At 53.0% G+C, this 70,574-nt stretch overlaps 5 protein-coding genes across 5 annotated transcripts; 3 read left to right on the top strand and 2 right to left on the bottom strand.

The window, feature by feature from the left end:
* The first annotated feature begins 16,683 nt into the window (after positions 1–16,683).
* LOC139707010 (uncharacterized) lies at positions 16,684–17,796 on the top strand. The gene has a single exon (XM_071617003.1). It carries the CDS (start codon positions 16,684–16,686, stop codon positions 17,794–17,796), a length of 1,113 nt encoding a protein of 370 aa, XP_071473104.1.
* A 597-nt stretch (positions 17,797–18,393) lies between these two features.
* Positions 18,394–20,528, top strand: LOC139707009 (uncharacterized). Its single transcript, XM_071617002.1, has 2 exons — positions 18,394–19,123; positions 19,336–20,528. The coding sequence occupies exons 1-2, from the start codon at positions 18,394–18,396 to the stop codon at positions 20,526–20,528; spliced, it is 1,923 nt and encodes a 640-aa protein (XP_071473103.1).
* A 127-nt stretch (positions 20,529–20,655) lies between these two features.
* Positions 20,656–21,528, top strand: LOC139707008 (uncharacterized). Its single transcript, XM_071617001.1, has one exon. The coding sequence runs from the start codon at positions 20,656–20,658 to the stop codon at positions 21,526–21,528; it is 873 nt and encodes a 290-aa protein (XP_071473102.1).
* Positions 21,529–27,379: 5,851 nt separating this feature from the next.
* Positions 27,380–58,204, bottom strand: LOC139707007 (nuclear pore membrane glycoprotein 210-like). The gene is given in 31 exon segments (XM_071617000.1): positions 27,380–28,591; positions 29,619–29,702; positions 29,796–29,891; positions 30,677–31,472; positions 32,907–33,043; positions 33,447–33,664; positions 34,246–34,421; positions 35,518–35,692; positions 37,001–37,092; positions 38,292–38,450; positions 38,815–38,883; positions 38,885–38,944; positions 39,874–39,954; positions 41,911–41,951; positions 41,954–42,064; positions 42,067–42,088; positions 42,254–42,317; positions 43,740–43,801; positions 43,803–43,844; positions 43,846–43,876; positions 43,986–44,113; positions 45,504–45,632; positions 52,250–52,351; positions 52,437–52,541; positions 52,760–52,866; positions 53,273–53,465; positions 54,078–54,100; positions 54,103–54,250; positions 55,720–55,941; positions 56,222–56,367; positions 58,102–58,204. Coding segments are annotated over 31 exon segments (4,023 nt in total). The 3' UTR covers positions 27,380–28,490.
* LOC139706915 (autism susceptibility gene 2 protein homolog) lies at positions 57,959–65,172 on the bottom strand. Its single transcript, XM_071616884.1, has 2 exons — positions 64,873–65,172; positions 57,959–58,342 (listed from the first exon to the last, which is right to left on the bottom strand). The coding sequence occupies exons 1-2, from the start codon at positions 65,163–65,165 to the stop codon at positions 58,315–58,317; spliced, it is 321 nt and encodes a 106-aa protein (XP_071472985.1). The 5' UTR covers positions 65,166–65,172; the 3' UTR covers positions 57,959–58,314.
* Positions 65,173–70,574: the final 5,402 nt, after the last annotated feature.

Genomic DNA, 70,574 nt, shown 5'->3' with positions numbered 1-70,574 from the left:
AAAGGAAATATCATGGCAGCTGCTTTGCTTTTCTGAGTGTTTATTTACTCCAGCCTTAGGGTTACCTCTAGGAACTGCTTAACATATATTGGAGACATCTTTTTTCTTTACTGGAGTGGAACAAACAATTCAAATTATAAAATTTGTTTTTGGTAACACCAATTTAGGCATAAAGAGCTCAATGGTAAACTTCTTGGCCTTTTTAGCATGAATATTTTAAAATATGTACTGCTTACAATTTATGGACAACAGGGTCATCAAGTTACAAGGTTACTAGAAACCAAGCGGGAGGCCATAAGAAGTATTCTGGGCCAGTAAATATACAGAGGAAAGAGGTTCCAACAACACTAGCGACTGAGTCTAAAACTGAATTGGCTTATAAAAATCTTGGAGTATTTATTATTGTTATTGCAACAAACCTCTTCATCTGAATCTGAATGGCTACATCCTCCCCACCGCCCACCTCCAATCCAGGACTGGGAAGCAATTCTGTCCGCTTCCTGTGCACAGAAGAGGCTGCAGTTCCCAGGTGGCTGGTGCAGATCCTTGGCCTCTTTCAAAAGCAAAAGATTATTGGCCCACCTGCTACCCTACCTCAAATATGAAGGGAGGTTTCTATGCACAGAAATGACAGGACTGAAGCAGAGTCGGGGCCGAGACCTCGGAACACATTGCGTGCCTGGACTCGGTGCTCTTCCCAAGCCTAAACTCTAGTCCCTGTTAAAAGGCAAAACCAGCCCAATCCCCAGTGCAGCAAAAGGACGAAGGGGCCAGTGAGCCTTTCCCAAGGAGCCCCACCATCAACCTGCCGCTGGGATTAGGGCCACCGAGCCCTGGAGAGCATCTGCCCTGATACCTCACCGGCCCAGGTCCCTGTGGCGGGGGCAGAAAAGCGCTCTGATACAGCGTGGGGAGCCCCCCCGGCACGCGGCACGCAACCCCATCACCCACTGAGATCCTAGGCGAATCCTGGAAGGGAATAAACTGAGAGCTGTCCCTGGGGAATCCTGTTTCCCAACCCCCGCCTCACTCAGTAGAGAAAAATAAAACGCTGGCAACAAGTGGGAGTCGAGTGGCCTGGGCGCCGGCAGAGCCGGAGGGGACACACGCAGGGTCCAGAGGCTCTGTCACTCCTGCGCCCCACCCGTCTTCCAGCGACCCCCTAGCCCAGCCCGCGGGGCTGGGGACCACAGGATTGGAGCCCCATGCAGCCCCGAAGAGCCACCGCGGAGACCCCGGGCCGCCCGCCCGCCTGTGCACTCACTGCTGCATTGGTCGTCTGCACAGAGTTTGTGCTTCGAGAATCGCCGGCCGGTGCTCGGGTCCGGTTGGCCCGGCACTCGCCAGGTCGGACAGAGCACGAACAGCCAGAAGAGCAGCCCCGGCGCCTCAGCCATGTTGTGGTCACCTCGGGGAGCTGGTGACGCTCCCCGAGGTGAGGGTGGGCCTCAGGGGGCTGGTGGGTAGCGAGGCGCGGAGGGGTGGCGCCTGGGAAGGCTTAAGCCTTTCCCAGGTGACTCGTCAGCAGGGATATCCGGGGGTCGATGCACAGACTCTACTGGAGAACGCAGGGAGCCGGAGCTCCGTCCTTCTCTAGTGGAGACCTTCTCCTCAACTGAAGACCTTCTCCTCCAGTCGTTGCCGGGGCAACTAGGACTCTCTTTCTCCTCCAATCACCTGCCTTTGCTTCTGTGACCTCACAAGCGACCCTCTGCATGATTCCAGTCATCACCCACCCATCCCCCCCCACTCCGCCAACCAGTCCTTTCTGGCTTTCCTCAACGTCTCATTTCTGGTCCATCCTGAACTAGCCTACTCCACTTCACCATCACTCCCATCCCCCATTCCTGGTTGGGTACCTCCTTTTCTGAACTACCAAATCCCACTCATGACTTGTCACAGCTAGTCTATGGTTCCAGGCTCCCTCCCCTTCAAACTCCTAGAGGTTCCTTGAAGCCCCACCCCAAGATCCCTCTGATTAGGAAAGGGGAAGGTGAATGGAACTGTGAGTGAGGGTGTAAACTGGAGACAATGAATGGCCTGCTTTTTTTTAAGGCGGGGACAGGTGAGGGCAGAGAGATGGACAGTAGTCTTGGGGCTAAGATCTTGAGATTCTTATCTTTATCCAGAAGGGAAGAAATCATTTAATTCAACAGCATATTTTTAACTTTCATTTTGTGCTACCATTCATGCCAGACGCTGGACAAAGCCCTAGCATGGTGTGGGAGTGGATGAAAATCAAAAGACAAGATATCTGGTCCTGGTCCGAAAAAGTCCACAACTTAGTGGGAACCAACTGACAAAACCGATTGTCAGAGAAGAAAGCTAGTAGCTAACATTTCTTGAACGCTTTATGTCCAGTTGTTATTCTGAAGGTTTTATACATATCAATTCATTTGATCTTCATAACAATAGTACCTTACAGTAGTAGTAGGTCCTATTCCAATCCTTATTTTAGAGTAAATTGAGGCAGTCACACATCCAGTGAGTAACGGAGCTAAGTTTCAAACCCAAGGAGTAGACTCCTTTTCATCACAACCTATCAACTAACAAGCAAATGTTGTACTTTCTGACAAGAGGAGCAAAATCTGATTTAAATCATAATATAGCTGAATTACTGATATGTACAGTTAAGGGGGGGAAGGCACAAGCTAGCCAGCCCAAGGAAGAGTGTCTGCAATGCTCCCATCCTTGGTGGAGCCATTCTCATTTGTCTGTGACCAAGGGCTTGTTACTATAGTCTCTGCTAAAGTTATTCATCAACCTCCAACAATGAACCCATCAGTTGTTTCCCCAAATTAACTCAATCTTTAAAACTTAGAGAAAAGAATGTAGTCCACCATGTTCATAATGTTAAATAAAGAAAACGTTGGAAAAAAGGTGTGCACAAACATTTGTCTACAGGGGCCATGAGAGGTCCCCTTTGGTCCAGTGTACTTCTGCGCTTTCTGGAGAACCAGTGGATCATAGAGAGAAACTGTCTGAGTCATTCTTCATTTCTTTTCTACCATGTATTTATTATGTTATAAAATGTATCTAGTAGGCATCTCTAATAACATGTTGAAAACTGAATTCATTTTTCTCTCAAAATCTGCTCCTTTCAGTCTTCCCTATCTCAGAAATAAGAACAACAATTTAATTCCCATTACCCAGGTGCTCAAAGCCCAAAACTTACAAACCATCTTTGATCTCTTTTCTCTCACATTCCAACTCCAGTCCATTAGACAATATTATGTCTTTATTTTTATAATTTTATTGAGATATAGTTGACCTACAATAAATTGCACATGTTTAAGGTGTACAATTTGATAAGTTTTGACATGAATATACCCATGAGACTATCACCAAAATCAAGAGTCTTTCATCCTTCTTTGTAATCCCTCCCCTCTCCTTTTCTGTCTCCAAACATCTCCTGTCATTATAGATTGTTTTGCATTTTCTAGAATTTGATATAAATTATACAGCATTTTATTTATTTATTTTTCTGACTTCCTTCTTTCCAAATAAGCATTTGAAACATGCCCAGAATCTGACCACTCCTCTGCATCTGCTAAGCCAATATACAGGCCAAACCCACATCATAAGTCACCTGAATGATTCCCATAGCCTTCTTCTGTCCTTGCTTCTGCCCTCATTTTCCCCAGTATCTATTGTCCTGATGGCAACTAGAGTGATATTTTTAAATATAAATTTGATTGTGTCTCTCTGCTGAAAATCTTCCTATAGCTTCCCATTTCCAAATAAAAGGCAATGACTTTAGCCAGGCCTGGTCGTACTCATCTGTAATCCCAGCAGCTCAGGAGGCTCTCAGGAGGATCCTGAGTTCAAAGCCAGCCTCAGAAATGTAGCGAGTCCCTAAGCAACTCAGTGAGACCCTATCTCTAAATAAAATATTTTAAAAAGGACTGTGGGTGTTGCTCAGTGTTTAAGTGCCCCTGGGGGTTCAATCTCTGGTATCAGAAAAAAAAAAAAAAGGAAAAAAAGCCATGACTTTATTATGGACTGCCCTGCCTTATTATGGACTGCTCTTATTCAATGTGACTCCCCTCATCCTTTTCTCCCCATTTCCTAACATTCTTCAATTGCTCTGTTAGTTCCATTTAAATACACCAAGCCCACCCCTGCGCTTCAGAGCATTTACACTTGCAACTTTGCCTCAACCTTAACTCCCCAAATCATCTGACTAGCTAACTACCCCCTCACTTTATCATGTCTCTGTAACAGTGGCATTTCATGTGATAAAGGCCTTCCCTGGCCACCCTACACAAAATAGAGCCTCTTGCCATGACTATCAAGCCCATCACCTTGCCTTTCTTTCTCTTCAGACTTGCCTTACCACTTTAGACTTCTCTTACTACTTGCCTTACATTTTTTATCTACTCGACTGCTCCAACCCAACCTCAAACACAATTTCCAACACGAGCAGGAAATTAGTTGTTTTGTTCACTACTGTTACATCAGTGACTAGGGAAATGCCTAGAATGTATGAGAGAGTTAACAAATGATTTGTTGGATAAACTCATGGTTCCAATGATATTATAAATATACTACACTATTAACCTAAACACATATATTAACTATTAAGCCCCCGTATATAAATAGTACTGAGAGGAAATAAGCTATGAGAACAAGGCATTTAAGGTCCACCTCTCAGCAGCATGCATCCTCAACTCCAGGAATGTACCCCTGAATGTGTTTGTTGTTGAATAAAAACATAGTTGTTGTGGAGAGTAGTTGTTTGGTTACATGATACTGGAATATTTAAGCAGATCTTTAAAAACTAGTTTTAATTTTTTTCTTATTTTTCTTATTATAGAATATGGTATGTTGTAGAATTTTTCTTATTATAGAATAGAAATTAATGACAATTCATTGGTGGAAAAATCAGAATAGCAAAATGATCTAATTGTATATTATCTTCTTGATATTTACTTTGACTCATAATCAGATATAATTTTATATGCATAGTCAGTGCTTCCAGTTACTGAAGAACTAGCTGCTTAGTTTGTAGAGTTTTCAATATTTTGATTTATCAGCATTATTTTTTAAACTTATTGCCTTAAAGACATATTAACTAGTCTGGTGGATAATGAGAAGAAAATTTCTCAACTGGCCAGAATAAGGTAGTGGTAGTTCTTTCTACCAGGATACATACAATTAGTGGATGAATCAGCATTCACTTTTACTTATAGCATTTAAATATGTGGCACTGATGTTTAATATAAGGTTATGTTAAAAACCTTCAGAAAAGTAACAGGATAGAATGTGGTGGTGATTGTTGGCATGGAGATAAATAATCTCAAGTGCATTATTCTTTAATACCTCAAAGGGAATTCTTATGGGGTAAGAGTTGAGTAATTGTTAAAGGTAAATGTATCCAGTTTGGGTGGAGGGGACATAAAATTCTAAGATATGAAGGGTTCCTAATGTCAGAGTACAATCTAAATGAGACAAGAAAAACATATCTGAAACAAATAATTGGCAGCATAATAACATACACCATTGGAAACTTGTGAAGGCACTTGCCTAGGAGCATTCAGAAGGCCTAACGCTGCTGTTACCAGGAAGAACCTCATCTATTGTAAATGATGTGCCAGAGAATAGTGTTAAACATTTATGGAGGACTAAACCTCTCCGAGAGGGGCAACATATTTACCCTTGCATATGAAACATTGGAAAAAAAGTGGACAAAATACAAACAACAACATTTCTCAGATATTAGATAATAAGCAGCATAAGCGTGACCTCTAAGATAAAGTTAAGCATGAGAGATGAGTGCTAGGATTATCCCAATTTACTCCCTGGAAAGAATTTTTCAGGTCACATCCAGAGAAGGGAAATTCAAATAGAAAATCTCCTGAGTTGAAGAGATGGATTTCAAAGTCTGAAGAGACCAATGCAGCTAGAAGTCACAGAGCAGAATAAAGGAGAAAGTAGAGAACTGCAGAGGGAGGGAGAGTGTGTACATGCACTAGCTCTCTAGACATCCATGGAGGGTTCCCCTGAAGTCTGTGGTTAAGTAACAATGGGTGCACATGTAAGGCCAGAGAAAGAACCTTCAGAAAGGAACAGGATAGAAGGTGGTGGTGATTGTTGGCATGGAGATCAATTTTTGTAATCACCAGCTGGAATGGAAAATCTGTAATAAAAGGGCATCAAGTAACACATTCAGTAAAAGGCAAAAATTAGCCCAAGATTGAAGGTAACTCCTGTCTAGCAGAATCTTAAAAAGACAAAAATGTTTCCAAGATAGTGCAGAAAAAAGCTGTACACAGCTCAAGAATATTTAAAAGAATACAAAATATGTTTCCAAGATAGTTCAGCAAAAAGCTGTACACAGCTCAAGAATATTTAAAAGAATACAAAATATCCAATACTCAACAAGGTAAATTCACAATATTTGGAATCCAATAAAAATGTATGAGGCATGCAGAGAGGTAGGAAAATATAACCCATGTGGAAAAGAAAATTAATAGAAATGATCATTAATTACACTATGATAGAGTTATTATACAAGGACATTAATACAGTTGTATACCATATGTTCAAGATGCTATGGAAAAGCATAAGCATTTAAAGGAGAAAAAAGAAGATATAAAAATGTCTAATTCAAGCTCAGATAAAACAATGGCTAAGGTGAAAATTACACTGAATGAGATTAACAGCAGATTCGACATTGAAGAAGTCAATATCGGCAAACTGAATATGCAGTGATAAAGACTCTCCAAAATCAAACACGGAGAAAGAGACTGAACTGAACAGAGCATCAGTATGCACAGCTTCAACCAGTCCAATATATGTGTTATGCTAGTTCCAAAAAGAGGTGAGAAAAACACATTTGAAGAAATAATAAATAAAAATGTTCTATATCTGATGAACACTCAGATTCAAAAAGCTCAATAAATAAGAAAAATGATAAAGATAACACAAATATACACTAAATGCTTAAAACCAGTGCTAAGAAAAAAATTGAAAAGCATCTACAGAAATCAGATAGCATTATGTACAAAGGAGTGAAAGTAAAATGTCAAAATTCATTCAAGAACCATGCAAACCAGAAAACAGTACATCAGCATTTTCAAGTTCTGAAAGAAAAAAAAACACTGACATCCTAGAATTGCATTCCAAATGAAAATATATTTCAAAATGATGTAGTCTTTAATGCAAAAGAATTAAGTTAAACGCTACCCCACATAAAAATTACCTCAAAATGGACCACAGACATAAATGTAAGAACTCAAAATGGACAACACATATATATGTAAGAACCAAAACTAAATGTAAGAAAGCATAGGTAAATCTTGGAGTAGACAATGACTTTGTAGTTAAGACACCAAAGGCCCAAGCACCAAAAGAAAAAATAATAAAGTAATGAACTTCATCAAATTTAAAACTTTTAAAGGCTACCATCGAAGAAAGTGAAAACACAATCATAGAAGAAAATATTTACAATTCATGTAGTTAGAATATAACTACCTAGAATATATAAGCAATTCTTATTGTTCAATATGAAAAGACAAATGGCAAGAAATTAGAATAGACATTTCTCCAAAGAAAATAGGCAAAAGCCAATAAGCAAATGAAAGGATACCCAGCACCATTAGGGAAATGTACAACCTCAGTGAGATACTACTTCACATCTATTAAGATGGTTATAATAAAAAAGATAATAATAAGTTGGCAAGGATGTGACTCAATGGGATCCCTCACACACTACTGGTAGGAATAGACTACAGACCTAAATGTAGCAGCTAAACCTATACAACTTCTGGAAGAAAATATAAAAAGCTGTTTGGCAGAGACTTTTAAAACTAACTAGCTCTCTCAGTGGTGGTATGCCCCTGAATTCAATCCCCAGTACCAAAAACAACAACAACAACAAACTTTGTCTATTCTATATTCATTGTTATGGAAATGGAAAGATAAGCTGACAGACTAGGACAAAGTATTGGCAAAACATATATCTCTCAAGAGAATGATATCTAGGATATACAAATGATTTTTGCATCTTATTAATAAGAAAAATGACCCAATTTGAAAAGATGGGCAGAAGATTTTTTTCTTCACCAAAGTAGATACAAATATGGTGAATGTGCACATGAAAGGATATCCAACATAAGTTGAAATGTAAATCAAAACTGCAATGTTATTACACATACAGTAAGATGGACAAAATTTAAGACTGATCATAACAAATGTTGACAAAGATGAAGACTATGGTATCTCTCTTAGAACTGCAGAGTATAACATGTAGTACAAACAATGGCACAAACTGTTAGAAAACTGTTTGGCAGTTGCTTTAAAAATTAAATCACATCTGTCGAGATATTTACTCCAGAGAAATAAAAGCATACATCCACACTGAGACTTGTGCACAACTATTCATGGTGGTTTTATTTGTAATAGTCAAAAAATCCCCAATGTTGGACTGTGGGAACATGTCTGTCTTACATGCCTCAGAACCCTTATACTCATATTAAACATATAGTAGGCATTTGATTACTAACTATTCCATGAATGTAGAGATTGATTTTTTTTTACTGTTAATAGAGCTTCTCTTTTATTAAATATAACAGACAAAAGAAAATCACGTATAGCACAATGAATTATCACAAAGTAAACATATCCACTAAACCCTAACCCAGGTCAAGAAATTGGACATCAAATGCACCTTCATGAGCCCTCTCTCATTGCTCCCCTAATTATTCCCTCCGCTCCCCCAGAGTTAGGCAGTATTTTAACTTCTAATAACAAGGATTAGTTTTGCCTGTTTTGTTACTTTATACAGTGCAATCATACACATGTGTTCTTCGGTGTGTGGCTTTTTTAGCTCCATATGTATTTTTATAAGACTTATCGAAGTTGTTGAATGTGAATGTACTTCTTATTTTCATTGCTTAATAATTTTCCACTGTATAAATATAACCTGGTTTACTTAAAAAAAATCCCCAATGTATATCAATAGGAAAATAGATAATAAATTTTGGAAACATACTTAGCAAGAATAAAGAACTATTGATAATAGCAAAAACAGGGAGATTCTGAATGAAATAAACTAGACAAAAAGTAATATGCATTGAAAATTCTTTTTTTTTGTACTCCCTAGTACAAATATCCAGGGGTGCTCTACTGCTGAGCTACATCCCCAGCCCTTTTATTTTATTTATTCATTTATTATTAATTTTTTTTTGCTATCAGAGATGGAACTCTTGGGAACTCAACCACTGAGCCACAGCCCCAGCCCTCTTTTGTATTTTATTTAGAGATAGGTCCCACTGAGTTACTCAGGGCCTCGTTAAATTACTAAGGTTGGCTTTGAACTCCCAATTCTCCTGTTTCACCATTCTGAGCCGCTGGGATTACAGGTGTGTGCCACCATGCCCAGTTTAGTTTTTATTTTGAAACAGAGTCTGGCTCAGTTCCCCAAGTTTACCTCAAACTTGCGATCCTCCAGCCTCAGCCTCCTGAATATCTGGGATTACAGACTCTGCCACCACCTCCCAGCAGATCCAGTTATATTTAAAGGTAGAAAGTTATAAACCAGGTGAATCCTAGTAAAGGTCTTAATAAAAAAATAATAAAAATAAAAGCACTATGCTTGGTCACAATATGGTAAGTCAGAAAATGACAACAAATATCCATTTTCTGTCAGGTTGACCAGAACAGTATCATTTCTCAATGGATTTCAAAGGGTCTCCTTCCTTCTTTCCCTGCCCTCCCTCCCTCCCTCCCTCCCTTCCTCTCTGAGTTTTGGTGTGTGTGTGTGTGTGTGTGTGTGTGTGTACATCATCTTCTGTGCCAGTGTAAGAGGTTTAGGCAATGGATCAACCTTTACACCTGTGCCTAAGGACCCCAATCTTGGATCTATCTCCAAGGGTGGAGGTGATTCTAGCTCCTCATTATAATCTCGAGAGTGGGAACTCCTAAAAAAATAAATAGGTCTTTCTTGGTAACACCAGTTTCCTCCTTGGTAAGAGTTAGTGTAATGGGCGGGTGGCAAGGGCCCTACCCTGCCGCAAAATAAATGCTAAAATGTATTTTGGTACAAATTGTAAACATTAAAGAGTTAAAAGTAAGAGATGAGTCTTGGGATTTGAGCTAGACCTGGGTAAGTACATAGGATTCAGATTCTAAAAAGAGAATAAAAGGCAAGCGAATTAAACAGCAGAAGAAAGACTCAGCAGAAAGAAGTATGTTTAAAGGACAGTAAGGACACCTCATTTTGCTAAGAGGAAAGGATTCTATAAAGGAAGACATATTTGTGTGCTTAGGTCAGATTATGAAATTCCTTGAAAATCAAGCATAAGGATTTAGACTTAATTGAATAAAAATGCAGAAAGTATTAGACTTTAAGTAAACGGATCATATAACTTAAGTGGAATTTAAACAAGTATCTTGTCCTTAAATCCAGGGAAGATGGAGGTTTAGGCTGGGCATGACCAGTAGGGCTGAGGCATTCCCCACAATTAAAAAGTCATGTCGAAGTGTACTGCACTAATGGAAGTGAGTCATATACAAGGCAAGGTCTTCTGCCAGCATCTACTGTTTGTCTAGCCCTGACAAATATTATTCCACTTTCAACTGTACAAAGAAAGAAACTCAAACATCTGAAATTGCCACTAATATATGGCATGTATATGAGTTCCTGTTTCTGGTTCTGCCTAATTTACCTTGGCATTCTTTCTATGGAGGTCAAATATTTGGTGTGTTGAAATAAATGCAGAACAGATATTGGGGACATGTGGCCTGTACATCTCAGTTTCCACAGTGCACTGTTGGGCTTTATCCATTTAGTTTTCAGAAATATAAATTACTTCCTTACCGGAACAACAGCAGAAGTAAGGAATATAGCCAAAAGGATTGTAGTAAGAGTCAAAAGTCTAATTGTGTGACTATAGGCAAATCATTAAATTTTCTGAGTCTCAGATATTTCATCTATACAAATATGGGTCAAAGTTAAAAATTTTATAGTTCATTTTTTAAGAAGAAAATGAGATAATATATGAAAGATTGCCCATTTATGTGGTTTAAATAATTATACAGCAAAATCCTGGCTGTTACAGCCAATATAGACAATTGACAAAGCAACAAAAGTCTTGGCAATAAATGCTTTCATCACTAAGGAGACATTTTTAGATAGTGCCTACTCTGGAAACTGTCCTCTTCTCACTGAAACAAAGTAAGGCTGATAACATCCTCCCAAAGTGTGCTTGGAAGATCACAAGCACCTCTTGGAGGAGACAGGGAGAGTGGAGGAGAAAATATGTTCTTCGGGATAACATATAGTCTACCAGAGCATACATTGAAGCAAAGCAAGCCCTCCTGAATCTTCAGCATTTTAATTGATGCATGCAGTATAAAATTAGAAACAGGGACTGGGGATGTGGCTCAAGTGGTAGTGTGCTCGCCTGGCATGCGTGTGGCCCGGGTTCGATCCTCAACATCACATACAAACAAAGATGTTGTGTCGGCCTAAAAAACTAAACAATAAATATTAAAATTTCTCTCTCTCTTTCTCTCTCCTCTATCTCTCTCTCTCTCTTTAAAAAAATAAAATAAAATTAGAAACAGGACCATAATCACTATTATGAAGACTATACTCAGTGGGGGACACTGAACAAACACATACATGGGAAAGTAAGTTCTCTGCGATTAGTATGAAAGCTCAGCCTTACCCAAATGCACATGAAATTTGAAATGGTTTGGAATACATAAGAGGACCAGTGAATGACATCAAACCCAAATGATGAAATAGAGAATCTGAACATGATCTTTCTCTTATTTCTCACTGATCCCTTAGAACCACCAATAGAAATATAATATTAACTCTACATGTAAATTAAATTTTCTAGAAGTCATATTTTAAAAAGACAGACGAGCTTCATTTAATAATGCATTTTACATAATTCAATATATTCAAAATGTCATTCTTTTAACTTGTAATCAAAATAAAAATATAACTGTTATTTTACATTCTTCACAATAAGTCTTTGACATCTGACTTATGGCACATCTCAGTTCAAACTGGGCACATTTAAAGACAGTCACAGCATAAGAAAGTAGGGATTGTAAATTAACACTAGGCCATACCATATACTTGCACTTATTTTAAAAAAAGTCAAGTTTAAAAGTATGTGTTAGGTTTTAAAATATTTTGGGCCAACCTCTCTTGGTACTTACGCAGAAGTGAGAAAAGATGATTGAAGGTATCTCAACATCCCTCTTTTTTTTTTTTTTTTCACTGAGAGGTTAAGATTTCTGTTGCAATAGCTAGGGATTGCATTGTCATTTCAGATGAATCTCAAGTCTGTAATCAAAAAGTGTAAGTCATCATTAGGTTCCTATACTTGTCATTCTTTTATTATTTTTCATTGTTATCTTAAATATATTTACTTCTTGACAAACATAAAGAAATAAAGAATTATATTTAAATGGATAATAAAACAATTTGATCACATAAAATCCCTTTTCGTTTTAGGTAGACCTACTGGTACAAACAAGTCACCTGGGTGGTCTATTTTTCTTTGGTAACAGGAATTAAACTCAAGGGCTCTAGACCACTGAGCCACATCTCCAGCCCTACATTGTATTTTATTTAGAGATAGGGTCTCACTGAATTGTTTAGGGCCTTACTTTTGCTGAGGCTGGCTTTGAACTCATGATCCTCCTGCCTCAGTCTCCAGAGCCACTGGGATTACAGGCATGCAGCACTGCACCAGGCATCTGCTCTGTTCTCTTACTTAACTGCAACTGTGTTTTCCTTGCAGTTAAGTAAGAGACCTTGGTAGATTGCTTCTTTGCACCAGGGTTTCTTGATAGAACTCTATTGGTACTTTGGTTTGGACTGTTCCTACTAGCTGAAGGTTATATACTATCCATGGGCCTGGCCAAAAAATGTTAGTAGTTTCCTCAGTCACGGTGAAACAACAACAAAATGCCCCCAGGCATTTCTAAACTTCTCTTGATAAGACTAGAATCACTCTCCCAGTTTGAGAGTCACTGCTTGAAACTTTAGTTAAACTCTGATCATTTAACAAAGCATCTTTAGTTGTAAGTATCCTATATTTTGTAGTTTGCAAGTATTCTGTATTTTGTAATTTCTCTTATCAGCTAAAAAGAAAGGATTATAAAATCAACATTTAAGGCCCGGTTTCATGATGCACACTGTAATCCCAGTGGCTCTGGAGGCTGAGGCAGGAGGATCTTGAGTTCAAAGTCACCCTCAGCAATTTAGCAAGGCCTTAAGTAATTTATGGATTCCCTATCTCAAAATAAAAAAAAAATGTAAAAAAGGGCTGGTGATGTGGATCAGTGGTTAAGCACCTAGATTCAATCCCCTGTGCCCATCCTCCACAAATCAACATTTTAAAAACCAGAAGCACTAAAACATCAAAAAAACCCAAAGGCCCTTGTAAACACAACTGACTTTGCTTCAAAGGTTTTTTGCTTTTTGTTTTCCACTTCAAGTTAACACTACCTTTTAAAAAAATCACATTTTTGAATTTATTTTTTCTGACCTCTAAGAGGGATCTTACATTTTTCTACTTCCCTTTCCAAGACTATTTCCTCTTTTGCACTGTGTAATCTTAAATTTAAATCTGAATTAGTTGCATTAATTTTCCTTTGTGTTAATAGTCAAATTATGATACAATTTGAATTATTGAAATGCATATGGAGGGGTTTCTTTTCTTATTTTTAATGAAAACTCATGTTTTTAAAATTAGCACCTAGGGGACTATAGGTGGAGACTTAATATGTAGAGTCATCAGCATGATAATTGTAATTAAATAAACACAAATCAGTTCATGCTAGCTGATTTCATTTACCATTATAATCAGCTTTCTCCTCTATAAAACAGCACAATTAGTCCTAAATTGACATTCACTAAATGTATATTAGAGTTTCAAGGAAAACAATGAAGAGTTAGTGACTATCATAATGATTGAGATGTGTTTTGACATCAGTAATTATTATTATTTTTAAGATGGGGGTACAAGAGTTCTACTCAATACAACCACTATCACTAATGGAGTCCCATTGATGGATTTTTTTGCCATCATAGAAAATAAAAGTCAGCAGGAAACAAATAATCTTTCACTTACAACCAACAAAATGTTTTTTCCTGCTGTTGTTTTCACTACTATGTCAAGAACATCCACGAGTTTTAAAGATGTGCAAAGTTTTAACAGCAAAGTGACTCCTGAGATTGTTAATGGCTACTTTTCAGTTTTATTTGTTCTCACAAGAACAAGGAGGGATAACTATAACTACAAAAAAATTATACCTATTATGAAGGATTTAAAGACTTGTTTGTAAAACTAAGCAAATTTAAAATCTGCTTTCAAAAAAAGCCAAGGCCTGACATTCAACATTTTTTAGCAAATATAAACTTTTTTGATCATTTCCTTTCATGAAAAGTGACACATTTCCTTTTATGAAGCTGCCACCACAGATGCCTGGACTGACACCCACGTGGACATGTGCTAATTTCACTCAAGAGTATAACTCACAAAAGGAAACATCCCCAATGTACCATCTAATTCAGTTTCACAAATTTTCCTGGCCAACTCCTTAAACTGTCAGGAAGAGAATTCAGTCTCTAGGTACAGAATAGGTTTGCTTAGAAGCATAATTTTAGTGAGGACGTTTTCATGTCCCCCTAAAGGATGACAATTCATTCAAGTACAAATAAAATTGGTCATGAAGTATTTCTGGAGTATTGTTCTTGATGTAAAAATAAAAGCATCCAATTGCTTGGAAGACAACCTGACAATGTTACCTTTTAGCACTAGTGGATAACTTAGCAGTGGTTTTGCTAGAGAGTTTGGTGCTCTTCTTCTGCTGGGTGGCAGAAGGTTCTTTCTTCATGATCTTCAGGCTCTGGAGCAGCAGGGTCTTCCTGGTCCGAATTTGAACTGCCACTGCTGGTGCTGGGGCTGTCATCATCGGACATTTGCTTACCACTGGCCATTTGATGAAGTTATCACTTGGAAAACTTTTTTAAAGAGAAAAGAGAAGAGGGAAGAAATGTTAATCTAAGAAATCAATCAACAGCTTTTCCTTATCTTAATATCATTCCCAAATTGTATCTCTATAAAAAGTCTTCAAAAGTGTTCACATTTATTGTATGAATACATTACTGGGGATAGGATGAATCTTACAATGCCAGCTCTCAGGGATTGTCCGAAATCACCCACTCACAATTTTCTCCATTCCTTGGATAATCTATCAATTGTCTACTTTCTCAGAAGGCATGAAAAAGATTTGCCGGGGAACTGAAGGCAAGGAGTATTAACAACATAACTGTAAATAACAGTTTCATAAATAACATTTATGAAATGTTTCATAAATAACATTTATGAAAAAATGTTAAAAAGTCACTACACGTCTAAATATTCACAGACTGACATGGGTCAGAGCTACCAAATTCCCTTTCCCAAAGGAAAACATACCCTGTTAATCGCTCATATGCTTATTTAAGGTGAACATTCCTCTTCTATGCATGTAAAACCTTTAAAAACAACAATGAGAAATTTAAAACTCAACTAACAAGCTGCTCTAGCCTTTTCCACGGCCAGCAGTGAAGATTCATCCAGCCGCCATCATAGGAAAAGCAGAATCCAACCTGCACTTTCGGCAAAGCTCCCCACATCACGAAGGTTCCTTGCTCAATCTTTACATCACGGGGGACATATATATCCAAAATTAACGAAAAGAAGGAGGAATAACGAAGCGGCCGCGGCAGGGAACGAGGCCGAGGCCGCCACCCTGGCTGCCAATATGGCTGCCACCCTCACTCCGACACCGACGCCGACTCCCACCCACCCCGCCCCCCGCCGACACCCCCCCAACCGATGCCGACACCGACACCGACCACCACCCCCCCCAACACGAACCCCGCCCCGCCGACCCCCCTACCCTCGCCGCTGCCTTACCTCGGGGGAATAAAGAAGCGGCCTCGGACAGGAATGAGGCCGAGGCCGCCACCCTGGCCGCCACCCCCACTCTGACGCCGAAGCCGAAGCCCACCCACCCCGCCGACCCCGCCCCCCGCCAACCCCCCCCCACCGATGCCGACACCGACACCGACCACCACCCCCCCAACCCGAATCCCCCCCCCCGCCGAGCCCCCCCACCCCGCGGCTGCCTTACCGCGGGTGAATAACGAAGCAGCCGTGGCCGGGAACGAGGCCGAGGCCGCCACCCTGGCTGCCAATATGGCTGCCACCCTCACTCCGACACCGACACCGACCCCCCCCAACCGATGCCGACACCGACACCGACCACCACCCCCCCAAACCGAACCCCGCCCCGCCGACCCCCCTCCCCCCGCCGCTGCCTTACCTCGGGGGAATAACGAAGCGGCCTCAGCCGGGAACGAGGCCGAGGCCGCCACCCTGGCTGCCACGCCCACTCCGACGCCGACCCCGCCCCCGCCGACCTCCCCCCACCGATGCCGACACCAACACCAACCACCACCCCACAACCCGAACCCCACCCCCGCCGACCCCCCCCCCCCCGCCGCTGCCTTACCTCTGGTGAATAAGGAAGCGGCCGTGGCCGGGAACGAGGGAGGCCGAGGCCGCCACCCTGGCTGCCAATATGGCTGCCACCAACACTCCGACACCGATGCCGACGCCCACCCACCCCGCTGACCCCGCCTCCCGCCGACCCCCCCCACCGATGCCGACACCGAACACCACCCCTCCATCCCGACCCCCCGCCCCGCAGACCACCCCCCCCCCCCCCGCCGCTGCCTTACCCGGGGGAATAAGGAAGCGGCTGCGGCCGGGAACGAGGCTGAGGCCGCCACCCTGGCTGCCACCCTGGCTGCCACGCCCACTCCGACCCCGACGCCCACCCACCCCGCTGACCCCGCCCCCCGCCGACCCCCCCCACCGATGCCAACACCGACAACGACCACCACCCAACCAACCCGAACCCCCCCGGCCGACCCCCAACCCCTTCTCCGCTGCCTTACCACGGGGAATAACGAAGCAGCAGCGGCTGGAACGAGGCCGAGGCCGCAACCCTGGCTGCCACGCCCACTCCGACGCCGACGCCCACCCCCCCCCGCCGACCCCGCCCCTCGCCGACCCCCCCTCACCGATGCCGACACCGACACGGACCACCCCCCCAACCCGAACCCCCCCCGCCAACACCCCCCCCACAGCCGCTGCATTACCTGGGGGGGGGGGGGGGAATAACGAAGCGGCCGCAGCCGGGAACGAGGCCAAGGCCGCCACCCTGGCTGCCACCCCAACTCCGACGCGGACGCCCACCCACCCCGCACCCCGCCGACCCCCCCACCAATGCCGACACCGAACACCACCCCTCCATCCCGACCCCCCCCCCCCCGCCGCTGCCTTACCCGGGGGAATAAGGAAGCGGCTGCGGCCGGGAACGAGGCTGAGGCCGCCACCCTGGCTGCCACCCCCACTCCGACCCCGACGCCCACCCACCCCGCTGACCCCGCCCCCCGCCGACCCCCCCCACCGATGCCAACACCGACACCGACCACCACCCAACCAACCCGAACCCCCCCGGCCGACCCCCAACCCCTTCTCCGCTGCCTTACCACGGGGAATAACGAAGCAGCAGCGGCTGGAACGAGGCCGAGGCCGCCACCCTGGCTGCCACCTCCACTCCGATGCCGACGCCGACGCCCACCCACCACACCGACCCCGCCCCCCGCCGACCCCCCCCACGGATGCGGACACCGACACTGAACACCACCCCCCCAACCCGACCCCCCCCCCCGCGAACCCCCCGCCGCTGCCTTACCTGGGGGAATAAGGAAGCGGCTGCGGCCGGGAACGATGCCAAGGTCGCCACCCTGGCTGCCACGCCCACTCCGACGCCGACCCCGCCCCCCGCCGACCGCCCCCACCGATGCCGACACCGACACCGACCACCACCCCCCCAACCCGACCCCCCCCACGCCGACCCCCAACCCCTCCTCCGCTGCCTTATCACGGGGAATAAGGAAGCGGCACCGGCTGGAACGAGGCCGAGGCCGCCACCCTGCCTGCCACCCTGGCTGCCACCTCCACTCCGATGCCGACGCCGACGCCCACCCACCCCGCCGACCCCGCCCCCCGCCGACACCCCCCACCGATGCGGACACCGACACTGAACACCACCCCCCCAACCCGACCCCCCCCGCCGACCCCCCCCGCCGACCCCCCCCACCTATGCCCACACCGAACACCACCCCTCCATCCCGACCCCCCGCCCCGCAGACCCCCCCCCCGCCGCTGCCTTACCTGGGGGAATAAGGAAGCGGCTGCGGCCAGGAACGAGGCCGAGGCCGCCACCCTGGCTGCCACCCCCACTCCGACCCCGACGCCCACCCACCCCGCTGACCCCGCCTCCCGCCGACCCCCCCCACCGATGCCGACACCGAACACCACCCCTCCATCCCGACCCCCCGCCCCGCAGACCACCCCCCCCCCCCCCCCCCGCCGCTGCCTTACCCGGGGGAATAAGGAAGCGGCTGCGGCCGGGAACGAGGCTGAGGCCGCCACCCTGGCTGCCACGCCCACTCCGACCCCGACGCCCACCCACCCCGCTGACCCCGCCCCCCGCCGACCCCCCCCACCGATGCCAACACCGACACCGACCACCACCCAACCAACCCGAACCCCCCCGGCCGACCCCCAACCCCTTCTCCGCTGCCTTACCACGGGGAATAACGAAGCAGCAGCGGCTGGAACGAGGCCGAGGCCGCAACCCTGGCTGCCACGCCCACTCCGACGCCGACGCCCACCCCCCCCCGCCGACCCCGCCCCCCGCCGACCCCCCCTCACCGATGCCGACACCGACACGGACCACCCCCCCAACCCGAACCCCCCCCCCGCCAACACCCCCCCCACAGCCGCTGCCTTACCTGGGGGGGGGGGAATAACGAAGCGGCCGCAGCCGGGAACGAGGCCAAGGCCGCCACCCTGGCTGCCAATATGGCTGCCACCCCCACTCCGACACCGACGCGACGCCCACCCACCCGCCGACCCCGCCCCCCGCCAACCCCCCCCACCGATGCCGACACCGACACCGACCACCACCCCCCCAACCCGAATCCCCCCCCACCGAGCCCCCCCACCCCGCGGCTGCCTTACCGCGGGTGAATAACGAAGCAGCCGTGGCCGGGAACGAGGCCGCCACCCTGGCTGCCAATATGGCTGCCACCCTCACTCCGACACCGACACCGACGCCCACCCACACGGCCGACCCCCCCCAACCTATGCCGACACCGACACCGACCACCACCCCCCCAACCCGAACCCCACCCCCGCCGACCCCCCCCCCGCCGCTGCCTTACCTCTGGTGAATAAGGAAGCGGCCGTGGCCGGGAACGAGGGAGGCCGAGGCCGCCACCCTGGCTGCCAATATGGCTGCCACCAACACTCCGACACCGACGCCGACGCCCACCCACCCCGCCGACCCCCCCCACCGATGCCGACACCGACCACCCCCCCCAACCCAAACCGCAACCCCGACCGACCCTCCCCCCCGCCGCTGCCTTACCTCGGGGAAATAACGAAGCGGACGCCGCTGGGAACGAGGCCGAGGCCGCCACCCTGGCTGCCATCCTGGCTTCCACCCCCACTCCGACGCCGATACTGCCCCTCCGCCGACCACGCCCCCAGCCGACCCCCCCCACCGATGCCGACACCGACACCGACCACCACCCCCCCAACCCGAACCCCCCCCACGCCGACCCCCCCCCCGCCGACCCCCCCCCGCCTTACCTCGGGGGAATAAGGAAGCGCAGGCGGCCAGGAACGAGGCCAAGGCCGCCACCCTGGCTGCCACCCCAACTCCGACGCGGACGCCCACCCACCCCGCACCCCGCCGACCCCCCCACCAATGCCGACACCGAACACCACCCCTCCATCCCGACCCCCCGCCCCGCAGACCCCCCCCCCCCCCGCCGCTGCCTTACCCGGGGGAATAACGAAGCGGCCTCAGACGGGAACGAGGCCGAGGCCGCCACCCTGGCTGCCACCCCCACTCCGACGCCGACCCCGCCCCCGCCGACCTCCCCCCACCGATGCCGACACCGACACCAACCACCACCCAACCAACCCGAACCCCCCCGGCCGACCCCCAACCCCTTCTCCGCTGCCTTACCACGGGGAATAACGAAGCGGCAGCGGCTGGAACGAGGCCGAGGCCGCCACCCTGGCTGCCACCCTGGCTGCCACCTCCACTCCGATGCCGACGCCGACGCCCACCCACCCCACCGACCCCGCCCCCCGCCGACACCGACCACCACCCCCCAACCCGACCCCCCCCACGCCGACCCCCCCCCGCCTTACCTCGGGGGAATAAGGAAGCGCAGGCGGCCAGGAACGAGGCCAAGGCCGCCACCCTGGCTGCCACCCCAACTCCGACGCGGACGCCCACCCACCCCGCCTCCCGCCGACCCCCCCACCAATGCCGACACCGAACACCACCCCTCCATCCCGACCCCCCGCCCCGCAGACCACCCCCCCCCCCCGCCGCTGCCTTACCCGGGGGAATAAGGAAGCGGCTACGGCCGGGAACGAGGCTGAGGCCGCCACCCTGGCTGCCACCCTGGCTGCCACGCCCACTCCGACCCCGACGCCCACCCACCCCGCTGACCCCGCCCCCCGCCGACCCCCCCCACCGATGCCAACACCGACACCGACCACCACCCAACCAACCCGAACCCCCCCGGCCGACCCCCAACCCCTTCTCCGCTGCCTTACCACGGGGAATAACGAAGCAGCAGCGGCTGGAACGAGGCCGAGGCCGCCACCCTGGCTGCCACCCTGGCTGCCACCTCCACTCCGATGCCGACGCCGACGCCCACCCACCCCACCGACCCCGCCCCCCGCCGACACTGAACACCACCCCCCCAACCCGACCCCCCCCCCACGAACCCCCTGCCGCTGCCTTACCTGGGGGAATAAGGAAGCGGCTGCGGTCGGGAACGATGCCGAGGTCGCCACCCTGGCTGCCACCACCACTCCGGCGCCGACGCTGAAGCCCGCCCCCCGCCGACCCCCCCCCAACAATGCCGACACCTACACCGACCACCACCCCCAACCCGAACCGCCCCCCGCCGCTGCCTTACCTCGGGGGAATAACAAAGCGGCCGCGGCTGGGAACGAGGCCGAGGCCGCCACCCTGGCTGCCACGCCCACTCCGACGCCGACGCCCACCCCCCCGCCGACCCCCCCTCACCGATGCCGACACCGACACGGACCACCCCCCCCAACCCGAACCCCCCGCCAACACCCACCCCCACAGCCGCTGCCTTACCTGGGGGGGAATAACGAAGCGGCCGCAGCCGGGAACGAGGCCAAGGCCGCCACCCTGGCTGCCAATATGGCTGCCACCCCCACTCCGACACAGACGCCGACGACCACCCACCCCGACGACCACTCACCCCGCCGACCCCCCCCACCGATGCCGACACCTACACCGACCACCACCCCCCCAACCCGAATCCCCCCCCCGCCGAGCCCCCCCACCCCGCGGCTGCCTTACCGCGGGTGAATAACGAAGCGGCCGCAGCCGGGAACGAGGCCGAGGCCGCCACCCTGGCTGCCAATATGGCTGCCACCCTCACTCCGACACCGACACCCACCCACCCTGCCGACCCCCCCCACCGATGCCGACACCGACACCGACCACCACCCCCCCAACCCGAACCCCGCCCCGCCGACCCCCCCCCCCCGCCGCTGCCTTACCTCGGGGGAATAACGAAGCGGCCTCAGCCGGGAACGAGGCCGAGGCCGCCACCCTGGCTGCCAATATGGCTGCCACCAACACTCCGACACCGACCCCGCCCCCGCCGACCTCCCCCCACCTATGCCGAAGCCGACACCGACCACCCCCCCCCAACCCAAACCCCAACCCCGACCGACCCCCCCCCCCGCCGCTGCCTTACCTCGGGGAAATAACGAAGCGGACGCCGCTGGGAACGAGGCCGAGGCCGCCACCCTGGCTGCCATCCTGGCTTCCACCCCCACTCCGACGCCGATACTGCCCCCCCGCCGACCACGCCCCCAGCCGACCCACCCCACCGATGCCGACACCGACACCGACCACCACCCCCCAACCCGACCCCCCCCACGCCGACCCCCCCCCCGCCTTACCTCGGTGGAATAAGGAAGCGCAGGCGGCCGGTAACGAGGCCGATTCCGCCACCCTGGCTGCCACCCGCACGCCGACCCCCAATCCCCCGCCTCTGCCTTACCTCGCGGAAATAAGGAAGCGGCGAAGAGGGCGTGGCGAACGAGGCCGAGGCGGCCGCAGCCACCCTGGATGCCACCCCCACGCCGACGCCGACCCGCCCCTCCCGCCGACCCGGACGCCGACCCCCACCCCCCCCCCCCGCCGACGCCGACCCCCACCACCCCAAGCCGACCAACACCACCCCCCCCCCCGCCGCTGCCTTACCTTGCGGTAATAAAGAAGCGGCCGCGGCCGGGGATCGAGGCCGAGGCCGCCACCCTGGCTGCCATCCCCACGCCGACCCCCCCTGCCGCTGCCTTACCTCGCGTTAATAACGAAGCGGCCGGGAACGATGCTGAGGCCGCCACCCCCACGCCGACCCCCACCCCCACGCCGACCCCCACCCCCCGCTGCTGCCTTACCTCGCGGGAACAACGAAGCGCCGCGGCCGGTAAGGAGGCCGAGGCCACCACCCTGGCTGCCACCCTGGCTGCCACCCACACGCCGACCCCGACGCCGACACCGACCAACCCCGCCGACCCCCACCACCCCCCGCCGACCCCGACCCCCGCCGACCCCCCCACCCCCACCCCTGCCGCTGCCTTACCTCGGGGGAATAACGAAGCGGAGAACAAGGCCGTGGCGGCCCGGAACGAGGCCGAGGCGGCCGCAGCCACCCTGGCTGCCATCCCCACGCCGACCGGACGCCGACCCGGACGCCGACCCCGACGCCGACCCGCCCCCCGCCGACCCCGCCCCCCGCCGACCCCGACGCCCACCCGCCCCCCACCGACCCCGACGCGGACGCCGACCCCCACCCCACCAAGCCGACCACCACCCCCCCGTGGCTTGGTGGATGGAGCCCAGGAATCATGGGCTAGGCGAGCGCTGACCCGCGCCCAGCCCCGTCCAAGTTCACGAGCATCCAGCACCTAGCACTTGCTCCTGACCACACTGCCCAGGGTCCTCGACACAGGAGCTGACCACTGTGTTGCTGTCGCTGATTTTTTTGCTTTTTCTTGGTCCTGGGATCCAGCCCAGGGCCGCGTGCACTGAGCCACGCCGGTCCCCATGCCCACTCCATCTGCTAGCCAGCCTCCTGCCCCAGGAGGGAGACCCAAGTTAACCAGCTGCAAGGACGAAGGCTAATTTGGGCTCACAGGTTCCTGGACTTGGTCCAGGGTCCCCAGGCCTCCTGTTTGAGCCTGCGGGACAGCACCATGGCAGAGCCCCCTTCTGTCACACCTCATGCTCCCGCCAGGGCCACTATGCCCTTTGAAAGCACATCCCCAAGGACAGTCCTCTCACTAGCACCAACTCCCAGTAGTGCCCCAGAACGGCCACTGAGCCCTTAGGACATGGGCCTCTGGGGGCTTCTAAGATCCATGCTGGCTGGGCACAGTGGTATGGCTTGTCATCCCAGCGGCTCTGGAGGCTGAGGCTGGAGGATCGCAAATTGGAGGCCAGCCTCAGCAACATCGAGGCCCTAAGCAACTCAGGGAGACCCTGTCTCTAAATAAAATCCAAAACAGGGCTGGGGATGGGACTCAGGGGTCGAGGGCCCCTGGGTTCAATTCAGACCCCGTTTTCCCGAGTCTCCGCAGCGCCTTCCTCGCTCTCAGTGAAGACTGAAACGCTCCTTTCGCTCAGTGACAGCGGCCTCCCGATGAGGCTGCTAATGAGTCCTCAGGGAAGCTGCGCGTGCTAATCACACACGGCATACAGCTTAGCGGGCGGGAGCCCGTCCCCAGCCCACGGCTGAAGCCTGGTCCCCCCCTTTCCCTCTCTCATTAACTAATAAACTGTTTGCTTTATCTGATGTCAAAACCGCCTCCTGAGAACCAGTCATTGGGAAAAACACTCAGAGACGTGTGCATCCAGCAGGCACAGCTGTGGACCTGCAGGGTCCGGAGGAGCAAGGACGGGGGGTTCACTCAGCCATGCCTTCCTGACCCTGGGCCTCAGTTTCCCCATCTATGCAATGGGAGGGTTGGACGGGGTCATGGAGTAGTAAAGTTTTACTTAGGGGGCTGGGGTGGAGGTCAGCAGTAGAGGCTCGCCTAGCACGTGTGAGGCCCTGGGTTCGATTCTCAGCACCGCGTGTAAATAAACAAGTAAGATAAAGGTTTGTGTCCATCGACAACTAAACATAAATTATTTAAAATAATTAGAATATATAAAGGCTCATCAGCAACTAACTCTATATAAAAACATCAAATAGTAGCCTCCATCAGTTTGCTCTGTGGGTGTAATAAGCTCCAGCACAGTCATGAGCAAACATGGTGCTCAATCATTGTCAAATCTTCTACCATCCTTTCCCAGAGGGGTCCAACACAGTCCACAAATCCATATCAATCAGGAGACGGGCATGTCGGCTCATGGCTGTCATCCCAGCAGCTCGGGAGGATGAGACAGGAGGATCAAAAGTTGGAGGCCAGCCTCAGCAACTGATTGAGGCCCTGAGCAACTCAGCGAGACCCTGTCTGTAAATAAAATGCAAAATAGGGCTGGGGACGGGGCTCCGTGGTCGAGGGCCCCTGAGTTCAATCCCTGGTGCCAATATATATATAAATCCATGAACCAGGAAGAGATGCCAACCCACGAGAGCCCTGACCTTGAGTCTTCACCCACCTTCAGCACCATCTACCTGTGACACTATAGCTCCTCACAGGTGGCCTCTGTCCCTCCAACCTTTGGTTCTGGATTCAGACGCATGGCTCCCATTGTCCAGTTGAATGAGGACAACATGCCCCTCCCGGCCTCACCCTCCAGAGGTGACCAGTGTTTCCACACAATCTCTGGCACCTTGGTCGTCACCATGGGAGACAGGAGGAGGAGGGACACATGGGCAAGGTGCTCTCAGCTGAAACTCGGCCTGAATGTCAGCTGACACCAGATATTGATTTGGGGGAGACATTTGTTACACGGCGATAGTTAACTGATACATCGAATGCTAAGCCGGGCACGTGAAGCTGTTTTAGATCTCTCTTTGGCTCTGACAAAGAAATAGCTTAAAAAAATAAACATTTGGATGGAGAGCAGATAGCGCTCAGAGGGAAACAGGAATGATCAATAAACAAATAAAAGCTCATCCTTTTTTGTACCATCAAGGAATTTAAATCACTCATAAAATTCTAATTTCCATCTACCAAACCAGTAAAGATAAACACACACATATGGTGATATTGTGTGTTGGCAAGAGTGGTAGAAACAAAATCTCGTCCCCAGCTGGTGGGTGTGCAGACTGATACAATGCTTTGCAAATGTGGTAGCATCTACCAAATTGGTAATGGGCATGTGCCATGACCCAGTAATTCTACTTCTAGAGAAACTCCCGCCTCTGCACCTCTATTAGTCAGCTTTGCATTACTGTAATGGATTACCTGAGAAAATTGACTTATAAAGAAAAAAGGTTTATTTGGGCCCATGGTTCTGGAGGGCCCAGGCCAAGATGGAATGGCTTCCTGGTTACATCATGAGTTCAAAAGCAAAGAGAGAGGATAGACAGGGTCCCACAGTCCCTTTTTAAAAAATTATTTTCTTTTAATTGTAGTTGGATGCAATACCTTTAATTAATTAATCTATTTTTATGTGGTGCTGAGGATTGAACCCAGGGCCTCACATGGGCTAGGCGAGCACTCTACCACTGAGCCCCAGCCCCAACCCTATAAAATAACTTTATGGGAAAATTCTCTTAGAAATTATTTTCTTGCTGGGCACGGGGGGTGCACACCTGTCACCCCAGCAACTCGGGAGGCTGAGGCAGGAGGATTGAAAGCTCAGCGACTTAGCGAGGCTCTGTCTCAAAATTGAAAAAAATAAATTAAAAGGGGCTGGGGAGGTGGCCGTGACGTGAGAGCATTTTTTCTTAGGAAAATAATTTTTCTTTTTCTTTTATTTCTTGGTACCAGGGATTGAACCCAGGGGTGCTTAAGCACGGAGCCCCATCCCCAGCCCTTTTTAGATTTTATTTAGAGACAGGGTCTCTCTGAGTTGCCTCAGCGCCTCACTAAGTGGCTGAGGCTGGCTTTGAACTTGGGATCCTCCTGCCTCAGCCTCCGGGCCACTGGGATGACAGGTGAGCGTCACCTGATGAAATATTTTTTTTCTTATAAAAACTTTGGGGCTGGGGCTGTGACTCAGAGGCAGAGTGCTTGCCTCACAGGTGTGAGGCACTTGGCCTGGCCTCGAGGCTGGGCTGCTGACCAGGCCTCCCTGCCTCCTCAGGCACGAGGCACGTCCTGGGCCGGCCCTGTGCCAGGTCACGGAGGGAACCTCCCGCCTGGAGGGGACGTGGGATGGCGAGTGCAGGCGGGTGGAGGGGCAGCCCTGCTGCCCAGGAGTCTGAGCGGGGCCCCTTCCCTGGGAGGCCCCTGTGACCCCAGCAGTTCCGCTCCCCACCCCCATCCGGGAGTGGGCAGGAGGCAGGGCTGGTCCCTCAGACCCTCCAGCCTGGCTGCTTGGCCTGGGTGCTTGCCCACTCTGACCCTCAGTCTTCTCCTCTGTGAAATGGGCCCGGGGAGGCGGTAGGGCAGCACTCAGCCCGGGGACAGACCCAGCCCAGGAGGAGGACGGTGGCACCCCAGCTGCTGTTCTGAAGGAGGCCGTGGGGAAGCCAGAGAGGGCTCCCGGGACTGGCTGCCAGGTGGGCGCCAGGTGAGGACACCGTCTTTCCGCCAGATGTCCATGGTCACTTCTGCTCACCGTGACCACCACGTGGTCACCTGTTGACGTCTAGCGGCAAAGAGGGTGGGGAACCAGGTGGCCTGGGGATCTTGGCTCAGCTCCAAGGCAGGTGGAGCTCAGACCCTTGGGAAGAAATGGGGATGGACCTCAGGGACAGTGGGCAGCAGAGGCCCCTTGGCCAGGCGGGGAGCAGGAGGGCCCAGGAGCTGCCGAGGGTCGGTGGCGAGGAGGGCAGCGTGGCCGGGGGTGTCCAGGCCATGGAGATCAGCAGGGGCCAAGCAGGCGGGGGCCATGGCAAGGGGACATGCTCAGTTGACATTGGATGACGTGGTGGCAGAAGGGCAGGCCCGTCCCCCCGCGCAGAGCCGCTGGCTCCTGTCCCCAGCTGGGTTCCCTAAGGAAGGGTACCCTGGCCACAGTGGCCTGGGCTCGCCTGGGCTCCGGCGACAGGACGCGGGCAGCCCCGCAGTGACCACAGCCCTCGTGAGAACAACCACAGAACTTTATTGACCACACCAGGAGCCGGGCTCCGCGACATCCAGGTCGTCAGTGTGAGCTCAAGTAACAGGCAAGGCACAAAGGTCTCCGTCCCCAGCTGCAGAGCAGTCAGTGCTGTTCCCAGCCCCACGGTGGGCCTCAGAGGCTGAGCACTCAGCAGACACGTGGCGTGCAGGTGTGGCTGGCTCCAGGCGCACGGTGCACAGCCTGGATCCAGGGCCTGCCCTCCCTGGCCCCAGACCTGGAGGGGGCACTGGGCACAGCGGGGTCTGAGCTGTCCTCTGGTGGAGTCCCCTCCTGGAGGGCAGGTCCTGGGTGGCCGCCCAGCCTCCTCGAGGCCAGGGTGGGCTCGGGGCCTCCAGGAGGCTGCCCGGCGGCAGTGCGGGGCAGGGGAGGGGATCTCAGGCAGGAGGGGACACCGTGGCGGGGGGACACTGCAGCTGGGGGACACTGCAGCTGGGGGACACCGCAGCTGTGTCTGGCTCGGGTGGGCCGAGGTATTGAGCGTGGCACAGGAGCGGCAGGGACGCTGGGTCTCTGTGCTAAAGGGACAGCAGAAGGCCCCATGGGGGCTCAAGGACACTCCAGGGACAGGCTCAGGCTGTCCTGGGGGGCAGAGGTCACGCGGAACCAGGAGTTTCTACAAAGACGCAGAGCCACTGTCACAGTGGCCCCCGGAGGGGACGGAGCCGCCCCGGGTGCTTGGCTCTGGGCTCAGGCGTCCAACTGGCTCGGCTCCTGGTCGTGGCTGGGGACAGTTCCTGAGGTGGGCGGGGCTGGCCCAGGACACTGCTGTCCCCAGCCTGTCGTAGCAGCAGCCACAGAGAGAGTCTTCACGGGGAGGAGACACACAGGCCAGGCGCCCCACAAGCCCCAGCGTCACCAGAGAGCCCTTCCCTGAGACCACGAGGGTGACACACGGGTGACTCGCCTTGCCACGGCCCAAGGTTCTGAGGACGCAGCGCTTTTTAGCGGCAAGGAATACAAACACGAGGGTGTACGGGCTCCTGGTGGCCGCACGGAGTGGGCCGCGGGGCTCGAAGGAGGAGGGACACAGCACACTGACCGCGGGCTCCTACCCACGGGGCGCTCAGGAGCTAGTGGGAGGCGTAGGCTGGGCTCCAGAGCCCCAAGCGGGGGCTGCCTCTGCGACCAGGAGGCAAGGCATGGAAGGAGGCTGGAGAGGAGGCCGCTGGATCTAGGGAGGAGGGAGAGAGAGAGTGAGCAAGGGACCCTCTGGGGGAGTAGACGTGTCTTCAACCCTCTTAAGCCAAAAGAAGCATTTATGAAGTGCCTGCTGCATGCCTAGGACACTTTCCTGATGAGGCCTGAGGCCTCCAGGAGGCAGCAAAGGGAGATCCTCAGGGGTATGATGTGGAGAGGGCGGTCATTGAGATTGTGCAGTGCCCAACCTGTGCAGCTGTGCAGGGTGCCCCTGTGTCTCCTGTTCCTACTCAGGGGGCTCACCCCCTGTAAAGGGAGCCCCTGGGTTATTTCCCCACTAACCCTCTGGGGTGTGGACAGGCTTCCAGGGGTCCCTGGGTTTTTGGAAGAGGATGTACTTCTGTAGACAGAAGCACTCTTCCAGGTGGGAAGAGGTGAGAGCCTACCGCAGGTATGGCTGTAAGGGAAGTGTGTCATCGAGAGCTTGGTGGCTCTCCTAGGTCCCGCGTCACAGGTGAGAGGCGTGGCAGGGCAGGGGCTGTGATTCCAGGGGCCAGGACATGTGTGGCATCTTACTTCCAAGGAAAATGCTTCTCTCTATGAAACTCTGCCCTCGTTCAAAAAGTCCAGTCCCCAGCCTCCACCCGCGGCTGCCCAGGGCCAAGCCTGGATGGGGGCCCCTGGGCGGCCAAGGGGAGCCTGGACCCAGAAAGGGGTGCCGTGAACAGCTGCACAGGATGGGCACTGCAACCCCGTTAGATGGTGCTCCCAAAAGGATGTGCCTCTGGAGGCCTGTGGGGTCACCAGGCCTGTAGGGCCACCAGGTCTCAGGTCCCTCGGAGACGGAGGGGTTTTCAAAGGAATAGGCTTTGCCCTTTCTCCCTCTGGGGGACCCCTCAGGACTGCCCGGACCCCCCGCCTGACTTGGGTCCCACGAGGCAGTCCCAGAGTGGACACCTGGGCCAGCATGGGCAGGAGCCCGGGGCTGTCCCCCCACACCCCCACAGCCCGGCCCCGGGGCTCAGGGACCCCCCAGTCTGCCCATGGCGGGGACTACTCACAGTGGGGACTGTGCCCAGGGCTGGCTCGGGGCGTGAGGACCACGGGGCCAGTGAGCTCCCGGGGCCCATAGACCGTGTGGTAGGCTGCGAGGGCAGGCGGGTCAGCGTGGTCAGTACGGTCAGCTAGGGTAGGGCAGGCGGCACCCCCGCGACACCCCACGGCACCCCCCGGCTCACCTATGACGGTGACGGCCGTCCCGGCCAGCAGGGTGAAGAGCGAGAAGAACAGGGCCTGGTAGGAGTCCAGGAGGTGCTGGAAGAGACCGGCCCCGTCTGCGCGGGGACACCGTCAGCAAGGCCAGGCCAGGGCCACCCCAGGCCCCCGCCAGCCCCGCCCATCTGGAGGGTGGCCTGCCAGTGTCTGCCGGCCCCAGGATGCCCAGCAGGGCCACCAGGGCAGGGGACCCGCTCAGAGTCCACCCTGTGTCCCCTCTAGGTGGGAGGTTTCCCGTGGTGACCTGGCCCAGGGCCGGCCCAGGACGCACCTCGTGGCTGAGGAGGCAGGGAGGCAAGGAGGCCAGGAGTCCAGCCTCGAGGCCCGGCCAGCTGGGGAGACCCGTGGGAAGCCGAGCCATCGTCACGCTGCCCATGACAGGCGGCTCTGGCAATGGTGTCCGGGGACAAGAGGGTCGAGGGGTTTGGGAGCCAGAAATGGCTCAGGAGGGCGGGTCCCAGGAGGGGAGGACGCTGGCCAGGGCCCCCCGGGAGGAGGATGCTGTGGCCGGAGTGGGGGCCGTGGGGGGTCACAGGTGGACAAGAAGCCAGGGCCTGTGGGGTCCCATGGCCACTGCGGGGACCCAGGCCCACCAAGGGCCTCAGCGGGCCCAGGCACCTAGTGACCCCGACTCTGGATAAAACACTGGGGGGGGGGGTCGCAGGGGCCGGAGTTCAGTCCTCGGTACCCAAAAAAGGTGACTGTCACCTCGAGGGACACCCTGCACTTAGGACCCTCCAAGTCTGCATCTGACCACAGGTTTCCACTGACCCCCGAGACCACACTGGCCGTCCCTGCCCCTGCCCCCCAGGTCCCTCCCGTGACGTCCCGTCCCGACACTCACAAGGACCAGCCCCACAGCGATCCAGCACCAGGGCCACCGTCACCGGGATGGTGAGGGCCTGGTTAGTGGCAGGGCTGGAGAAGGTCAGGGCGGTGGACAGAGGGCCCTGGCTGCCCGCCCTGGGGTCCGAGACGCCGACCGTGTAGGTGATGAAACTGGGCAGCCCTGGTGGCACCGCACAGGACGGACTCCCAGGGGGGCCCTGGGCCAGGCTGGACAGTGGTGAGCCAGGCCATGACCACCGGGCAGCCCAAGGCGGTGGGCAGAGCCCCTCAGCCCTGGCTCACCCAGTGTGACGTCGAAGTCCGGCTCGGCCGAGAACACGTCTGTCACTGGGAGGTCGAAGACGTCTTGCTGGAACCGAAGATGGCAGCTGAGGAGGGCCTCGGGCCCCAGAGCCGGGATGGCCGCCCTCTGGGCCGCGGAGCACTCGCTTGCAGACGGGCGGAGTCAGGAGGCGTGGCCCGCGGCCACCACACCCGGCCACCCAAGGCCAGGGACAGGTGGGCCCCAGGGAGGCGAAGGTGTCGGCCAGGAGCAGAGTGTCCCCTGGGTGGGAACAGCTGGCCAGGCGCAGCTTGGAGGCAGAGCACCTGCCCAGCCGTGGGGTCCTAGGCTCTGGGTGGCCTCTGGGTTCAGGGACACTGGGAGCCACCTCCCCACGGCATGGACCTCTCAGGTTAGAGCTTCTGTCTCCCACGGTGACGGTCACTCTGGAGGCTGTGGCCTCCTGGAAGCTGGCCTGGGCCGTGTGGACACGCCGGGCCACGATCCTCTGGGGGACACTGACCACGATCTGTGGAGGGCGAGGCAGCTGGTGAGGAGCCGCCCGCTGGCCATCCATGCTGGGCCCCCGTGACCCCTCCTGAGCTTGCGGCCTGCGGACACCCGGCCCCAGGTGACAACAGGACCAAGGCCTGTCCACCCGGCCAGCACAGCGTACACTCAGTCCGCTGGACCTCATGACCCGGCCTGCGCCCCTCTCGACCTCATGGCACCTGTGACACCCAGATGACACACCAGTCAGGAGCTCCTGACCTGACCTCGCAGCCAAGAGGACCCACGTTAGTCTCCTGTCCTTTACTTGGAGTCATCAACCCCCACTGAAGGCCACAGGCAGAGGCCACACTGACCCCAGAGCCCAGGCACTGCCTCCTTCCAGGTCCCCAGGGGCCAGCTGGACAGGGCTGACCACCACAGCCCCGGACAGCACTCCTGGCCCTGGCTCCGCCCCAGTCCGTGTCCCACTTGATGCCTGTGGCTGGGCCTCGTCCCCAGCCCTGCGCCCAGCCCGTGCCCGCCCACCCTCGGGGACACAGGAGGCCCCAGGTTTCCTGGCAGCCCCACGTGGAGGTGCGACCCCACCTGGACCCCCTGTGACCCCCACTGTGGTGCCCACCCCCTGCCCCGGCTCCCCTCAGGAAGGGCCGTGGGCGCCTGGTCAGCCACGTGGACGGGGTCACCCCAGCCCTGCTCCCTGAGGCCACCTGCGCTCAGCCGCGGGACCAGCTGCCCAGACCTCACACCTCCAGGATCTGACCAGAGACCGGCCAGGCCCAGGACGTGCAGCCCTCCTTCCAGCAGCCACCCAGGGCCCTGCGCCCCGGGACCTGCCTGCTGGGCCCTTCCAGGAGGCAGGACACGCCCAGTCCTTGGCCACCCAGGCATGGCACTAATGTGCCACCGGGGTCCACGCTGACCTGTCCTCAGCCGGACAGAAACACGGAGCCAAAGGGTTGCTGCCTCTAGAAGGCTCTGAAGGTGACCTTGTGGCTTCACTCTGTTGGTGACGTCACATCATTGAGCTTCCCTTGGTGGCCTCAGGTGGCCTCGGTGGCCTCAGGCAGCTCAGGTGGCCTCGGTGACTCAGGCGGCCTCGGTGGCCTGCGTGTCTTTCTAAGATTCCCCTGAGAGGAGCGGCCTCTGGGGAGGAGGCCCGGGGGTCTTGTCCCCCCTGAACAGCACAGCATGGTCACAGGGCACACAGTGCTTCCCTGCTGTCACCAGCCACCCGGGGACGACTCAGAGCGGACGCAGGGCTGCACAGGCCACAGGTCACACTGTGCCGTAGCACGTGAGGGACCTGACTGAGCACCTGCAGGTTTGGGGACCCAGGTCCTGGCCGACCCCTGGACACACGGTACTGGTTTAAAGGACAGGCGTTCCCAGCCACAGGCCGGGGCGCCGCTGCCCCCGGAGGGTGGGCCAGGCCCGGCGCCCACTGCCCTACCTCCTTTTAGGTCCTCAGGTGCCCGGAGACCTCGTAGTGCACCGTCACGGACCCCGCGTCCCGGGCCACGGCCACCCCCGTCTTGGGGTCGACCTGGAGGATGCTGTCGGCTGAAGAGCTCCAGGTTCCTGGGGCACCTGGGAGGAGAGGCCCCATGTCACCCGTCCCCCCCCCCCACAGAGGACCGGCCGCCCATGACCTCTTCCTGACCCCTGCCCACGAGGGGCCTTGTGGTTCAGCCTCCCTGCCCGCCTCCGTGGCCACGTCCTGGTGGCCCCTTCTGGCACACCTGCTCTATGGACTGTGGCTGCCCAGCAGACCGTCCCCAGGGGTGCCGTCACCAGGGGAACTGTCCCCAGGGCCACCCTCCCCAGGCGCCCACTAGGGAGTGGCCCTGCTACCAGGCAGGTACATCTCCAAAGCCAACATGGCCTATGTGGCCCTCTGGTGGCCTTCCTGACCCCTTCAGGGCACCCCAGGGTCCCCCTCCCACCCTGGCAGGCGCGGTGACCCCGAGACCGCCCTGGTTGGCTCTCTCACCCTTGGGGCCCATGAGCGCAGTGGCCAGGCAGAGGACATCCCCGATCACCACGGTGCCGGGCAGCTCTGGAGCGATGGCCGGCAGGACGGGCAGCGGCACGTAGTCGGAGAGGCCAGGGTGCTCGGGGTCCCACACGCGCAGCAGCGTCAGGCCCACGCTGACCGTGCGCAGTACGCAGATGTTGGTGGTGCCCTTGGTGACCTGCACGAAGTCCTCTCTGGGGACAGGGAGGCGCTCAGCTGGAGGGAGTCCCAGGGCTTCGCAGGCCTCCTCACGCCTTGCAGGACAGAGGCCACAGCCCCTGGCCACCCAGGGCCAGCACCGCCACCCCACACCCAGAAGGGAAGCCGCGGCCAGGAGGAGAGTGACCCCCAGAGAAGGCCTCTGCTGTGGGACAGCCTCGCCACGTCCCCTCTGTGCACCGGTGACACTGTGCCTGCCACGTGGCGTGACGGGCGCGCTAAACGGCTGGCGCTTAGAGAGCAGCTGGTGCCCGTGTCTCCTAAGGCCCCACTCTGCCAGCTCGGCCACCGGCCGTGGGAAGCCCAGGCTGCAGTGGTCACCACCGGCAGGATGCTCCCTCTGCTCCCCCAGACCCTGGAGACGGTCTGCTCCCTCCGCCAGGCAAGGTGGCCCCTCCCTGGGAAACCACGAGTGACCCCAAAATAAAAACAGATTTGAATTGGACAGCACTGGGTCCTGTTGGTGGCTGAGCCCAAGTCCCCACCTGTCGCCACACCGGGTGGAACCAGGGGCACCCCGGGTGGGGCTGTGACAACAGTGTCACCCACACCCTACCTGTTGGTGGCAAAGCTGAGGACCGAAGTGTGCGCGTGGAAGACGTCTCCAAAGTGGTCGTGGAAGTGGACGGTGAAGGTCACGGTCATCCCCAGAGGCAGGGCCGCCAGGGCCTCCTTGTCCTGGGTGTGCAGGACCAGGCTCATGGACATCCTCAGGTAGGAGATGGGGGACACCTGGAGGACAGGGGCAATACGATGACACCCTTGAGCCGGGGACGGGCCTCCAGAGCGCCAGGCCTATGACCCAGTTCCCGCCTCCAACCGTGCAGGCCAAGTCCCCCGGGTGCCACCCAGGACACCCACATCAGGACCTGGAGAGACCAGAGTGCTGTGCTCGTTGCTTAAGCACCACCGGCTGTCACCTGGCTCTTGGGGCACGTGAGGCGGGAACAATGCCCCTTGGGTCAGAGAGGAGCCCCAGGTGACGGAGGAACCCGAGTCCCATAAATCGCAACTCAACAAATCTCTCTGGATCCCAGGCAGAAACCTCCTGGTCACAAAGCCACCCCTCCCCAGTCCAAAGTCACCGCAAAGTCCCGGGAGGCAGTGGCTGGTATAGTTAGCGCTCAGCACGTGCGTGCTGAAACAGGATGAGCACTTAGCCACTTTCATGAGCTTGAAAGTATCGTGGGGGGTCCCCGGCAAGTGCACCGTGTTTGGTCAAGGATTGACCTCGCTCTTCCCTGGGTGGCCCCCGCAGGGGCTCCACTCCCAGGGGTGGCCACGTTAGGGATCAGGCACGTCAGGCAGTGTACCCTTGGGCCGGGGGGACGGGGCACCAGCCCTGGACCCCCGGGCTGATCCAGGCCCTCATTGGACTTGTTTCCCATCTATGAAACAAGGTGGGTGGAATCGGTGACCTCTTGGGGTCTTTGGCTCCAACGGCCACACACCTGCCCAGGATTTGTCCCTGGGTGACTCTTACGTAAATCCCTACCCACGGTTTACAGCTGGAGAGTGAACACATACTTTTTTTTTTTTTGGGTACTGGGAAACTGAACCCAGAGGTGCTTAACCCCTGAGCTCCATCCCCAGCCCTTTTTGTATTTTATTTAGAGATAGGGTCTCCCTGAGTCGCTCAGGGCCTTGCTAAGTTGCTGAGGCTGGCCTCCAACTGGCGATCCTCCTGCCTCAGCCTCCTGAGCTCCCGGGATCACAGATGTGCACCGCAGGCCCCCGGCTGGGTGAACCAGTTTTACACCAGAAAGAGGAAAAACGTGCCTCTGAGCTTTAGATTTTGTTATCCCAAACAGGGCCAAGTGCCACCCACCTTCACGGCAATGATGATGGTCTGGTTGGCCCCGAAAGGCTCCTGAGCGGTCACTTTGACAGTGGACGTCCCGATCACAGAGCCGGACACCAGGAAGCCCCTCTCATCGGCATGCACGACGGGAACCTTCTCAGGCCCCTCCAGGACACGGTAGCAAAGAGCCGCAGCACCGTCCCTTGGGGAAGAAGACATCTGTTTCTGCAGATGGCTGCGGGGGTGGGGGACGGCCCTGGTCGATGCCTCGAGATCGACCATCTGCCTGCAGTGCAGCGTGTGCTGTCGCCGTCTGCAGCCTCGTCAGCCACCCCCAGGAGACCTAAGCCAGAAAGCCTGTGGCTCTGAAGACAACGTGGCCACGCACTCCTCAGAGTGGCCGTGGGGTCAGCGGGCAGCGGGCGACAGACCCTGAGGACGGTTGCATCAGCGACACGGTCATTTATGGGTAAAGATGGCTTCTGCAGCTAACGGTCACTGAGGTCAGGCCGCCTGGTGCGGTGGAGAGTGCGGGGCGGGGGCAGGACCCTGGTGGGGACAGGATCCAGGTGGGGACAGGTCCGAGGTGGTCTAGAGCTTCCTCCGCCTTCTCTCTGGCCTCGGTTTCGTCAGCTCTGAAAGGGGAGGCCGAGTGCCCCGTCCTATTTCTGGGGGCTGCTCACTGGACCCTGAGAGGGGTCAAGGACAGCGTCAGCAGGCACTGAGCCAGGGGACGTCCTGTGGTGTCCTGTGCCCTCTCCTCTGCGGCCAGCCCTCCAGGTGATCTGGGCCGCGGCTCCCCTAAATCTGGGGGCCAGCAGCTCTTACTTGAGCCCTGGCTTGGCCGTGTGGCCCCTTTCTTGGTGGGCTCCTGCAGGACGCCTGCTGTCACCTGATGTCACCTCGTGCCATCCACCTCTGCCTGCATTCCTGGGGCCTAGCACAGTGCTGGGCACTGAGTTACTTCCGGCTGAACACTCCCTGGGTGTGCGTTCATAAAACATGGAACTCGGCCCCCGGGCCCTTAGCAACTGCCACTTAAGCGCAAATGCTCCTTAGGAAAAGTGTCCCTGTCCCTGTGAGGGTCAGGTGGGAATAATCACATCTGCTCAGAACCTTTAAAGATGCACTTTTCGGACGTTAATGTGCATGGCCACCGCCCAGGGACCTCATTACAGGGCAGCTTTGTCCTTGCGGGTCTGGGCAGGGCTGCGAGGCGCACTTGACCTGGTCCCAGGTGAGGCCGCTCTGGTTAATTCATGGGCTCTGCTTCTGAGTCATTTGAAATATTTAACAGTCCAAGTTGGAACTTGTTCCCCTTTTCAACCCCGAGCTTCCCCCGTGAGTGGGAGATGTTTCTAGGCTGCGGTAGGAGGGCGGCCCCGGAGGAGGCCAGAGATGGGCAGTGGCCGCCCAGGCCCAGCCCAGTGCCCAGAAGGCCCCGTGGTGTCCAGATGGGCATGGGGGGGCAGCTCCCAGCCCTGCTGTGAACAGGAGCCGGGACACGTACCTGTTTGTCTGGAGCTTGATAAACGAGTTGGGGGACATTAATATTTGTTCTGCTTCTATCTCGGGGTTCAGCAGCCGCAGCTTCTCGAAAACCTGGGAAAGAGGGTGAGCTGGGTCTCCCACGGCACGCCTGAGTCCCCTTATCCACAAGTGGGGGCTGGGGGCCAGGACGAGACCAACGGCAGACTATCTGCCCCATGGCTGGGGACACGATGGGGCTGGTGGCCCAGCCCAGGAGCAGCAGCTGTCTGCACCCCGTGGGAGCTGGGCCACCCGGCTTCACCCTCGGCCTCGGCCTCGGCCCCCATCACAGGAGACTCCACAGCAGGGAGATCAGGCCCGGCGTCCTGCTCGGGGGACCCCCGCCACTGAGACATCCTGTCCCTGTCACCATCTCAGAACAAGCCTCTCTCTCTGCTGTGGCCCATCCGGCTCCCTCCCCTCTGCCATGCTCGAGGGCTCCCGGAGGACACAGGGGCAGCAGCACTCCTAGGGAGCCCACCGCCTACATTCCCTCTCCAGACCACATAGGGCAGCTGGCTCCCTGCCCTCCAGGCAGCTGGTCCTGTGTCATGAGGCCCCACCCAAGGCCTGACCCCTGACCACAAGCAGGGCCCCTGACCACCTAAGCAGGCTCCGCCTTCCCCTGAGCAGGCTCCACCCTCCCCTGAGCAGGCTCCACCCTCCCCTGAACCAGGCCCCACCCTCCCCTGAGCCAGGCTCCACCCTCCCCTGAACCAGGCCCCACCCTCCCCTGAGCAGGCTCCACCCTCCCCTGAGCAGGGCTCACCTTCCCATGGGCAGGCTCCGCCCTCCCCTGAGCAGGCTCCGCCCTCCCCTGAGCAGACTCCGCCCTCCCCTGAGCAGGCTCCGCCCTCCCCTGAGCAGACTCCGCCCTCCCCTGAGCAGGCTCCGCCCTCCCCTGAGCAGGCTCCACCCTCCCCTGAGCAGACTCCACCCTCCCCTGAGCAGGCTCCACCCTCCCCTGAGCAGGCTCCGCCCTCTCCTGAACTAGGCCCAGCTGCTGTTCCTGGAACCCACAGGCTGTTCCCGGTCACCAGGCCTTTGCTGCTCAGATCTGCAGCCAACCCTGCCACCGGCAGAGTCCCTCCATGCAGTCTGGCGACACCACCCTTGGGCTCCCCCCAGGGTGACACACACCCCCTCTGCCCATCCTCCCCAGGCAGGCGCAGCCCCTCAGTGCAGCGAGGGTCCCCCACACCAGGGGCCCAGGAGCTCTGGGCCAGGCCCCTGCGCTGTCTGCTGCCCTCACGGCTGTGTCCCGTCAGTACCTGGACCTGGATCTCGTCCGAGAGCTCCTTGGCAAGGCCGTGCAGCTGTCCCGCCGAGGGGTCCAGGGCCTTGACCACCACCCTCAGCCCCGTGCGGCCCTTGGCCCGGCCCAGCAGGCTCATGGCGAAGTTGTACTGCGAGGGCAGCTGGACGGACGCCTGAAGGCAGAGAGCGGGCTCAGGGACGGGCCTGGGGGCACCCTCTTCCCCAAGGCCACTGCCCTCGGCCGGGGTCAGATCTGCTGACCCAGGGCCACACAGACGGCAGTCACCCACACAGGCCACCGGCCACTCTGCATGGTGCCTGGGACGCGGGGTCACTGAGTGGGGCCTGGAGCCCTGTGTGTGCGTGGGAGTGTTATGTGGGGGCTGCTGGGTTTTGTGGGTCCCCCACAGGGGCCCACTGCAGGACGTCTGTGATAAGCCACAGTGTGTCCTGCAGCGGGCCCTGTGTCCCTGCCCTGGGACAGGCCCCCGGGGCGATGAGGCCGCCCGCCCTCCGGGAGGCAGGCTGGGCCCCTACCTCGTGGTGCCGTCCGCAGAGCTCCAAGATGTCGCGCTTGGTGACCGACCAGTGGAAGGTCAGGCCTGCACGGCGTTGCAAAGGAGAAAGGGCTCTGGTTGTTGGTGACCCCAGTGACATAGACGGGCATCTGGGGGTGAGAGAGCCGGGCCTGTGAGCACCCACGCACCCAGGCTGGGGACCCTCCTCCTGGAGCTCTGCCTATCTGCCATGTCCACCCCAGGCCGGACACAGGTTCTGGGAGCCATGACCAAACACCAGATAGTCCAACCACCGGGCACCGGCCTGTCCCTCCCTGCCAGGGGCTGTGCATGGCCAGGTCCATTTCTGGAAAGACCCCTGGGGCTGCAGGAGGCCTGCGGACACCCCTGGCCACTCAGCCCATGCTGCCGAGGTCCGCACCCTCCTGCTGACCCTCCCAGCCTTGTGGGGCGTGGACACCGGCAGCCCGGCTCCTTCAGCCTGTGGGCAGGCGTAGGTGAGCCGGCCACCAGCTGGCCCCCGCCCGACTCCAGGTGGCAGACTGGGGACACGCAGTGCTAGCCACACCCGCAACCAGCTGCACAGGCCTGGAACTGTCTGACTTGCCCTGGGGATGCTGGGGACATTGGGGACAACCCCAGGTGCATGGGAGGACACACAGGCCCCTGCACCCACAGGGCGCTTCACACGAAGGACGAGGGCACTCTTAGGTCTTGGTATTGGCAGGGGCTCTGGGAAGCAGGCCTCCTGGGTGCCAAGGACAGCAGCCCTGGCTGTGCACAGGACTCGGGGTATCCACGTCCATCGCTCACCGGCCAACCTCACAGGTGCACGGGGTAGGGGCTCCTGCTCTCCAGGTGCTACCCAAGGTGGGGGATGGGCAGCCTCGCCCTCAGGGAGGAGGCCAGGTGGACCCCAAGGGGAGACGCTATGCTTGTGTTGCACGCCCACCCCACCCCAGGCCCAGAACCGAGCCTAAGCTGGGCACCATGGACACGTGGCCCTGGCCCAGGGAAGTGCCCTCACAGTGGCTTCGTCAGAACCAGAACACGGAGCCCCATCCCGACTGGTCCTCACCTGGGTGCCCGTCCTCATGCGCGTGATGGGTGCACGGATCCTCACCGCCCGCAGCTGCACCACCTCTAGCTCCACCAGGTCCTGGGAAGAGACTGGGCTCAGGCTGCGGGCCCTTCAAAGTCCCCATCTGGCCCCTGAGCCTCGAGGCCTAGCGGCCCAGCTGACCCATGTTAGCATGGCAGGCTTGCTGGGGCCTGTTCTCTCAGCGGGTGGCCCTCGCAGGACAGGTCTCTAGGTCCACTCAACCCCAAATCCAGCTCGTCCTTCTCCCTGACTCAGGACACAGGCAGGCACACAGGAGCCACAGGGTGCGGTGAGAAGAGACTGTACATACTCCCACATTCTCATCTCCATGCTTCTGTTGATCTGACCAAATGCCCACTTCAGTGGCCTGCTGACCTGCGCAGCTGACCTGGGCTGTGCTCAGGCTACTAACCCCTCCAGGCCTGCTGACAGGCTCAAGGGACCCTGTGCCTCCTGACTGCTGTCAATCCTTGGCACTCAGCTGGTCCTGAAAGCACTCACTCTCCCACCGGCCCCGGGTCCTCCTTCTCTGGTCCATTTCCACTAAGAGGCCTGGGCCACCCAGCAGGACCACCCAGCAGGTTGGGGTGCTGATTCTGAGCTGGGGTTGGACAGCTGGTCCTGGACGCTTTGACCAGACACAGCTCAACATGGACGTGGGTCCAGGGAGCAAGGGGGCCAGCAAGGCCAGGCCACAGGGAAGAAGGGCAGAGGGGAGGGACAGGGCTGTCGTCCTCTGCCTGGCCCCAGAGAGGAGGAGCCGGGTCCCCCCAGAGAGAGAAGCCAGCAAGGCACCCGGGGCCTCTGGACCCCGTGGAAGTTTCCGGGCGCTCAGGGCTGCCCTGCGTCTGCTGGCACGGAAGAGGGTCAGGGCGTCCCCTGGTGCTCACTAAAGCCTCTGTGGTCACCCGGATGCTTGGAAGCCCGCACTGAAGCTGCGGGCAGAGGAGTCCATCCGTGGACTCATGGTTGGATCAAAGTCCGCCTGGGAAGCAGGATCACACGCCCTGAGCTCAGAGGGCTCAGAGGGCTCGGGCTGCTTGGAGGGACCCGCTTCTGGGTGAGGGACGCTGGCTGAGATCTGAAGAGGCCCTCCTCCCTGGTGGCCTGCGTGCCCACGGGGCTGTCCTCAGCCCCCAGCGCTCCAGTGTGGCCGGCAGCGGGACCCCAACCTGCACCTGAGGGCCTGGGTCACCACGGTCGAAGGATGCCAGGGGCACCCAAGGCCTCTGGGGTACCCCTGAGCCTCTCACAGCCGTGGAGATGACCCGGCCTCCACTCCAGGAGATGGAGGTGCCCGACCCCCGGGAAAGGCAGCGGACCTCGGATGCTGACCCCTGGCCTGGAGCCCCCCATGCAGGCGGGGCAGGAGGCCCCGCCCAGCAGGACAGCTGTCTGGTGACCAGGAGGAGCAATCAGGCCTGTCCCCCCAGCAGAGCTTGGGGACACCTGACTGTGGCAGGTGGCTCACGGTCCCTCCTGGAGGTGCCACCCCTGACTGATTCTCCATCTGCCACACTTGGGGCACGACCCTGAGTGCACGCACACTGTCACCCACACAGTGTCCCCTCCTCTGTCCCTGGCACATATCAAACCCCACTGGAAACGAGCCAGCAAGACCAAGAGCCTGGCCACGTCCCAGACCTGCCACACGAGGACAGGGCCACTGGCTGGTCACTCCAGGGGCTCTCTGCAAATGGGAGCCAGAGGCACAGAGCGGAGGACCGAGGAGAGGACCGCACAGCGTCCACCCACTGGGGCACGGGGTGGGGTGGTGGCCTGGCCCGCCACAGGAGACCTGGGAGCCTCGGCCTGCAGGAGGCACCCGGGGACGGGGCCCCACATGGGCAGTTTGTCCCGGGAGGGGACACACAGGGACGGCAGGTCCAGGGCAGGTCCCCAGGAGTGCCTGGCACCGCTGGCCACACGGGGCTGCCTGGACCCAGGGCACCAACCCGCAGGGCTCCCCACCCCAGGCGTGGCCGGTGCCGGCCACCACGGGCTCAGGGATACCTGGGAGCCCACGATGACCTTGCCGGTGTCCGCGTCCGCCGCTGCACGACGCCCGACACGGTGCCGCTGCCCACGGCCAGGCCACGGACCAGCCCTGTGCTGCCCACGGTGGCCACGCTGGCGTTGCTGACGGAGAAGAGGATGTGGGACTGCGCTGGGGACCGCCCTCAGAGGTGACCTGCGGGGCAGACGCGTGGCTTCGTGGGCACCTGCACACGCGTCAGGAACGTCCACCCTCGGGCCAGCAGAGGCCACAGGCGGGCTTGTCCTGAGGCGGGGCGGTGGCCTCCTCGCTGGGACCCGCTGGGGACATGAGTGGGAAGGAACAGGCCTCGGCTCCTACCTGCATCGTGGCCCCGATGATCAGCGTCACCCTCCTGGGAATCAGCCTGAATGGGGGGAAGACCCGAGGGGACGGGAGAGGACGGGTGAGCCTCGGTCACGTGGGTCACATGGGGCACAGCGCCCACGCCTCAGGAGCTGGTGGGCAGAGGTCGGGCGGCGATGATGGACAGTGGACCGGTAGCCATGGGTGACCGTGGGGGCCTTGGTAGGGCCACGCGTCCTCTGGCCCAGGACAGAACCACAGAGCCCAAGGCGGGTCCTGTGATGGGGACACAGCCTTGGGGGCTCACACACGTCACCGTCTGCCACCTCTGGCTCCCAAGGTCCCTCCAGATCCCTGAGGACGTGAGGAGCCCAGCGGCCATCTACTCCAGCATCCTCGGGATTCTGAGGCTCAAAGAGGGGCCGAGGGCAGGCAGAAGGGACACAGCGCCCCCCCACACGGCAGGTCCCCACCCCTGGGCAGCCCCACAAGTCCCCGCGGCCATGGGAGCCGCCAGGATGCTGCCCATGGTAGGGAGGGTCAGCCTCCCAGGGCTGCGCCAGGGGGAGGAAGGTGACCGTGCCCTGGAGGCCAGCACCATCCCCTGGAAGCCTACTCTGTCCCCTGGGAGTTCTGCACTGTCCCCTGGAGGCAGGCATGGCCCCTGCCAGCTTTGGACGCAGGTCAACAAAGCCCACTGGCCCCTGCGGGGCCAAATCCCTTGGAGGGTCCAAACAACAGGGTGCCCTGGCCCCGGTGGCCTTGGCAGTAAGACTCTAAGGACCCAACAGAGCCCAGCGTCACACGGAGACAGGGGCTTCAGGGCTGCCTTCCCCAGAGCGGCCGGCCCTGGGTGGCTCCGGGTGGCTCAGTGACCCCTCTGCCCGCACAGCCCCATGGCAGGAGCTCAGCCCCAGGCGCCTGGGCGGAGGCTCAGGTCAGGTCTACACAGTGCATCTGCCACTTCCCTACGGGCCACTCTCTGGGAACAGTTCTTGCTCGTCCCCTTGCCATGTGACTAGGCATGCCTCTCCTTAGGGCCACACAGCCCCCTGTGTCACAGAGGGAGATTAGAAACACTCAGCTGGGCTCAGGGGCCCACGCCTGTCATCCCAGCGGTTTGGGAGGCTGAGGCAGGAGGATCGCCAGTTGGAGGCCAGCCTCAGCAAAAGTGAGGCCCTGAGCAACTCAGTGAGACCCTGTCTCTAAATAAAATGCAAAACAGGGCTGGGGACAGGACTCAGTGGTCGAGGGCCCCTGGGTTTAAGCCCTGGTACCAAAAGCAAAACCCCCAGCCACCTCCCTCCAGCACTGAGACCTGCCTCCCGGCCCCGGGGCCGGTGGAGACCCTCTCCTCAGAAGCCAGGACGGGCACACATTTTAACAGGGCCTCTCCGTGGTGACTTCCTGGCTGTTGCTGGACCGTCCAGCTTGTCACCAAGAAGACACCCCTCCCCCAGCAGGGGCAGACCCCAGAGGGCGTGAGAAGGGCCGGTTTACTTCAATCTGCTGCGGGGTCGAGCTGATCCTCTGTCCGGCGGTATCGGTCACGCTTGCGGTCAGGGCTGGTCTGGCCGATGGCCGTGCCATGCACCAGGAACGCAGCACGTGTAGCTGTCCAGGGCTTCATCCAGGGCCCTGAAACAGACGGGGCGCTGGGTTCCACCTCCGGGTCAGACCTGCAAGGAGGGCGCAGTCGGTCCAGCACTGTCCCTGAGAAGCCCGCCTGACCCCCGGGAGGACTCACACCAGGGTGATGATCTGGGAGGCCGCCCGCAGCTTGAGGTCCATGAAGGCAAAGTACTTGGCCAGGAAAGGCTTCTTGTAAAAGTCCAGCACTCGGACGTGGGCCTTGACCATCTTTCCAATCTCCACCTGTGTCGGGGGACAGAGGCTTGAAGGACCAGTTCCCTCAGGTGGGGACAGTGACCTCAAACCAATGCCCTAGGAGCTGGCGATGAGTCGCCCAGGATGACCTCTCTCTGGACTAGGTCAATCAACAAACGAACACCAATTAAGTACTTATTGTATACAACAGGGCTTGGGGACACTAAGAGACAAAAATTCCACTCCCTACTCTTAATGGATGAACCACAGAACCCCGAAATAAGGTATAGCTAGGCCAGGCGAGGTGGCCCACGCCTGTCATCCCAGCAGCTCGGGAGGCTGAGGCAGGAGGATCGTGAGTTCAAAGCCAGCCTCAGCAACAGTGAGGCCCTAAGCAAATCAGTGAGGCCCTGTCTCTAAATAAAATGCAAAATAGGGCTGGGGATGCGGCTAAGGGGCTGAGTTTCCCTGAGTCCAATCCCTGGTACACTCATTCAAAAAAAAAAAAGAAAGAAAAATAATATATATAGCTTATAATTCCATCATGCATTCAACAGGAGCTCAATAAGTGCTCACCAACTGAACAGTTCACATCTGGCAGTGCATAATAGCAAGTGGGGGCTGGAAATGCTTAGCAAAAAAAAAGGAATCTAGTAAGGAAATGAGCAGAGAAATCACATTATGGGAGGAATATTTAAGACCCGGTCGGGAATGTTAGCACTTTAGCTAATTAATGATACTTTGTAGGTAAGTAGCCTAAGCTGCCTGAATATTTGCCTTTTAATTACCAACCGTTACACCCACTGGGTCAAACAAGAGGCTGACAGCACCCCCTGGAAGCCTGGCGTGGGTTACCTCTGATATTGGGAGTCATAAAAATTTCCTGATGAGCTGGGTGCCTGTAATCCCAGTGGCACGGGAGGCTGAGGCAGGAGGATTGTGAGCCTCAGCAACAGCGAGGCCCTAAGCAACTCAGTGAGGCCCTGTCTCTCAATAAAATACCAAAAGGGCTGGGGACGGGGCTCAGGGATCGAGTGCCCCTGGGATCAGTCCTGGTACCAAAAAAATATAATAATAATAATAAAAAGAAAAAGTTTCCTGATGAGGCCAAAGAAAACCCAGATCTATTATTTACCATTTTGCAAGAGCAATTGGAGGCCCTGAGCTCTCCCCAGGGTGGTGAAACTCCAGAGGAGCACAGCTGCACCCGGGATGGGGGGCCCGGCTGCTGTGTGACCTGCGGGCGCTGGAGGACACGGGTCCCAGGCCAGGCTGGCTTAGCTGACCTCGCCAGGGTCTATGGCTGAGCCCCGCGGATGTCGGCTGGATGAGGAAACCGGACAGCAGTGGAGATGCTGCCCCTCCCCACCCAGCCAGGGAGCTCAGAGCAGCCCAAGGGCAGTGGGAAGGCCAGCTTTGAGGGGACATGTCCACTGACCTTGTCAACCACGCGGACATACAGCTCGTGGATGTCTGAGATGTAGACGGTGGCCTCGGCTGGGGCCAGGAAGGGCAGGCACAGGTCATGGATCAGGACGGTGGCCGAGCCTGGCAGTAAAGGGTGCACCTGCAAGATGTGGGGTGGGTGGGGTCAGGCCCCCATCTCTGGGGTGCCGCTGCCTGAGACCAGTGCTTGGAGGCAGTGGGCAAGGACATCCACAACCCAAGGGGTGTTCTGTCTACTTCCGTGGGCCCCATGGCCAGCCAGCAGAGGAGCTGGGGATGTAAAATGTCCGTGCTGGGGATCTCAGAAAGAGCGTCTATCTCAACTTTGTCCATTTTACAAAGAGAAGAAAATGGAAGCTGCTCAGAGAGGGGCAGCGGGCGGCCTTGGGACACACAGCAACCTGAAGGCAGAGTCAGGATTTAACCCCAGGAGGCCAGGTCCTGTTCTGGCCGTCTGTTTCTGCGACTCCATGGGGCGAGGCTGCCAACCAGGAGCCGGCAGAATAGGAGACAGGTGCTTTCAAAAGTGAGTTCTAAGAAACCCCCATTAGACCTCACAGCGTCACAGAACCTGGGGACCGACCCCAGAGGTCACTCAGGCAGATGCTCCTAGAGGCTCATCCATCTCTACGCCCTGGCTTTGCTTGAGGTAGTGACCACAGCAAACGTACCAAGTGAAGGAGCAAACCTGAGCTGGTGTTTTCTGGACTTTTACTTGCCAATGTCCCCATTTTAACTCTTCTCTCCCAACCCCTTCCAGGGACTCCACTTTCTACAGAATCTCCCCCCTAACAAATGGCACCCCAGTCTCTCTCTTGTGCTGCCAGATGATGGGCATCCCCACACTGGACGTTTCTCAGCTGAACATGGACCAGCTGCAACATGTCATAGTGCTTAGGTGAGTATTTCACCTGGGGGTTTTCGGTTGGGGCGGGCAGGGCCAAGGGGGGTTGCGGCCCGTCTCTAGCTCACTTTGCTTCCTGCTCTTTGGGATCCCCTACTCAGGGGAAGGGCGATGTGCACAGCGACAGGTCAGTATCTGCTAAGAGGACTTTCAGTACTAAGAATCTGGAGGGGGAAAAATCAGGCTTTGGACTCAAAAGGAGACAAGCAGCCAAGATCATATCGCACCCTGGTTAAAACACGTCCACGGCTTTCCAGTGCTCTGAGGTTGAGCCCGAATCCTCAATGTGTCCTACTGGAGACTGCGGTGGCCAAGGCCGCAACCCCCCTTGGCCCTGCCTGCCCTGGCTGAAAACCACTCAGTTGAAATACACGCCTAAGCAATACGACACTCGCAGGGCCACAGTCTCACTGCACCATCCCTCATAACCATCAAGCCCCAGCCACATCAACCTTCTCTCCTGTCCTCACGGTCAGCAGGCTCCTGCCCGCCTACCTGCCGTGTGACCTTATAGTCCACCTTGAAGGTCTGGGATACAGCCAGGATGGTGGTGCATGCCTGTAATCCCAGCAGCTTGGGAGGCTGAGGAAGGAGGATGGTGAGTGGGAGGCTGGCCTCAGCCAAAGCGAGGCCCTAAGCTCTTCTCCCTTGAGCTGTGCCTTCTGACTCCAACTCAGCCTCCACCCCATACAGGGGAGGCCCCTCCATTACTTTGCTGACTTCTCCCAGGGGCTCCTGTCACCATCTCTAACACAGCCTTAATGGAGAGCACCACTCAGCACCTCCTTCCCCTCCTGGCCTCTCCACCCTATGCTGGGCCTGGTGCCTGGCACAGCCTGGACCCTGGGCACCTCCCTCATCAGACAGAGGCACCGAGGGATTCTCCAGATGCACAGACACCTGGTCCTGGAGCCAGCCTGGCTGTCCAAAGTCTGAACCTGCCTAGTGAAGACATGGAACTTCCGGAAAAATAGCCGTGCACCCCCATTCATGCGGGAAGTACTCCCCGTCGGGGCTCCTGGTGCCAGAAGAGTCGGGGGATGCCTGTGGCAGCCAGGACGGAGGTGTCGGGGGGAAGGATGGGCAGCCAGTGGGAAAGGCCAGTGGGTACCTCTGCCCCCCAAGGAGAGCCCATTGGGAACCGCAGAGAAGAACGAGAAACTTCAATTTTTGCACATTTTAAACAGAGGCAGAAAAGGACAGTGGGAAGGTCACTGTCCCTTCCGCTCAGCTGTCAGAGGGTGGACGTGTGGCCACCTTCTGGAGGCTGGCCTGCCCCGTGTCTGGGGTGCCCTGGCTCCCTTCACCTCTGTGATGACGCTGGGGCCTCACAGGCCACGTTGGGGACAAACTGGTGGCTGTGGGGACCTGCGCCTGACCCTACCAGGACCACAGCCCCTGCCTCTCATGGCCTGGGTCCCGGGCTCCTCGGCCAAGCTGGAAGGACAGAGCTGGGGACAAGCCAGGCCTGGAGTGAGCCCTGGATTCCAAGAGCTGGAGTGTCACCCGAGGACATTGGCAGACGGAGCCCAGGGCAAAGTTGTGTCACCTGTTTGCAGGTGACGAATGCAGTGCTGCCCTAAAGAACCAGTTGCCATCCCAGCCCCCGCCTCCTCCCCAGGCCCCCACCCTGCTTTAAAGTCCCCCGACAGGTGGCCTTCGCAGAGACCAAGGACATGGGGATATCTCTGCCTCTCCGCGGCCGCGGGCTCCTGTTCCCTGAAAACCTGTGCAGGCTCCATGGTGGGCCAAGCATGTGGGACAGAGGGGACTGTGTCTCTTCCTGTGCCCCAGGAGTCACCCTCAGCCCAGAGGACGACCTCGGCTCGTGTGACAATCTCAGGCTCTGAGGGGAGTCCTGGCCTGGGTGCTGGGCATGTGCCCCTCTGTCCACAGACCAGTGTCACAGAAAAGTAGGGCCACCTGAGCTCAGGCCCAGCTGCTGCCACTGCTCCCTGCCTGCTCCCCAGCCTGTGTCCCCAGCAGCAGTGGCACCAGGCCCTGCACTGCTTCCCAGGGCCTAGGAGACACCAAGAGGCACCACTGTGTCCTCTGCTGCCCTGTCAACGTCATCCCACACCCAGCAGAGCCCTTGGCCTGACAGGAACGCCAGCCCTGCAGAAGGGACACAGCAGTGAGAAGTGGCAGTCGCTCAGGTGACAGGGGACGCTGGGCCCTGCTCCTGTGACCACGCAACCTCAGCTGGAGGGCTCATCTTGAGCCACCAGGCTATGTCAGCTGGAGAGGGACCCGAGCTCACATCAGGGAAGTGCCCCTCTGTGTGCCCGCTGGACACGGGGCCGAGTGGCCGAGCTGGCTGTGGCCTGCACAGCCTGGCTGCCCTACGCCTCCCTTCCAGGGCCCAGGGCTGTCCCTGAATCCTCAGTGTCCAGGAGGAAGAGGAAGTGTCCCAGCAGGGGTGAGACCCAGCAGGTCCCCGAACTAGCAGCTGAAGACCAAGGAAATGTGTGAAGTGTCCTCTGGAGGAGGCTGGGAGGACCTGCAGACGGTCAGCACTGAAGGGGACATCCCTCCCAGGGCCACAGAGGCCCACAGGGCAGGGCCCAGTTTCCCTCTAGAGCCTCGAGAGTCCCTGCAGGAGGAGGAGGAGGAGAGGACGAAGAGGAGGAGGAGGCGGAGGGGGAGGAGGAGCAGGAGGAAGAGGAGGGGGGAGCAGGAGGAGGAGGAGGAGGAGCAGGAGGAAGAGGACGATGAAGAGGAGGAGGAGGGGGAGGGGGAGGAGGAGGGGGAGGAGGAGCAGGAGGAGGAGGAGGAGCAGGAGGAGGGGGGAGGAGCAGGAGGAAGAGGAGGAAGAGGACGATGAAGAGGAGGAGGAGGGGGAGGGGGAGGAGGAGGAGCAGGAGGAAGAGGACGATGAAGAGGAGGAGGAGGGGGAGGGGGAGGAGGAGGAGGAGCAGGAGGAGGAGCAGGAGGAGGGGGGAGGAGCAGGAGGAAGAGGAGGAAGAGGACGATGAAGAGGAGGAGGAGGGGGAGGAGGAGCAGGAGGAGGGGGAGGAGGAGTAGGAGGAGCGGGAGGAGGAGGGGGAGAAGAAGGAGCAGGAGGAAGAGAAGGAGGAGGAGGGGGAGGAGGAGCAGGAGGAGGAGGAGGAGGAGCAGGAGGAGGAGGAGGAGGAGGAGGGGGAGGAGGAGGGGGAGAAGAAGGAGCAGGAGGAAGAGAAGGAGGAGTAGGAGGAGGAGGAGGGGGAGGAGGAGCAGGAGGAGGAGGAGCAGGAGGTTGTTCCAGAGAACTTCTGGGGACAAAGCTGTTCTCGGGGGGCCTGCCTCACAGGTTATTCTGCCAGAGGGCTGGGTGGGCCCACCCTGGGGTGTGCCTGCAAGGGGACACTGTTCCCCTCAAGATCCCACAGAAGGGAAGACACAGGGACGGCCCAGTGACCAGTGCATGTTCCAGGGAGAGGCAGCTAGGGCTCTGCAGTGGCCTCTCCCCTCAGCCTCCCAACGTAACGGAGACAGGCACCAGCTGCCTACATCTTCAGGCTGACTGGGAGGGGTTTTTCCTTTCTTTTTTAAATTTTTTAAAAATACTTAAGTATTTTTTTTTAAATGACGATGTGGCCCAGTGGCAGAGTGCTTGCCTAGCATGCCTGCGGCCCTGGGTTCCATCCCTGGTACCAAAAAAAAAGAGAGAAAGAAAGAAAATGGAGTCCTACCTCACCCCACAAACCCAGCATATTGTTTCAAAGACTGAAGTGCAAGAGCTGGAATTTTAAGTCTAGAAGAAAACATGGATCTTCACGACCTCGATTTTTAACAGATTCTCAGATCTCACATCAAACACAGGAGCAAGGACACAAGGAAACAGAGACACCGCACCCCTCAAAATGAAAGCCGTGAGCGCAAGACGATGCTACCAAAAAATCAAAAGATGACCTAAGGAACAGGAGACAGAGGGCTGGTGTCATCAAGAAAGCGTGACAGTAAACCTGGGGCTGGGGCTGGGGCTGAGCCGCAGGGCCTGGCCCAGTATGTGGGAGGCACTGGCTCGATTCCCAGCACGGCCCCTGAATAAGTAAAGATCCATCAACAACTAATAAAAATATTTTTTAAAAAGATAAAATATGGGCCCAGGATCTGAGCAGACATTTGTCTAACAAAGCCACAGAAACACACGGGTGACAAGCACAGGAACAGTCACCACACCATCAGCCATCAGGCAGATGCCAACGGTCACCGCAGTGCAAAACCGCTGTCCAAAGATGGCTAGAACTTAAGTCTGATAAGTACAAGTGTTGACAAGGATGTGGGGCAGCCAGGGCCCTCACGCAGGTAGGGGACATGAGGAGCCGGGGCCCTCCCTAGGCTCCACCGCAGGAACGGGGTTGCTGAGCCACTCGGGAAATCTGCCAGGAAGTTCCTGGATAGTTTCCACAGTCCCTGCAGACTCGGGGACTGCATTCCTGGGTATAAGGACGACAGAAGTGAGAATGGTCACTGAAGTGGGCCGCGTGAGAGAGCGGGTGAGGACAGGAAGGTGGTGGCCACAGGGCCCCGGTTTCTTTTGGAGATAATGACAACACTCTCGACACTGACCATCGTGGTGGCCGGGCCTGGGTGTGGACACCAAAATCCACCAAGTCCTACCTTCAGGGGGCGACGCCCACGGTATCCGAGTCGCACTGTGGTCTAGACGTCACCAAGTGATAGGAACCAGCCAGGGGCACGGTGCAGCCCCCAGGCCCTCCCTGCTCCTCGACTTGCCTCCGTCCCATCACCTAGCACCAAGGTCACACCCAGGTCCCCTTAGCTGACACTTCCAAGTGTGTCCCTGACAGTGGCTTGTGCCCCTCACTTTGTACCTGTCCCAGCCCACAGGCCGTGACTTGGGGACCCCCACATTGAGACAGTCAGGAGGTGAACGGACTGCGGGGCTCACTGCACACCGCTCATGGTGACACGTGATCACTGGTGACACCATGGACTCTCTGCGGCAGTGGGTGAGGCCACCTCGCGGGCAGACGGCTCAGGCCCTGGAAGCAGGCTGGGTCTGGACGTCTGCTGGCCTAGGAGGGCCGCCTGCTTCCCCAGGCCAGGCCCAGGGCAGGGACCGGCGGGGGGACTGCAGGTGGCCCCCAGGCAGGTGCCACCGCTGGGCCAGGGCCCTGGGAGTTGCACCAGCACCCACGCCAGGCGACCACCCTGGCCTCCTTGAGGTCCATGGCCTGGTCCTGATGGTGGCCGCCTTGTGGGAACCGTCCCTTAAAACAGGGAGAGCAGTGCCTGGGCTCCGAGTGGCCCAGAGGCAACCGGCCAGCTGTCCCTCAGCGGTGCTGCCTGGCTGGACACCCCTGCTGTCTCCCCTTGGGCCGCCCTGTGCCTGACTCACTCAGCAGGAAACGGGCTCCTTCTAGAGAAGGTTCGGGCCCAGGTGACGCCTGCCTGTTACCTCAGGACTTGGGAGGCCTGGGACGGAGGATGGAAAGTTCGAGGCCAGCTGGGAAACTCAGGAGGACCCTGTCTCAAAATAAGGACCACGAAGGGCTGGGGATGTGGCCCGTGGCAGGGACCCCAGAGACGTGGGGACAGGGAGCAGCAGGTGTGTCCTGGGTCCGAGAGGCACGATGGCTGCTAAGGTGCTGCCCGTGTGAGGATGTGTTACTCTCAGCAGGACACTGAGGGACACCACTGCTGACAGACAGGACACGCAGCTGTGGACACGGACTAGAGATCCCCAGGTGGCCCTGCAGTGACAAAGGTCCCAGAGTGACCCAGACGCACTGGCGCTGCTCAGTCCCAGCTTTGGAAACGATCGGCCATGGAGCCCAGGGGACGGCCCACTGAGGAAGCCACCCCGTGCCGGCCGAGGCCCCACTCACCGTGGCGATGCCCCTGGCCTCCTGGTAGGCCACCCTGACCACGTTGGCAGCGCTCGTGTTGAGGAAGAAGTAGCTGGAGCCCTCCTTGACGTGCAACTCCGCCTGGGGACGAGAGGCCAGGGGCAGCGGTCAGGCAGGGCCAGGGCCCAGGGTCTCCCGGGCGGGGCGGGGCTGGCGGGGGACCCACCTGGACATCAGGGTGGTTGTAGAGGGTCACCACGTCCGGATCCACACGCACGTCCTCCACCAGGACCAGCTCCACCGAGGCGGACACGGGCGCAGGTGGGCCAGGCTGCAGGGACAGGGCAGCGCCATCAGACCCATAGGCCACCCCTGGGACAGGGGCGGGATCCCAGTCCTGGCCTTGCCCCAGGCCCCCGTGATGTCCAGGACACACACTGGGCCCAGGGCAGCCACCTTCCCATGAGGCCCCAGACCCCAGAGCTGGGAGGAGCCGTTCCCGGTGCCCAGCGGGCAGCTATCCACCCCCACGGGTGGCTCTGGACATACCAGTGGCTTCACTGTGGCTGCACTGAGGTGGGACAGCTGGTAGCCGGTCACCGTGGCAGAGATGGAGGTGGTCCCTGATGCCTCATGGACAGCAATGGCTTGCAATCCTGGGTCCAGAGGAGGACACCGACGTTGGGCCTCTGTGGTCACCCACCCCTCCATCATGGGCAAGCCCCAGTGTGAAAGTCGAGGGGAGTCGGGAGTCGCCAGACCCTGAGTGGGGCCCAGGGAGCAGGGCTGGAGGGGACGGGCCAGCTTTGGCTGCTGAGGGGCCTGGGGACACACAGGGGCCACCGGGGACTCCCCACTTGGGACCTCTAGCTCCAGTGCAAGACTGCAGCCCAGGGAGCTGCACGAGCTTCGGTGCTGGACGAGGGGACCCCAGCTGGCCAAGGGGCGCCCCAGCTGGCAGAGGCTCTGACAGGTGCCACGCTGCTTGGGACACTCATCTGTTGGGGTTTCCCTGGTCCCCAGCCTCCTGTCCAGGGCTCCAGGCCCACAGCCGCAGCTCACCGTGAAACTTCCTCTGGCCACTCCCGTCGTCCCGGGACACCAGCTGCATGGGCAGATCCAGCTCGATGCTGGCCAGCAAGGGCCGGGTGGATTCCCACTGGACGCCCAGGGAGCTGAAGTTGTCGAATTGGCGGCCCTGCTGGTCATAGGCGGCGAGGTCCAGCAGGGGGTTGCGGTGGCTGGAGACGGGAACCTACAGGAAACAGAGGTCAGGACACCCAGGCCTGGGCACAGCCACGGCTGACCACATGGTGTATCCTGAACCTGGCGGGCTGCCTGTGGGTTCCTGATGGGGGAAGGGATGAGCTGAACACCAAACTCTACAGCTGCTGGCCACCAAGGCACCCTGCACTCAGGAGACTGAGGCAGGAGGATCGCAAGTTGGAGGCCAGCCTCACCAACTCAGCAAGGCCCTGAGCACCTCAGTGAGACCCTGTCTCTAAATAAAATACAAAGAGGGCTGGAGATGGGGTTCAGGGGTTAGTACCCCTGGGTTTGATCTCCAGAGCCAAAAAAAGTTGGTACTAAGGAATTAAGGAGCAGAATAGTGGTCAGTAGAGGCCAGGGAGGCAGAGGAGGATGAAGAGCAGAGGCCAAAACAGTCAGCCAGGAACAGGGACTTCCCTGTCCCCCATGGCAACACCACAGTCCAAAGGCTCCTGGCCGGGGCCACATCCCGGGGATCCAGGTGAGCTCAGGGGATGACAGGCAGGCAGTCCAACCTGCCCACCACCTGGACTGTGCTCTGCTAGTCCCTGGCCACCTCTCCAGGCCTGCCTCCTCCCTCAGCCCCTCCCCCACGCACCACCTGCTTGTCGTGCTGCAGCGTGGACACGACGGGTCCAGCGGGGGACCGGCGTGGACAGGCGTGAGGCTGATCCTGGATGGCGGGGCGCAGACGACCTTCACCACGGCAGGCTCCACGGCGGGGAAAGGGTTGGTGAGGCTGGGCTGGTTCCCCACGGAGAGGGCGATGACCTGGGGGTGGGGGGATGGCAGTCAGGGCACGTCCCCCAGGGCGCGTCCCCTCCTGTGCTCTGCTCTGCAGGACGGCTGTGATGTAGACACCCACGCCTGGTGGCTGCCAAGGGCCGGGGACCCAGGGGGCACGGCTGCACCTTCTCAGTGCAGGGCGCTGTGGATGCTGTGGATCCCAGGGCCTCTGTAGGGGACCTGGGGAGATCGGGGCACTGTGGCCTCCGGGACCCAGGAGCCCTCAGGATGCCCCAGCACATGCAGATGTCCCCAACATGTGAGGAGGGGACACGCTCACTGCTCACAGACCCTGTCCTCAGGGTGGACGGGAGGTACTGCTCAGGACACAGGAGGGTGCAGAGGGTCACCCTGCAGAGCCCTGGCTGCCTGCTCACTGGCCAAGAGGGATCTCGGGGGTGGGGTCTGGCCCTGTGTATACGCCCTACGGGATGGGTGCCTAGGCCAGTGCAATGCCACACCCCTCTGCAGACGGCCCGGATCTGGTCCAGGTGCCCCGTAGGGCCACCAGGCAGGAGAGGGCGGGTCCCCTGGGCTTCCTTCTCTGTGCACTAATCTGGTCACACAAGCGTAGTCCTGGGCATCCTGGGAGCTGCCCGTGGGACTCTGGACTCCACCGGTGCCCTCTGTACTATTAAATGTGCAGGGGACACCCCCCGCCTCTCCGGGTCCACTCTGACCTCCTGCTCACTTTCCATGCCCTCTTTGGGGAACCCTGGCAACAGAGCGGTGGACCTCACAGGAAGACAAAGGGCGCAGAGCCGGCCCGTAGCTTCTGCCTGGCTGGAGGGCGCGGGTACCAGGCACCAGAGGACCTGCACCTCGCCACCCGCCAGGCCAGCCCAGGGGCTCAGGCCACACCATCCACTCAGTCTTCTCATATTTCTCGATTTTCACATTTAAAAAAAAAAATATGAAGAGCCAGGCACCCACGTGACCCACGCCTGCCATCCCAGCTACTCAGGAGGCTGAGGCAGGAGGATCACAAGGTAGAGGCCAGCCTCAGCAACAGCGAGCCCCTGAGCAGCGCAGTGAGACCCTGACTCTAAATAAAATACAAGACAAGGCTGGGACAGGGCTCAGTGGGTGAGGGCCCCTGGGGTCACTCCCTGGTATCCCCCCACCCAACAGGGATCCCAGGGGCAGGAACACAGGCTGTGCCGCGTGCTGAGCCCCAGGTGACCCCCCTGGTCTACAGCCTCCTCACTCATGAGGCCCAACTCTGGCCCTGACCCCGACTCCGGCTGGGTGGGGGATTCTGCGGCCCTGAGAGGGACCCCTGGGGGCTGTCTCTGGGACAGCTGGTGGCCTCGGTCCCCGCTCAGCCTGCCCGTCGTCCCCTCACCTGGCCTTCACTTCCCTCCTGTTTTGTGGGCACAGCAGGACAGCATCCCCAGGGTCACCCAATCTCTGCGAGGTCCCCCACCTGGAGGCCCTGAGCAGCAGCCACTCACCTGCTCGCCCAGGGCCCGGCAGGTGGCGCAGATGCTGTGCTGCTGGTGACTCCGGGAGGCGGGCGGGCCCAGGAGGGCCAGGCTGATGCTGCCCCCGTCCTCAGAGGTGAGGTTCCGGAAGAACCTGGCAGGCTCCAGGACCCAGGGCCGGGGGCCTCCTTCAAACAGCATGTCCTTTGAGGAGCCCAGGGTGACCACAGCTACGGAGGACAGGTCCACGGCCTGGGAGGGAGAGCGGGGCCTCAGCCTTCCCCAGGCAGGGCAGGGGACAGGCGGGGCAGGGCCTCGGGGCCACGTCTTTGCCCTCTCTGTGGGGACAGCCCAGTGCCTGAATCCCCCGTGCAACCCTCCTGGGAGACCCCAGGACGCAGCGGGCTCTGGAGGGAACCCAGCCTCGCTCCCCCCTGGCCTCTGAGGGACCCTTGGCTTGGCCTCCATTGGGACATCCGCGGGAAGAGCCCCAGGGAGCTGTGGGCACAGTGGCCCAGGGCAGCCGGCTCACCCTGAGGGGCAGGTAGGCGGTGATGGTGAGGCTGGCGCTCAGGTGGACGTGGCCATGCGTGTAGCTCACCAGGAGTGTGGTGGAGCCCCGGGCCTCGGCCTTCACCCGGACGCCACCACAGTGCTCAGGCCCCGGGGGCAGCCGCCCTGTGCCAAGGAGAGAACTGCGGTCACCATGGGAAGCTGGAGGGGCGCATGGCTAGCTCAGGGCCCCTCCACCTGGCTGGACACACAGCTGATGCCAACTTAAGAGCCTTGGGGCTGGGGTGTAACTCAGTGCCTGACACCCGACCCCGAAAACAGACAAAGAATCAAACAAGTCACCCACCAAGATGTCCTAAGGGAACGACTCACGGTCTTGTCTTTACCCCACAGACCTAAGATGGCCTGTAGCTAAGACTCAGGTCAAGAAGCATAAGATAGCAGGGTGGTGGCCCACGCCTGTCACCCAGGGGCTGGGGAGGCTGAGGCAGGAGGATCGCAAGTTGGAGGCCAGCCTTAGCCACTCAGCGAGGCCCTAAGCAGCTCAGTGAGGCCCCGTCTCTAAATAAACAAGAAATGCAAAGGAGCTACAAGCACAAAATGAAGTCTCTGACCCTGACTTGGTTCTAGATTTCCTTGCTGGTTCAATCTGATCCTTGCACACACCCAGGCAAGCTATTGTATTCAGGAACTGAATCTCTGGACAGGGTCCTCCACCTGACTGATGGACTCCCACACTCATTTTAAGACTGAACTCAACAATCACCTTTTTTGCAAAGCTTCACTCAACTACCAAGCAGTAACCCTGGAAAACTTTGTCAGAAAAATGACTCCATCACAGAAAAAAATTCCTGATTTATGAGATTTTATACCACAAACATTAAATTAGACGTCTTAATAGAAATAAGAGAGTTGATTTTCTAAGTAACAACTTCATTAAGCATTTCTTTAAAGATGTGTTTCTATTCAAATTGCTATGTTCTAAAGACACACATGATAGTTTACAAAAAAAACTATAATCAAGTTGCTGGGTTTTTTTTTTTTTTTTTTTTTTTTTTTTTTTAAATTAAGAAAGTACCCAAATGCATATTAGGTGATGGGAAGAGTTCATTTCTTGAGGCTAGAATTTACTAAACTTCTGAGGAGGAAATAAAATCCTTCAACCAGATATGAGAAGATGACCTGTTGTCTTGAATACTTCAAAATAAAAATTGCTCTCAAAGTCATTTAAATCATAGTGTGATTACAAGCAACATAATACATCATCTTATGTTCACATTTACTTGAAAAATCATTTACCTTCCACATGAATAAAGCAAGAATGTACAGATTGCTCAGTCATAAAAAGCTGTTTGCTAATAGATTCCCAAATTTAGGATTAAAGGGAACCAATAATAATAGGGGAGTAAAAATAAGACAATAAAGAAGAATAAAAGTAAAACTTAAAGGAAAAGGTACACATAGAACAATGATTTGAACATAAGAACACATAAAGGTAATCACAATATGTTGATTTAGTATTGATTTTAGGTAGACACAAGTATTTCCTCTGCAGAATCTCAAAATTAGGTAAAGAAGACATACAAATTAGAAGCCCATGAATTAGCACAAAGACTGTTGTTTAAAAACATTTTCATTTGAAAATAAGCACTTTCATCTGTAATATATGCATTAAGTAAGACATAATGTTTATAGACCAGCTATTTGCTTGAAAAAAAAAAAAAGCTCCATAAAATAGCAACTTATTCTTCATTGAATCAAACTACATATAATCTTTTTCCAGTACCAATTTTAGTTAAGTACTTATTCATGTTATTACATATTAATAACTGTTACTAACTTTCTTGGGGGTCTAAGTTACGTAACCTTGTCTCATCCTGTAAAACAAAACAAACCTACCCACCTTATCAGTCTCCTCCACACTTGTGGATTTCACCACACAAGAAGCTGGCCTCTCCTGTATGTTTGTAAGGTCCTGAGGGGCACTCTGAGATGCTGGCATTGGAGACAATGGAGCACGCCTCTTCTTGGGTGCATCCGATGGCAGGATGTTTGAAACATATGGTTTGGAAATAGTATTGGACCTCGAAAAAGTTGGGCGGTGCTTATTTATTAGAGGGGTTTCAGGAGCACTTGCAGTCTAATAAGAAAAAGACAGTGTCTATATGCAATTTCAAGATAAAAACCACTTATTTTATACAAGATTTGAAGACTCTTCTAAGATATTGCATAAGAAAATACTTACTTGCTCCCACTTTTTCTTACTACATTGAAAAAAACTAAAAAAAACCTTTATTTTCTTTTTCCTTCATAATGTCCAGGTTTTGTGATATTTGGCAGGATTGAAAAAAAGAAGAAAGTCATCTTACTTTGGTACAGAGAGTTGAATATTCACTTCCAAGTTTTTCTTCTCTTACTTTCCCTCTAAAACCCTATCTAATACGCTAGGCATGGAGGTATATGCCTAGAATCCCAGTAACTCAGGAGGCTGAGACAAAAGGATCACAAATTTAAGGCCAGTTTCAGCAACTAAGCAAAATCATCTCAAAAATTTGTTTTAAAAAAGAGGGGGTAATAGGGAAGGTAACTCAGTGGTAAAGCACTCCTAGGTTCAATCCCTAGTACCAAAAACTTTAAAAATAAATAAAAACAAAAACTTAAGCAGTAATAAAAGTTGTCATTATAATCTGAAATGAATCACTCAGGACTACTTTTATCAAATTCTCAAAGAAACAAATATTCCTGTTTCACAACATAAGAAACTTAAACTAAGATATACTCAGGATCAATAATCACAACTAAGACATACACTCAATTCTTTATGACTCAGCCAGTGTTGCATAATTACCAACATTTCAGAAGTATAATGAAAGCAGTACTAAGATGGAATTTTATAACTATGAGTACATACATTAAAAAAATCACCACAGCAAACACAAATAATCTAATGATATTTCTCAGGGCATTAGAAAAACAGGAGCAAACCAAATCCAAAATCAGTAGCAGGAAATAAATCATAAATATCAGAACAGGAAATAAATGAATAGAAAGGATCAATTAAACTAAAAGGTGGTTCTTTGAAAAGATAAACAAAATTGACAAATACTTAGCTAAACAAACCAAAAAAAGAAAAAGAAAAAGAAAACCCAAAGAAATAAAGAGATGAAAAAAGGATAATATGACACATATCACTGAAATTCATAGGATCATTAGCAATATTGAGTAAAACTATATACCAATACACTGGAAATTCTAGAAGAAATTAACAAATTTCTGGGCCCAGATGACCTACCACAATCGAACCAATAGGACATAAAAAAATCTAAATAGATCAATAATAAGCAATGAGATTGAAGCAGTAATAAAGAGTTTCCCAACAAAAAAGTATAAGAACCAGACAGATTCATTGATGAATTTTTACCAGATTTTTAAAGAACTACCACCAATGCTCCTCAAACTATTCCACGAATTAAAATGGAAAGAAACCCTTTCAAACTCATTCTGCAATGTATCACCCTGTTACCAAAACTTGATGAGGATACAACAACAACAACAAAAAACTATAGACCAATGTCCCTGATGAATATAGATGATATATATCTTCAATAAAATACTTTCAAATGGAATTCAACAGCACATTAAAAAGAGCATATATCATGATCAAGTTGGTTTCATTCCTAGGATGCAATGATGGCTCAATATATATGAATCAATAAATGTAATACAGCATACAGCACATAAATAGAATCAAGAATAAACATCACATGATCATCTCAATAGATGCAGAAAAAGTCCTTGGTAAAATTCAACAGTCATTCATGATTAAGTTCTGAATAATTAGATATAGAAAGAAGATACCTTATTATAATAAAAGCTATATATGATAAACCTATATCCATCATCATTCTGAATGGGGAAAAACTGAAAGCATTTCCTCTAAAATCAGGAAAAAGAGTATCTATTCTCAACCTTTTCATTCAGTACATTGCTTGAAATTTTAGCCAGAGCAATTAGGTAAGAAAAATATATAAAGTGATATAAATATGAGAGGAGGAAGTTGAATTATCCCTATTTGCAGATAATACAATTATATTCTGAGAAAATCCTAAAGATTCCACCAAAGGACTCAAAACTGATAAATAAATTCAGCAAAGTAGTAGGGATACAATATCAATATACAAAAATCAATAGCTTTTCTATACATCAGTAATGAATGGACTGAGAAAGAAATCAGTGTTTCTTGAACAAGGAGGCAAAAGATTGCTACAGTGAAAATTGGAAAGTAGTGAAGAAAGAGATTAGAGAGTAGAAGATGTAAAGATCTTCCATGTTCATGGATTGGAAGAATTAATATTGTTAAGACAGCCATAGTACTGAAAGTGATCTATGGGTTCAATGCAATCACAATCAAAATACCAATGACATCTTTCACAGTTCTTCACAGAAATAGAAAAAAAATCCTAAAATTCATCTGGAATGAACAAAGACCACAAATAATCAAAATCATTCTGAGCAAAAGGACTAAGGATATAGGCATTGTAATCCTTTATTTTAAAATATACTATAGAGACCCTCATCAGTATACAAAATATGAAGATGTGAATTTGGTGTCAACATACCTTATATACAATCAAAGATATGATAAATTGTGGTATAAAGGTGTATTAAGAATTGTAATGCAAAAAATAAATAAACAAATGACTAAACAAGCAAATAAATAAAGTATACTACAGAGCTATTTTAATTAAAAAAAACCTGGTATAGACATAAAAACAGATATACATGGATACAACAAAAAATAATATAAAGGGGCTCGAGTTATGGCTTAGCAGCAAAGTACTTGCCTAGCACATGTGAGGCCCTCGGTTCGATCCTCACTACCACATTAAAATAAAGGTATTGTGTCCAACTACAACTAAAAAAAAATAAATATTAAAAAAGAGAATATAAACATAAACAAGATATATCTCCCTATTTACAGATAATACAATTATCATTACAACTTCTCTCTCTCTCTCTCTCTCTCTCTCTCTCTCTCTATATATATATATATATATATATATATATATATATATATATATGAATTGAGGACCCAGAAATAAACCCATGTATCTTCAGACAGCTGATCTCAATAAAGTGCCAAAAATCATATACTGGAGAAAAGCCTTTTCAACAAATGGTACTAAGACAACTGGATATCCACATGCAGATGACTGAAACTAGATTTCAATCACCCTGAAGAAAAATCAACTCAAAATGGATCAAAATCTTAATTTAAGACATAAAACTTTGAAACTACTGGAAGAAAACATATAGGAAACACTTCAAAATACTGGAACAGACAATGATTTCCTGAATAGTACTCTGATATCTCAGGAAACAAAAGCAACAATTGACAAATAGGATTACAATAAATCAAAACTCTACTTCACAGCAAAGGAAACCACCAAGAGAGTGAAGAGGAAATCTATAGAATGGGGAAAAATCTTTGCCAGCTATTCATCTGACAGAGAATTAATCTTCAGAAAGAACAAATATTCCAATCAGTAACTGGACCAATGATCTGAACAGACATTTCTCAAAAGAATACAAATACAAGACAACAAATATATGTAAAAATAATATCTTTAGCCTTAATAAATCACAAAAAACTACATGGAGATTCCTGTCACCCTATTCAGAATGGCTCTTGTCATATAAATAAACAAACCAAAGCAAAAGCAAAAGCAAAAAATAAAATAACAAATGCTAGTTGAAATGTGGAAAAAATATGAATCTGTATAAACTGTTGATGAAAATGTAAATTAGTATAGCTGGTATGGAAAACCCTTTACAGATTCTTCAAAAAACTAAAAATAGATTTACCATAAAATCCAACTAGAGCTGGGCATAGTGGTGCATACCTGTAATCCCAGCAGTTTGGGAGGCTGAAGTAGGAGCATCAAAAGTTCAAGGCCAGCCTCAGCAACTAAGCAAGGCCCTAGCAACTTAGTGAGACCCTGACTCAAAGTAAAAATAAATAGACAGGGGATGTCAATGGCTACGTACCCCTGGCTTCAATCCCTAGTTCCCCCCTCCCCACCACCACCACCAAAAAAAAAAAAAAAAAAAAAAAAGCCAAATAGACCATTCCTTAGTGTTCTTTCAAAGGGTAAAAAGTGGGAAGGAGATGAATTGAAAAGGAATTATTGGGAAGGGGGAAGGATACTGTGGGGTGGGCAAAGAGCAAGAGAAAGTAGAATGGAGGGTAGACATGATCAAAATATGATACATGTTTATATGGAAATGTCAGAGTAAAACCCATTACTTTGTATAATATATATTGATAATAATAATAGTAATAAAAAATGCACAAGATGATCTTGAAACAATTAAGAAAACTGTGAAAATATATTGGAGTTCATGTTAGAGGGACTCAGGATGGTTTCTAATGCAAAAATCTGAACAAATTTGGTGTCATGATTCCATAATTGAAACAATCACATACGTTCCATTCTGTGCTTTCATAATGATACTAAGAAAATAACTCTTCATCATGTTCATGCTAGAGAACAAGTCCATTATTTAAAAAAACATCCAGTAAAGAGAAAAAAATTATCCCATTTTCATATGACCTTTTCTGACTGAATTTGATCTAGGGAGCCAAATTGCTGATATGAGTGAGTTTGTTTTATAGAAATATCTCAACAAACAGTTAAAAGTAATGTTTACATACACTCTTGTCCTTTATCAATTACTGTTTAAGATGCAGACAATAATTGTTGATGGTTAACATTAGAAAAGATGATAACATGTTACTGTCAGTTAATGGTAACACAAAAATAATACCTATGAAGTTTTCTTTCTTTTTTCTCTATTTTTTGGAGGCAGAGTCTCCCTATGTTGTACAGGCTAACTCCTGGGCTCAACCAATCCTCATACCTCAGCCTCCAGCGTAGCTGAAACTACAGGCGAGTGCCACCATGCCAGAGATGTGTCACTAAAACCTGATTAAGGCTCTAGATTTAATAGTCAAATTTCAGGAAATAGAGGGGACAAAGAAACATGTGACAAGGATACATCACCAAAATTTTGAGTAAGACAAACTATAAAACAAATGACCTGGTTTTGTCAACAAACCAATTGCAAATAAAAAAAAAATTAGGACAGGAATAAATTTCAAAAGCATTCTTTTACAAAAAACAAGGGTTTTATAGCAAATCACAATGTAATTTCAATGACATTGAAAACAAAGCACTGTGTGTCAAAATTTGATATAGCTAAAGCAGAGCACAGTAAATATACATTCTTAAATGTTTATTTAAAATAAACGTTCAATAAATGAAATAAATCATGATAATGTAGGGACTTCTCTAGGAAGGCAAAGATAGTACCAATAAATATTAATGCAATTTGTCTTGATAACATTAAAGAAAAACTTTATTCCACAAATTAAAACTCATATCTGATAATCCAAATATTAATTAAGTAGCATGCATTCTGCATGAAAAGCCTAACAATAGTAACAATTAATAATGATGAACAGGTGGATAGGACTTCATGTTCAAAGAATTTTTCATAGGCCCATTTTACTTCTTAGAACATCTTTTTGAAGGAGTTATCATTAGTTATAATTCTAAGCCCTTCTTATTTGAGTAATGCCAGCATTTACCCTATAGATATAAAGAAATATAAGCAATGTTATCACTCGAATTCACATCCAAGGAGCCAGGTGATCAGAGATTTGAATAACTTGCACAAAGATACACAGGTTATACATGGTAAAACTAAAACCAATATCTATTTAAAGACTTTCTGTAATACTTGTGGTTTTTCTTTTTTATGCTGCTATTTCATTTTAAGACAGAATCCCCTAATAAATAAATATATATACACACACAATTAAGTTTAGTTAAAAGAACAGGTGGAAAATTCATATGGCGGCACAATAAATAATATAACCAGAGTGCCAAGCATGGTGGCACATGCCTGCAATCCTAGCTATGGAGGAGGCTGAGGCAGGAGGATCACAAGTTCAAGGCCAACTTGGGCAATGTAGTGAGACCATGCCTCAAAATAAAGCAATTCTTACAAGGGCTGGGGATGTAGCTCAGTGAAGAGCACCCTTAAGTTCAATCCCTAATACTGGGAGAATATTTATTTATTTATCTGGAGAGTATTTCAAATAATGATTTTTCCAGACATCTTGTCATCCTCTGCACTAGTTAACCCATCTTCCCTAAAGTTCTAAGTAGGGATCACTACAAGTCAAAGTGAAACACTAAGACAAGTGAAAATTTCAGCCTATTTTTTAAAAAACTCGATACTATAGTTTCCAATGATACCAAACAACCTAAGAGCTGAGGACACTTAACAGCACTTTGGATTGACCTGTAGACACTGTTAAAAAAAAAAAAAAAAAAAGCTTTCTTAATCTTATTCAGAGCATTCAGTCATCTGTAAAATCACAGACTTCCACTGCTGGAAGAGATAGTAGCAATCTATATATTCAACACCTTTAAAATGAGGTACAAAGGATTATGAAATTTGCTTAGGGTTAAATACATACAGAGTGGCAAAGTTAGGAGCAGAAGCCAAGTGCAAGCAACAGTGCTGTTTCTGGAAGGAACACAGAAACCAGTTTTTTCCAATTTTTGTGCATAAAGGCAGACGGGGGGAGGGGGCGCTTACCTCCAGCGCTTCAAAAGGGACAAAGCTGGTCCTGGCAAACCCATCGATGATGTCCTCTTTGGCCAAGGTGGACTCGCTCCGCTTCCTCCGCGGGGGTCTGGGCAGGACCGGGGCTTCCCATTGTCTTCCTTGTCGGAGCCGGACGACGAAGCGAGGGAGGGCGCCCGAGTCCAGCCGGCCCCGCCGCCCGCCGAGCCGACCCCCAGACCGACCCGGGAGCGCATCTCCCGGTCTCGATGCGACCTTGACCGCAGCTTTTTGCGGAGTCCAAGGCCCCGATCCGGTCCATCCATGGCTCTGCCACGCCGGGGTCCCCGCGTTCGCCGCCCGCGCGCCACAGGCTCCGGCCGCGGTTGGTCAGTGGCACAAAAAAATTGACACGGAGCCCGGCACGGCGTCCCTCCGCCCCGCAGACGCTCGCCGCCCGCAGCCGCCGGCGAGCCCGCAAAGGTCGCAGCAAAGTGGGGGCGCGGAACTTCGCCCGTCCCGGCGCGGGAAAACGCCCCAGCCGCTGCTCATGCAGGAAACTCACCGCCGGGCCGCAAGAGGTCCAAGCCGCGCAGCCAGTGGCGGCCAGGACCGGACCGCAGCCAACAGGATCACGTGGGCAGCTGGGGACCAGCAGCGCTCCGGAGCCCAGGGCATGCGCGCTGGGGCGGCCGCGCCTGCGCACTGGGGATAGCGGGACGCTGCGCTAGGGGGCTACCCTCCGGCGCCCCCGCGGGCGCCCCCGACCCTCCGCGCGCACCGTGCGTCCTCCCGGGACACTTGCTCCTCGACCCGCCCGAGGAGCCCCAAGGCGTTTCCCCCGGGCGACCCTTGGGGTCGGAGGAGGAGGCTCCGGGCGGGGACGCCGCGGGGCGCTCGGGGCCTGGGCATGACCAGGCGCCGCAGAGGGAGCGGGCGTCAGGTCGCGCGAGGCCCCGCAGCTTCCTGCAAACTTTTCCCCATGTGGCGCCACCGCGCGAGGCCGAGCCTCCCCGCGCCGGGCGGCCGCGAACTTGACCCACGGGAGCCGCCGCCGCCACGGGCTTTCGCCGCGTCCCTGTGCCGGGAAGCAGCTGGTGCTTGTGGAGAGTTGTCCTGAGGAGCTGAGGGAGGCAGGGCCACCTCCCTCCAATAGGTTGGGATCCCGCGGGCCATCACCAGCCCCTTGGCACCTCATTGTCCATGCGAGCAGAACCCCACCGCCTGTCACCCTATCGCCCTGGACAGCCCACTCGGGGAGGAAGGGAAGGGAAGTGACCGGGTCTCCAGGCTTGTGTGGGACCCTTCTTAATTTAGAATTCCGGCTCACACATTCATTAGTTCTATGGGAAAGAGGTGGAAGGAAACGGCGGAGGACCGAGTTTTCTCGGATACACCCCGGACTGACTGGCTGCTTTTCTTTTTCCTTTATCCCCCACGCTGCCCCTCCTTTCCCATTTCAGTTTTACTCACCATAACACACTTTGATTTGTAAACATATCACATGCCTGAGAGAGAGCTGATGCAAATAGCATGCTACGTTTCTTCAGAGAATTTATTTACAATAGCTTCATAGATAAAGAAATTTGGAAATTTAATGATCACAAAGTTAACACTAATACTTACATTTAAATTAAGAGCTAAGAACGTTTGTGTTTATTATAAACTGAACATTTAATGGCACATAGAAAATGTAATATTCGATTAAAACCTAAGTTGTCCTGGTTGGACATATTTATTTCGAAGTCCAACACTGAATGGCTGTTCACTTTTCTCTATTGCCGATTTGTCTGCTTCAGTAGGTTCTGGATCTGGAATTTCAAATCTAAGAAGAAAACCAAAAGGAAAAGAATTTGTTGATACATAAATAAAAAAAAAAAAACATTTTAAATACAACAGAGAAAACTAATCAACTGAAGATTCCAGTTTCCTATCATTTTATAGAACATACAAATTCTATAAAACCTTTTCTACAGTACTGCATACATAGAACTACAAAAAAGTTGCCTTCAGCTATATGATCCTTAATTAAGAGAAGCAAGGGCGGCCATCCAATTATTTTTCTCTTCTTCAGACTTAGCAGCAAATATGATACTGTTGTCATTTGGGGGTACTAGTGCAAAGGCATGTCTGCCCCACAAGTATCTTCGTTATCACAGATTTCTTTCTACTCTCCACATAAAAAAAAAAAAAAAAAAAAAAAACAAAAAAACTTTTCTTTTAATCTATAGTCTGCACTACTGTAACCTGGAAGCTGGTCTGGCCATGATTAAATTTACTTCTGATCATTAAGCCATCAAAGAAAAAAATATGTCTTTCTTCTTAGCACCAATTCTTGTCATTTGTCCTTCCATTATGAATTCATTGCAGCACTGTGCAATATCTTTGGTTATCCATCCATCTATTTTTCCCAATTTCTGTCATTTTTCTGTTGGTCCAGTTCTTTCTAATTAATTGATGATTATAAAAAGGGCAAACTGGATCCCTAATTTTTTTAAAAAAAAAGATAAGAATTTAAGTTTAGTCAATAATTGCACAATCCCAATTCCTAATTGCCTCAAGGGCAAACTTTCAAATCAAGTTGCAAAAATATTGCATTGGGCTAATGGTGTTATTCAGTGGTACAGAACAAGTTATCAGTATAAATAAAACCATGGGTATAATCCACAGAATTTTAAAAGAAAAAAATAAATAACAAAATACTAAATTTTATAAACAAAATTTATGTTCTTTTAACTTTGTCACTAATACATATATGCCCTGTTTCATTGCTGTGAAAAAGAACTACTACAGACTCTATATTTCAAAATTCCTATTACCCTAAGTAGTAAAATTACAAAGAAACTTAAACTCTTGTATTGATTATAAAAATAATTAAACACATTTTAGGTGTCTTATCTGTGAAAGAGCTAATAAAAAGTAAAACAAACAGAAAATTGAAAGAAAAGCACAACTTTTAAAATTGCAACTTTCATTATAATTTATATTTTTGAGAAAACCAAGCACCAAATACAATGAAGCATTGTTTCATCAGTTTGGAATTAAGAAGATTGGTGTCTAGATGAATACAGTTTTTACATTATGTCCATTCTGCGTTGAAGATTCATGAGAGAAGTAACAGCTTGGTTCAAATCTTACTCTGTCTTCTGGCTCCTCACCACATGCTTCCAATTGCTAAGAATATCCAAAAAGATAAATTAAAACTGCATTGTTTAATTCTTGCCTCAATTTTTTGTTACTAGAGAAAGCATCATCAAGCATTTAAATCTTTAAATACAGTTTAAATACATTTAATAAAACAGTTATTTTACACTACTCTGTTTACTTTATTATCCCTTAAACCAAGCCTCTTTCTACAAATACAATATACATGTAAATTATTACTAGCAAAACAAACAGTAAAAAAACTGAATATCATTTAAACATCTTCTAGATTTACAAAAAAAAATTTAAAATATCTAAAACAAGAAAACTATGTTACTTTTATTTATTAGTAACTGTGACTGCATGAAACAGGATAAACTCCTACAAATGATTTCATATTCTTTTAAGGATAATATACTTGAGTTTCAGCAATTTCAAAAAATTTACATATCTTTGTTTTACAACAAAATAAAGTAGAAAACCTTTACCACTTCAAATCTTCAGAAACTTTTCTGCATACAGAGTCCATAAAGGATTCTCCTAAAATTTTTATAAGAAAAAATAAAACCAGTATAGTCAGTATCAAGAAACCATGAAAATAAATATTCTGTTATAATCCTGAGAAATCATAGTTAAAAATCAGTTTGTTAGTCTGCAAATCTCCGGTTTTATTTCATTTTCCAAAACTTCTCTTGTATCTCCCTCTCAGAAAGAAAGAAAGTTTATTTTTTCTAAATAAATTACATTGGACTATGCTTCTGTATTTCAGCTCTTTTGACAGAAAAATTCAAAGTGGAATAATGCATAGATATCATATAAAATTATATAAAGGTATGTTTATGCAAGAACAAATGTAACAAATTATTATCACTTCTTTCAGAAAAAAAATAAAACTTAAATCTATTTAATGATTTTAGTGTCTAGAAAATGTGTGCAAAGTTTATATTTTCCCCATATTTCAATCAATATCTCAAAAGCATCCAGGGATATTTTTTTTTCTCAGTAAGGAAATGGTGAAATATTATTTGAGAACTTGGTCCATTAACTTTAATTCATCTCCTAATAATTATTCTATGTATGAAACACAGAGGCACTTACCTGGAGAAGTTTTGCTATTAAGAGACTAGCAATAAAAATATTTTAAGTGACTATCATTTGAAGTAATATCTTAATCTCTAGACTAAGAAATAAAACATTAAAGTATTAGGAAAAATAGGTGAAATCACCATATAAAGTTTCCAAAAATATAACACTTGCTTATTCTGTACTTTTAAAGGTGAAATTTACTAGCATAATCACTTATTTTGCTGCTTTAAAATTTCTGATGTTTCTTCTCAACTCCACTTTAAAATGTTCTTAATAAAGATGGATATTGATTTTAGAAATGGTTAAAGCATTTTATTCTGTTTTTGTTGACAGCAATTTCTAAATTGCCACTAATGTTCAACATAACTCTTATACGTTAACTTATTTAATCTTTATTGGATTCTAGGGCTACAATGATACTAATTTTTTACTGTCTACTTAGCTTAAGCCCACCCAAACGGTTACATATGTCTTTTTTTAGAGAGAGAGAGAATATTTTTAATATTTATTTTTTAGTATTTGGCGGACACAACATCTTTGTTTGTATGTGGTACTGAGGATCGAACGCATGCCAGGCGAGCGCACTACTGCTTGAGCCACATCTCCAGCCCCAACATATGTCTTTTTAATAGAGTTCTGTAATAATTACAGGTTGTCAAGCAGGAAAAAAATTCAGATATTTAGAATTTGAGATTTTCTATATTTATTGGTATATAAATCATGATTCTGGCATAAACTTCATCCAATAATTTGCAAAATATTTCTTAAATTTTCAGCTTAAGAATATCTAAGCTAGTTTCTGTATAGACATGTGAAGGCCTGTATTCTAAATTTTCCACACTGACATGCAAATTATCATCCTGAACTACTTACAAATTAATCATACTCTTTCATGGGCTCCAGATCCTTTCTACATGTTGGCTTTGCTAAATACCCAATGAACTTAGCCTTTAGGATATTTAGAATGGCTCTTAATGAACTTGTCTTCCAAGTAAGCCTTTTCTCTCTTTATTTTTTTTCTTTTGAAGTGACAGCACATTCACAGAAAAGTTGCATAAATAACACATACACTCCTATATATTTTGGTCAGTAATTTGTTTTAACATTTTGCCACAAGCTTCATCATTCTGTCTTCACCATTTTACTCCTTTTTAAGAGTAGTTTTTGATACTTTCCAGTTCCTTGGAGAAGAACAGGAAATATTTATGAATGCTTTTGAGATCATTTTTGGAATATATGAAAAAATCAAATGAATCACAAATTATCAAATATTATTCTTCCCATTGACTCCTTTAATATTTCAGTGGTACATTTTAGAATAAGTATTTTCTTTCTTTCTTTCTTTCTTTCTTTCTTCCTTCCTTCCTTCCTTTCTTTTTATTTACAGAAGCTCAGTACAGTGATATATTTCAGGAAATTAGATGGTGATAAAGATCTATTACCTAGTCTACATTTCATATTCCAGTTCTGTCAGTATTCCCAGTAACATTTTTAGGATATTTTTC

The sequence above is a fragment of the Marmota flaviventris genome, chromosome 9 (assembly GCF_047511675.1).
Source record: "Marmota flaviventris isolate mMarFla1 chromosome 9, mMarFla1.hap1, whole genome shotgun sequence".
Taxonomy (NCBI): domain Eukaryota; kingdom Metazoa; phylum Chordata; class Mammalia; order Rodentia; family Sciuridae; genus Marmota; species Marmota flaviventris.
The sequence above is the reverse complement of the archived record's forward strand: the minus strand, read 5'-3'. Positions and strand labels throughout refer to the sequence as shown.

Bases quoted from the DNA above. Each gene is read 5' to 3' on its own strand.
- LOC139707008 (XM_071617001.1), top strand. From the start codon at position 20,656: ATGCCAACACCGACACCGACCACCACCCAACCAACCCGAACCCCCCCG.
- LOC139707010 (XM_071617003.1), top strand. From the start codon at position 16,684: ATGCCGACACCGAACACCACCCCTCCATCCCGACCCCCCGCCCCGCAG.
- LOC139706915 (XM_071616884.1), bottom strand. From the start codon at position 65,165: ATGGATGGACCGGATCGGGGCCTTGGACTCCGCAAAAAGCTGCGGTCA. The intron at 58,343-64,872 runs GTAAGCGCCCCC...TTTTCTTATTAG, and splicing joins TCCCTTTTGAAGCGCTGGAG to ACTGCAAGTGCTCCTGAAAC.
- LOC139707009 (XM_071617002.1), top strand. From the start codon at position 18,394: ATGCCGACACCGAACACCACCCCTCCATCCCGACCCCCCGCCCCGCAG. The intron at 19,124-19,335 runs GTGAATAACGAA...CTGGTGAATAAG, and splicing joins CCGCGGCTGCCTTACCGCGG to GAAGCGGCCGTGGCCGGGAA.